We start from the raw sequence: 72,089 nt of genomic DNA, 5'->3' as shown, positions 1-72,089 counted from the left end.
AGCAGAATGTCAAATTATTGATAACAAAGGAGGTTTTGTTTGTCATTCAAATTCTGCTCATAAATCAAGCATTCAACATTTTAAAAATTAATATGTTGAATAACATAGTTGCCTTAAAGCTTGATTTCAAAAGTTACAGGTAGAGCTTCCCTTGGTAAAATAGCATACATTAAGGGGGAGCCATGTAACAATTGGAAAGGAAGGAATCCAAGTATTCAAAAGGGAGAACTCTATACTCAAATCCTTAATTTCTTTCCATTTCAATTTTTAATAATGTTTGTCATCTAGGGGGAGATTGATGAGTTTGGAAAACTCTAATTTAAATTTGATGATGAATAAACATTATTAAAACAATTAATTACAAAATTATTAATTTGATTTTAAATCATACTTGCTTAATTAATAATTTTGTGTGTGCAGATTTTTTGTTGGGCCAAAAAGAAAAGAAAAGTTGCAAGCCCAATGTGTTTGTAAACATTCAGCCTTGGTTAAAATATTTAAGTAACATTGGTTGAGATAATATTTTGATATTAGGCCAGATTTTCTTAATATTATTATTAGCCCAATTCAAAGTTTAGTGGGAAACCCACTAGCTTGATCCGAATTGAAGGAAAAAGAGAAAGCAAAATGTATTGCTTCATGCTTCCAACGGAACCCATTCCTATCATGTGGTGGAATTCAAATTTTATTAAAGTGAAGTTAATACATGCATGGGAACCATGAGAGAAAAATTTTTATTGATTTGAATGAAGGCCTTAATGCTACACGCTACTCAGCAAAGAGGGAAGTAAAAGCAACTCATTTTTTTAATTTGTTCAATCTCATTTAATTGCTTTTCTTTTAACTCTCTCTTCTCTCTCAACTTTCTTCTCTATTCGGTCATATCATAATAGCAACCATGGAAGTTATAGCAAGCTACCATAGAGAAATAGAAGCACGCCATAAGACCATCACAATGATGGCAAGAAAAAAAAACCAAAAGTATGTTGTGGCTGAGATTCTCATCACTTATGGTAAGATTTGGTGAAGAGATCTTGGCTTCTTCATACCAAAAAATGGATGATGAAGATTTCAGTCAGTAGAGGAAGATTTCTTGGAGGTATGGCTCGTCTCTGCTTTTGGGTTCACTCATCACAGAAGGTAGCTAGGGTGGCTACATAAAGGAGAAAGCAAAAGTGGAACAGGAGGAGCTGTCATCATCAAGCATGCATCAAGGGCTAGGAGTTCATTTTGGAGTGTGAGGCAAGATGAAAGGCTCGGATTGATGATTATTGGTGACCAAGGAAGAACCAGAGGTAATTGCATGTTGGTTATTGCATTCGGTTACTTCTCCTCTCTCTCTGGCCGAACCGGTTTGCATGAAGAAGAAGAAGATTAGCTTGGTTCTTTTGGTTTCAACCGTGGAGGCTTCTCCCTCTATAAATAGGGTGAACAACCAGGGCTTGAAACAAGGAGAAAGGAGTGAGAGTGCAAGGCACAGAGTTCTCACAGCTATCTAAGCTAACAGAAGTTCTTCTCCTTCAATGTATTCTGTTTTGTATTTTTCTGTTTAATTTTGTCATGTCTTGAGTCTCATGGAAAAAGGCAAACAGTGAGGTTTGTAAGAAAAAGCCAATAGAGAAGAAAAAGGCAAAGAGTACAAAATTAAAAGAAAAAGCCATAGATGTCCTTAGAGGTCCTTTGTACACCTGTGTTGTGTTTCATGATTCTGTGGGAATCCCCTTGTAAGTTGGGTTAGCACTTTACAATTGAAAGCTTGGCAGTGACCAAGTCAAGTTCAGTTTTGGGTTTAGATTCTAGACTTGTCCCGGATTGGAAGGGTAGTTTCTAGGGAGAATTGATGTCTATAATCAAGAAGGTCATAGTGAAATTCCATCTTTGTTGTGATGGAGACTGGATATAGGCTGCACTGCACTTAGCAGCTAAACCAGGATATATCTGGGTGTAATTTTCTCTCTCTTCTACTCCATTTCTGTTTCTACTACATAGGGGATAAAACTAAAAAATATCTCGTGCTGGGTCACGAGATAAAAAGAAAAAGTCTCGTTGCTGGGTACGAGACAAAAATAAAAAAGTCTCCAGAAGTTGTTTCAAAGACCAGCAAGTGTTATTAAGTGAAAAAGGGGCTAAGATTCAACCCCCCATTCTCTTAGCCACTGATAAACCATCATAGGAGAATCAATAACACTATCTGAATTCTGAGTTCCTATGGATGCCAATCATTCTAAACTTCAAAGGATAAAGTGCGATGCCAAAACTATTCAGAAGCAAAAAGCTACTACTCCTGCTCATCTAATTAGAACTAAGCTTCATTGATATTTTGAAATTTATTGTATATTCTCTTCTTTTTATCTTATTTTGTTTTTAGTGCTTGAGGACAAGCAACAATTTAAATTTGGTGTTGTGATGAGCGAATACTTTATACGCTTTTTGGCATTATTTTTAGGTAGTTCTTAGTATGTTTTAGTCAGTTTTTTTATATTTTTATTAGCTTTTATGAAAAATTTATAATTCTGGATTTTACTATGAGTTTGTGTGTTGTTTTGTAATTTCAGGTATTTTCAGGCTGAAATTGAGGGAACTGAGCAAAAATCTGATTCAGAGGCTGAGAAAGGATTGCAGATGCTGCTGGATTCTGACCTCCCTGCACTCAAAAGCGTTTTTCTGGAGCTACAGAAGTCAAATTGGCATGCTCTAAATTGGACTGGAATGGGCTTTCCAGCACTGTATAATAGTCCATACTTTGCCCGAGATTTGATGGCCCAAACTGGCATCAAAACGCCCACCAGAGACCTTTTTCTGGCATAAAATACCGGAACTGGCACAAGAACTGGAGTTAAATGCCCAAACTAGCATCCAAGCTGGCGTTTAACTCCAGAAAAAGCCTATTGGTGGACGAAATTGTGATCACATCAATATAGCATCAATATATTTATTGTAGGATTGTGGAACTTAGGATTTTTGGTATGAGTGGGCACAATTCCGTTCAACTGACCAGCAAGTGTACTGGGTCGTCCAAGTAATACCTTACGTGAGTAAGGGTCGAATCCACAGAGATTATTGGTTGGAAGCAATCAATATTTATTTTATTGATCTTAGCCAGGATGTTAATAGAATTATTTGGATTAAAAGTGAAATTATTGGAATTGATAAAAGAGGGAACAATGTTACTTTGATTTGCAGCACTAGGAAATATGTTGGAGTTTTGGAGATGCTTTGTCCTCTGATTTCAACTCTTCCTTGAGATCTTCTTCTCACACGCAGGTTCCTTCCATGGCAAGCTCTATGTAGGGTGTCACCGTTGTCAATGGCTACTTCCCATCCTCGCAGTGAAAACTATGCACGCACTCTGTCACAGTACGGCTAATCACCGGTTGGTTCCCGCTCCTACTGGAATAGAATCACTCTTTTGCGTCTGTCACTAACGCCCAGCAGGTTAAAGTTTGAAGCACGTCACAGTCATTCAATCCCGGAATCCTACTCGGAATACCACAGACAAGGTTTAGACTTTCCGGATTCTCATGAATGCCGCCATCAATCCGGCTTATACCACGAAGATTCTGTTGGGGAATCTAAGAGACATTCATTCAGTCTGATGTAGAACGGAGGTGGTTGTCAGGCACACGTTCATGGGTTGAGGAAGGTGATGAGTGTCACGGATCATCACCTTCTCCACAGTTAAGCGCGAATGAACATCTTAGATAAGAACAAGCGTGTTTGAATGGAAAACAAAGGAATTATATTAAATCATCGAGACGCTGCAGAGCTCCTCACCCCCAACAATGGGGTTTAGAGACTCATGCCGTCAAAGAGTATGTAATTCAGATCTGAAAATGTCATGAGGTACAAGATATGTCTGTAAAAGTTGTTTAAATAGTAAACTAATAACCTAGGGTTACAGAAAATGAATAAACTAAGATAATTGGTGCAGAAATCCACTTCTGGGGCCCACTTGGTGTGTGCTGGGGCTGAGACTAAAGCTTTCCACGTGCAGAGGCCTTTCTTGGCGTCAAACTTCAGGTTATGACGTGTTTTGGGCGTTCAACTCCGGATAATGACGTTTTTCTGGCGTTTAACTCCAGACAGCAGCATGAACTTGGCGTTTAACGCCAAGTTACGTCGTCTATCCTCGCTCAAAGTATGGACTATTATATATTGCTGGAAAGCCCTGGATGTCTACTTTCCAACGCCGTTGAGAGCGCGCCAATTGGACTCCTGTAGCTCCAGAAAATCCATTTCGAGTGCAGGGAGGTCAGGATCCAACAGCATCAGCAGTCCTTTTTCAGCCTAAGTCAGATTTTTGCTCAGCTTCCTCAATTTCAGTCAGAAAATACCTGAAATCACAGAAAAACACACAAACTCATAGTAAAGTCCAGAAATATGATTTTTTCCTAAAAACTAATATTATTTTACTAAAAACTAACTAAAACATACTAAAATCTACATGAAATTACCCCCAAAAAGCGTACAAAATATCCGCTCATCACAACACCAAACTTAAACTGTTGCTTGTCCTCAAGCAACTAGATGAATAAAATAGGTTCTAATAGAGATAAAGAAATAATAATATTCTCGAGTTCTAAATGAGGCTCAGATTCTTATTAGATGAGCGGGGCTTGCTGCTTTTTGTCTCTGAACAGTTTTGGCATCTCCCAGTATCTTTAAATTTTCAGAATGATTGGCATCCTTAGGAACTCAGAATTCAGATAGTATTGTTGATTCTCCTAGTGTAGTATGTTGATTCTTGAACACAGTCATTTTATGAGTCTTGGCTGTGGCCCTAAGCACTTTGTCTTCCAGTATTACCACCGGATACACAAATGCCACAGACACATAACTGGGTGAACCTTTTCAGATTGTGACTCAGCTTTGCTAAAGTCCCCAGTTAGTGGTGTCCAGAGCTCTTAAGCACACTCTTTAGCTTTGGATCACGACTTTAACCATTCAGTCTCAAGCTTTTCACTTGGACCTTCATGACACAAGCACATGGTTAGGGACAGCTTGCTTTAGCCGCTTAGGCCTGGATTTTATTTCCTTGGGCCCTCCTATCAATTCATGCTCAAAGCCTTGGATCTTTGCTAAAAATTTTCGCCACTTTTTTTTTTTTTTTGAACTGCTTTTTCTTGCTTCAAGAATCAATTTCATGATTTTTCAGATCCTCAACAATATTTTTCGTGTTCTTTGTCCTTTCAAGAGCCAATATCCATCAAATTCAAAGTACATATTATGCACTGTTCAAGCATTCATTCAGAGAACAAAAAGTATTGCCACCACATATAATTAATTATAATTTTATTTATTAAGAACTCGAAAAATATAAATTACTTCTTTATTCTAAAAGAAAATCTACTACTTTATTCATGCCTAATGATGATGAGAAAAATAAATTATAGCTTAATTGGAAATAAAATCAAAATAGACATACTAATTACTACTACTACTATATAACTTCTAAGGTAAAATCCTATAATAATACTATCACAGAGTTAAAGCTGGAATTAGAACTTAACAACCTGTATTTTGGGAAGTGGATGTTCCTCTAGTATGTGGGGTGCCTTCAAGAATTAATTTCTGACGCTTCAGCTCCCTTAAGTTCACATCCTTGCTCTTCCTGTTCTCTTAGGTGCCATGATCTTAATGAGTTTTAGCTCAGTGATCATGGCAAATCACACCAAACTTAGAGGTTTGCTTGTCCTCAAGCAAAAGAAAGGAAAGGAGAGGAGTAGAAGGAAAGGCATTTTTCAAATAAAGATAAGATGAGTTGAAAAAGATATGAGAAGAAATTAAAAATATTTGAAAAAGAATTGGATTGGAAAAAGATTTATGTTTATGAATTAAGATACATTTGATATTTTTCAAAAAGGGATTTTAGAAATTAGGGTTCTTTAGAAAACCAATTTGATTTTGAAGGATGACATTTTGAAACATGTTTATGCAAGAAATCATGAATTGAAACTTAAAAATTTTGAAAAATTATGAAGAAAAACGAATTGTACCTCCTCCCAGCATCCTGGCGTTAAACGCCCACATGGTGCATGGTTTGGGCGTTTAACGCCCACATGTTGCTTCTCCTGGGCGTTCAACGCCCATGTGATGCTTCTTTCTGGCGTTGAACGCCAGGAAGTCCTTCTTTACTGGGTGTTTTTCTAAACGCCCAGAATGCTAGCAGATTGGCGTTAAACGCCCAGAAGGTGCATCTTTCTGGCGTTTAACGCCCAGAAGATGCTTCTTCTTGGCGTTTAACGCCCAGAAGGCTACCCTTACTGGCGTTGAACGCCCAGTGGGTGCTTCTTTTGGGCGTTTAACGCCCAAAGTATTTCTTACTGGCTTTTTCATGCCAGTGAGCTTCCAAATTTCTCTGTAACTCTTGGGACTTCAATCAATTACTAATTCACCTTTGAAGATACTTGGACTCAAACCTGTAAAGAAAAGAAAATTTATTTAATCAGTAAATAAACTTTGTAAATGGCTGGGTTGCCTCCCAGCAAGCGCTTCTTTAATGTCATTAGCTGGACTGACACTGATATTCAATGTAATCTCAGTCTTGAGCATTCTTGCTCGAAATTATCTTCAAGATAGTGTTTAACTCTTTGTCCATTGACAATGAACTTTTTGTTAGAGTCACTATCCTGAAGTTCTATGTATCCATATGGTGATACACTTGTGATTACATATGGACCTCTCCACCGGGATTTTAATTTCCCAGGGAATAATTTGAGCCTTGAATTAAATAGCAGAACTTTCTGTCCTGGCTCAAAGACTCTGGATGACAATTTCTTATCATGCCATCTTTTTGCTTTCTCTTTGTAAATTTTTGCATTTTCGAAAGCATTGAGTCTAAATTCCTCTAGCTCATTTAACTGGAGTAGTCGTTTTTCTCCAGCTAACTTGGCATCAAGGTTCAGGAATCTGGTTGCCCAATAGGCTTTGTGTTCCAGTTCCACTGGCAAGTGACATGTCTTTCCATACACAAGCTGGTATGGAGAGGTCCCTATAGGGGTCTTGAATGCTGTTCTATATGCCCACAGAGCATCATCCAAGCTTCTTGCCCAATCCTTTCTACGGTTAATTACAGTCCGTTCCAGGATTCTTTTAAGTTCTCTATTTGAGACTTCAGCTTGCCCATTAGTTTGTGGGTGATATGGAGTAGCCACCCTGTGGTTGACTCCATAACGTACTAGAGCAGAGTAGAGCTGCTTATTACAGAAATGAGTACCCCCATCACTGATTAACACTCTAGGGATACCAAATCTGCTGAAGATATGTTTCTGGAGGAATTTTAACACTGTTTTAGTGTCATTAGTGGGTGTTGCTATAGCTTCCACCCATTTGGATACATAATCCACTGCCACCAGAATATAGGTGTTTGAGTATGATGGTGGGAAAGGTCCCATGAAGTCAATGCCCCATACATCAAACAACTCAATTTCCAAGATTCCTTGTTGAGGCATAGCATAACTGTGAGGCAGGTTGCCTGATCTCTGGCAACTATCACAGTTAAGTACAAATGCTCGGGAATCTTTATAGAGAGTAGGCCAGTAGAAGCCACTCTGGAGGACTCTTGTGGCTGTTCGTTCACTTCCAAAATGTCCTCCATACTGTGATCCATGGCAATGCCAGAGGATCTTCTGTGCTTCTTCTTTAGGCACACATCTACGGATTACTCCGTCTGCACATCTCTTAAAGAGATATGGTTCATCCCAAAGATAGTACTTTGCATCTGTGATTAATTTCTTTGATTGCACCTTACTGTACTCTTTGGGTATGAATCTTACTGCTTTGTAGTTTGCAATGTCTGCAAACCATGGCACTTCCTGGACGGCTAGTAATTGCTCATCCGGAAAGGTTTCAGAAATTTCAGTGAGAGGGGGGGATGCCCCTTCCACTGGTTCTATTCGGGACAGGTGATCTGCTACTTGATTTTCTGTCCCTTTTCTGTCTCTTATTTCTATATCAAACTCTTGCAGAAGCAACACCCATCTAATGAGTCTGGGTTTTGAATCCTGCTTTGTGAGTAGATATTTAAGAGCAGCATGATCAGTGTACACAATCACTTTTGATCCTACTAAGTAGGATCTGAACTTGTCAATGGCGTAAACCACTGCAAGTAGCTCTTTTTCTGTGGTTGTGTAATTCTTCTGTGCATCATTTAGCACACGGCTGGCATAGTAAATGACATGCAGAAGCTTGTCATGCCTTTGTCCCAACACTGCACCAATGGCATGGTCACTGGCATCACACATCAGTTCAAATGGTAATGTCCAGTCTGGTGCAGAGATGATTGGTGCTGTAACCAATTTAGCCTTTAGAGTCTCAAATGCCTGCAGACACTCTTCATCAAAGATGAATGGCGTGTCTGCAGCTAGCAGGTTGCTCAGAGGTTTGGCGATTTTTGAAAAATCCTTTATAAACCTCCTATAGAACCCTGCATGTCCCAGAAAGCTTCTGATTGCCTTAACATTAGCGGGTGGTGGTAATTTTTCAATTACTTCTACCTTAGCTTGGTCCACCTCTATCCCCTTGTTCGAAATTTTGTGCCCAAGGACAATTCCTTCAGTCACCATAAAGTGACATTTTTCCCAGTTTAAAACCAGGTTAGTCTCTTGGCATCTTTTCAGAACAAGTGCTAAATGGTTAAGGCAGGAGCTGAATGAGTCTCCAAATACTGAAAAGTCATCCATGAAGACTTCCAGAAAATTTTCCACCATATCAGAGAAAATTGAGAGCATGCACCTCTGAAAGGTTGCAGGTGCATTGCACAGGCCAAATGTCATCCTTCTGTATGCAAATACTCCAGATGGACATGTGAAGGCCGTTTTCTCCTGATCCTGGGGATCTACTGCAATTTGATTGTAACCTGAATATCCATCCAGGAAGCAGTAGTATTCATGACCTGCTAGTCTTTCTAGCATCTGGTCTATGAATGGTAAAGGAAAATGATCCTTTCTGGTGGCTGTGTTGAGTCTTCTGTAATCAATGCACATGCGCCACCCTGTAACTGTTCTTGTAGGAACCAGTTCATTTTTTTCATTATGAACCACTGTCATGCCACCCTTCTTAGGGACAACTTGGACAGGGCTCACCCAGGGGCTGTCAGAAATAGGATAAATGATCCCAGCCTCTAGTAATTTAGTGACCTCTTTTTGCACCACTTCTTTCATAGCTGGGTTCAGCCGCCTTTGTGGTTGAACCACTGGCTTGGCGTCATCTTCCAACAAGATTTTGTGCATGCATCTGGCTGGGCTAATGCCCTTAAGATCACTAATGGACCACCCAAGAGCTGTCTTGTGTGTCCTTAGCACTTGAATTAGTGCTTCCTCTTCCTGTGGCTCTAAGGTAGAGCTTATAATTACAGGAAAGGTTTCACCTTCTCCCAGAAATGCATATTTCAGGGATGGTGGTAATGTTTTGAGCTCGGGTTTTGGAGGTTTCTCCTCTTCTTGAGGAATTTTCAGAGGTTCTATTATCTTCTCTGATTCCTCCAAATCAGGCTGAACATCTTTAAAGATGTCCTCCAACTCTGATTCGAGACTCTCAGCCATGTTGACCTCTCTTACCAGAGAATCAATGAGATCAACACTCATGCAGTCATTTGGGGTGTCTGGATGTTGCATGGCTTTAACAACATTCAACTTGAACTCTTCCTCATTGACTCTCAAGGTTACTTCCCCTTTTTGGACATCAATGAGGGTTCGGCCAGTTGCTAGGAAAGGTCTTCCTAGAATGAGAGTTGCACTCTTGTGCTCCTCCATTTCCAGCACCACAAAGTCAGTAGGAAAGGCAAATGGCCCAACCTTGACAATCATATCTTCAATCACGCCTGATGGGTATTTAATGGAGCCATCAGCAAGTTGAAGACATATCCTGGTTGGTTTGATTTCTTCAGTCAAACCAAGCTTTCTGATAGTAGATGCAGGTATTAGGTTGATACTTGCCCCAAGATCGCATAAAGCTTGCTTGGTACAAATACCTTCTAATGTGCATGGTATCATAAAGCTCCCAGGATCTTTAAGCTTCTCAGGTAAGCTTTTCAGAATGACTGCACTGCATTCTTCAGTGAGGTAAACTTTTTCAGTTTCCCTCCAATCCTTCTTATGACTTAAGATCTCTTTCATGAACTTAGCATAAGAGGGTATTTGCTCAAGTGCTTCTGCAAACGGAATCTTTATTTCAAGAGTCCTGAGATAGTCTACAAAGCGGGCAAATTGCTTATCCTGTTCCGCTTGGCGGAGTTTTTGAGGATAAGGCATTTTGGCTTTGTATTCCTCAACCTTAGTTGCTGCAGTTTTATTACCTACAGAAGTGGGTTGGGAAGCCTTTTTAGAAAGGTCAGCACTTGTATGTGACTGATTCCCTACTGGCATTTGAATGCTAGTGGTGGGAGCTGGAGTGGCGTCAAACGCTACTTCCTTGTTTGTTACTGGCGTTTGAACGCCAGAACCATGCTCCTTTTGGGCGTTCAACGCCAGATCCATGCTTGTTTCTGGCGTTGAACGCCAGGAATAAGCATGGTTTGGGCGTTCAGCGCCAGTTTTATCCCTTTCTGGGCTCTGCTTGTCCTCAGAGGGATTTTTAGTAGCCATTTGTTCATCTCCTGTCTTCTTGCTACTTTGAAGTGAGGTATTTAATGTTTTCCCACTTCTTAATTGAACTGCTTGGCATTCTTCTGTTATTTGTTTTGACAGTTGCTTTTCTGTCTGCTTTAATTGTACTTCCATGTTCCTGTTAGCCATTCTTGTTTCCTGTAATATTTCCTTGAATTCGGCTAGCTGCTGAGTTAGAAAATCTAATTGCTGATTGAATTTATTAGCCTGATCCACCAGACTGAGTTCTGCAGTTACTGTTTTAGCTTCTTCTTTCACGGAAGATTCACTGTTCAGATACAGATGCTGATTTCTGGCAACTGTATCAATAAGCTCTTGAGCTTCTTCAATTGTTTTTCTCATGTGTATAGATCCACCAGCTGAGTGGTCTAGAGAAATCTGAGCTTTTTCTGTAAGCCCATAGTAAAAGATGTCTAATTGCACCCATTCTGAAAACATTTCAGAGGGACATTTTCTTAGCATCTCTCTGTATCTCTCCCAGGCATCATAAAGGGATTCATTATCTCCTTGTTTGAAGCCTTGGATGCTTAGCCTTAGCTGTGTCATCCGTTTGGGAGGGAAATAGTGATTCAGGAATTTTTCTGACAGCTGTTTCCATGTTTTTATGCTGTTCTTAGGCTGGTTGTTTAACCACCTCTTAGCTTGATCTTTCACAGCAAATCGAAACAGTAGTAATCTGTAGACATCCTGATCCACTTCCTTATCATGTACTGTATCAGAAATTTGCAGAAATTGTGCCAGAAACTCTGTAGGTTCTTCATGTGGAAGACCAGAATACTGGCAGTTTTGCTGCACCATGATAATGAGCTGAGGATTCAGCTCAAAGCTACTAACTCCAATGGAGGGTATACAAATACTACTCCCATATGAAGCAGTAGTGGGGTTAGCATATGACCCCAGAGTCCTCTTGGACTGATCACTCCCATTTAATTCCATAATGGAATAAAAGAGATGATATGTATGTTGCTATTATCTGTGTTATAATAATGGAATAAATAAAAATAGAATTTGTAAAAATATTTTGAAAGTACTTTGTGAAAATTTTTGAAAAATTTGAAATTGAAATTTGGATTTTATATTAAAAATTTCGAAAAAGTAGTTTTTAAAATTGGTTAGAAAACAAAAATTTTTTTTTTGAATTTTGAATTTTATAAAGAAAGAGAAAAACACACAAGAGATACAAGACTTAAAATTTTTAGATCTAGTGCTCCTTATTTTCGAAAATTTTTGGAGGGAAAACACCAAGGAACACCAAACTTAAAAATTTTTAAGATCAAGACACAAGAAAAACTCAAGAACACCTTGAAGATTCACAAGAACACCAAGAACAAAAGGAAGAACACCAAACTTAAAATTTTTAGAAAACTTTAAGAAAATTCTCGAAAATTATAAAAGTTAACAATAAAACACCAAACTTGGAGTTTGGCACAGGATTAAATCAAGAAAAATTATTTTTGAAAAAGATTTTCAAAAGTACTGGTGCTCCCTTATCAAGAATATAAGCCAATGCTTTAGCCAATTGGGAATAAATATGACACTTGATGCAGATGTTCTTGAAAAGAAATTATCCTATCAAAATTTAATGACTCTATAACAATAAAAATAAAAATAAAAATAAAAATAAATTATTCCTAATCTAAGAAATAAAATAAGCCTTCAATTGTCCAAACTCAATAATCCCCGGCAACGGCGCCAAAAACTTGGTGGACGAAATTGTGATCACATCAATATAGCATCAATATATTTATTGTAGGATTGTGGAACTTAGGATTTTTGGTATGAGTGGGCACAATTCCGTTCAACTGACCAGCAAGTGTACTGGGTTGTCCAAGTAATACCTTACGTGAGTAAGGGTCGAATCCACAGAGATTATTGGTTGGAAGCAATCAATATTTATTTTATTGATCTTAGCCAGGATGTTAATAGAATTATTTGGATTAAAAGTGAAATTATTGGAATTGATAAAAGAGGGAACAATGTTACTTTGATTTGCAACACTAGGAAATATGTTGGAGTTTTGGAGATGCTTTGTCCTCTGATTTCAACTCTTCCTTGAGATCTTCTTCTCACACGCAGGTTCCTTCCATGGCAAGCTCTATGTAGGGTGTCACCGTTGTCAATGGCTACTTCCCATCCTCGCAGTGAAAACTATGCACGCACTCTGTCACAGTACGGCTAATCACCGGTTGGTTCCCGCTCCTACTGGAATAGAATCACTCTTTTGCGTCTGTCACTAACGCCCAGCAGGTTAAAGTTTGAAGCACGTCACAGTCATTCAATCCCGGAATCCTACTCGGAATACCACAGACAAGGTTTAGACTTTCCGGATTCTCATGAATGCCGCCATCAATCCGGCTTATACCACGAAGATTCTGTTGGGGAATCTAAGAGACATTCATTCAGTCTGATGTAGAACGGAGGTGGTTGTCAGGCACACGTTCATGGGTTGAGGAAGGTGATGAGTGTCACGGATCATCACCTTCTCCACAGTTAAGCGCGAATGAACATCTTAGATAAGAACAAGCGTGTTTGAATGGAAAACAAAGGAATTATATTAAATCATCGAGACGCTGCAGAGCTCCTCACCCCCAACAATGGGGTTTAGAGACTCATGCCGTCAAAGAGTATGTAATTTAGATCTGAAAATGTCATGAGGTACAAGATATGTCTGTAAAAGTTGTTTAAATAGTAAACTAATAACCTAGGGTTACAGAAAATGAATAAACTAAGATAATTGGTGCAGAAATCCACTTCTGGGGCCCACTTGGTGTGTGCTGGGGCTGAGACTAAAGCTTTCCACGTGCAGAGGCCTTTCTTGGCGTCAAACTTCAGGTTATGACGTGTTTTGGGCGTTCAACTCCGGATAATGACGTTTTTCTGGCGTTTAACTCCAGACAGCAGCATGAACTTGGAGTTTAACGCCAAGTTACGTCGTCTATCCTCGCTCAAAGTATGGACTATTATATATTGCTGGAAAGCCCTGGATGTCTACTTTCCAACGCCGTTGAGAGCGCGCCAATTGGACTCCTGTAGCTCCAGAAAATCCATTTCGAGTGCAGGGAGGTCAGGATCCAACAGCATCAGCAGTCCTTTTTCAGCCTAAGTCAGATTTTTGCTCAGCTTCCTCAATTTCAGTCAGAAAATACCTGAAATCACAGAAAAACACACAAACTCATAGTAAAGTCCAGAAATATGATTTTTGCCTAAAAACTAATATTATTTTACTAAAAACTAACTAAAACATACTAAAATCTACATGAAATTACCCCCAAAAAGCGTACAAAATATCCGCTCATCACCTATGCACGTGTAAAGCTCAATGCTCAGCCCAAGCACACATCAAGTGGGCCCTGGAAGTGGATTTCTGTAATATCTGCACTTAGTTACTTATTTTCTGTAATCCCTGGTAACTAGTTTAGTATAAATAGCACTTTTTACTATTGTATTTGATATCTTTGCATCGTCTTTTGATCTTTTGATCACTTAGAGGTGATATTTCATATTTGGGGAGTGATGGATGAAATTGTGATTCATACTTAAATTGTTGTTCGAAATTGATTCCCAGGTAATGGCCCCAAAAACTTGGTGCTTAATACCATGGTCTAAACATAATTTCACAACTTCGCTCAACTGACCAGCAAGTGTACTGTGTCGTCCAAGTAATAAACCTTACGTGAGTAAGGGTCGATCCCACAGAGATTGTTGGTATGAAGCAAGCTATGGTCATCTTGTAAATCTCAGTCAGGCGGATAATAAATGGTGATAGAGTTTTCGAATAATAATAAATAAATAAACAGAAAATAAAGATAGAAATACTTATATAGATCATCGATGGGAATTTCAGATAGGCGTATGAAGATGCTGTGCTCCTTCTGAATCTCTGCTTTTCTACTGCCTTTATCCAATCCTTCTTACTCCTTTCCATGGCAAGCTGTATGTAGGGCATCACCGTTGTCAATGGCTACATCCCATCCTCTCAGTGAAAAAGGTCCAATTGCTCTGTCACGGCACAACTAATCATCTGTCGGTTCTTGATCATGTTGGAATAGAATCCCTGGATTCTTTTGCATTTGTCATCATGCCCAACAATCGCGAGTTTGAAGCTCGTTATAGTCATTCAATCCCGGAATCCTACTCGGAATACCACAGACAAGGTTTAGACTTTCCGGATTCTCATGAATGCCGCCATCAATTCTAGCTTATATCACGAAGACTCTGATCTCACGGAATGGAAGGCTCAATTGTTAGGCGAGGGCAACCATGCATTGTGCATCAGGAATCCAACAGATACACACTCTAGCTTTCGCTTGTAGAACAGAAGTGGTTGTAAGGCACGCATTCATAGGGATGGATGATGATGAGTGTCACGGATCATCACATCCATCAGATTGAAGTACGAGTAGTATCTTAGAACAGAAATAAGATTGAATTTGAATAAAAGATAGTAGTAATTGCATTAAAACTCGAGGTACAGCAGAGCTCCACACCCTTAATCTATGGTGTGTAGAAACTCCACCGTTGAAAATACATAAGTAATGAAGGTTCAGGTATGGCTGAATGGCCAGCCCCCAAAACGTGATCAATAGTCTCCTAAGATGAAAAACGGAATAAAACCGAGACAAAATATGTAACGTGGTCAAAAGACACTGAATACAATAATAAAATGTTTTATTTATACTAGACTAGCTACTAGGGTTTACAGAAGTAAGTAATTGATGCAGAAATCCACTTCTGGGGCCCACTTGGTGTGTGCTTGGGTTGAGCTTGAGCTTTACACGTGCAGAGGCTTCTTTTGGAGTTGAATGCCAAGTTGTAGCGTGTTTTTGGCATTCAACTCTGGTTCGTGATGTGTTTCTGGCATTTGACTCCAGAATGCAGCATGGAACTGGCATTGAGTGCCAGTTTACGTCGTTTAATCATGAATAAAGTATGAACTATTATATATTGCTGGGAAGCTCTAGATGTCTACTTTCCAACGCCATTGAGAGCGCGCCATTTGGAGTTCTGTAGCTCCAGAAAATCCAACAGCATCAGCGGTCCTTTGTCAGCCTTTTATCAGAGTTTTGCTCAGGTCCCTCAATTTCAGCCAGAAAATACCTGAAATCACAGAAAAACACATAAACTCATAGTAAAGTCCAGAAATGTGAATTTAGCATAAAAACTAATGAAAACATCCCAAAAAGTAACTATATCCTATTAAAAACTACCAATAAACAATGCCAAAAAGCGTATAAATTATCTGCTCATCACAACACCAAACTTAAATTGTTGCTTGTCCCCAAGCAACTGAAAATCAATTAGGTTAAAAAGAAGAGAATATACTATAAATGCTAAAATATCAATGAATATTAATTCTAATTAGATGAGCGGGACTTGTAGCTTTTTGCTTCTGAACAGTTTTGGCATCTCACTTTCTCCTTTGATGTTTAGAATGATTGGCATGTATAGGAACTTAGAATTTCAGATAGTGTTATTGATTCTCCTAGTTAAGTTTGTTGATTCTTGAACACAGCTACTTTTATGAGTCTTGGCCGAGGCCCTAAGCACTTTGTTTTCCAGTATTACCACCGGATACATAAATGCCACAGACACATAGCTGGGTGAACCTTTTCAGATTGTGACTCAGCTTTGCTAAAGTCCCTAGTTAGAGGTGTCCAGAGTTCTTAAGCACACTCTTTTTGCTTTGGATCATGACTTTAACCACTCAGTCTCAAGCTTTCCACGTAGACCTGCATACCACAAGCACATGGTTAGGGACAACTTGATTTAGCCGCTTAGGCCTGGATTTTATTTCGTTGGACCCTCCTATCCACTGATGCTCAAAGCCTTGGATCCTTTTTACCCTTGCCTTTTGGTTTTAAGGGCTATTGGCTTTTTCTGCTTGCTTTTTCTTTTTCTTTCTAATTTTTTTCACCATTTTTTTTGCATGCTTTTGCTTTTTCACTACTTTTTCTTGCTTCAAGAATCAATTTTCATGATTTTTCAGATTGTCAATAACATTCTCTTTGTTCATCATTCTTTCAAGAGCCAAGAATTTTAACATTCATAAACAACAAGATCAAAATTATGCACTGTTCAAGCATTCATTCAGAAAATAAAAAGTATTGTCACTACATCAATATAATTAAACTAAATTCAAGGATAATTTCGAAATTCATGTACTTCTTATTCTTTTGAATTAGAAACATTTTTCATTTAAGAGAGGTGAAAGATTTATGGAATTATTTATAGCCTTAAGACATAGTTACTCAATACTAATGATCATGAGATAGAGACACAAAACATAAACACACATACAGCATAAAAGCTGAAAAATAGAAAAAATTAAGAACAAGGAATGAGTCCACCTTAGTGATGGTGGCGCTTTCTTCTTGAAGAGCCAATGATGCTTTTTGAGCTCCTTTATGTCTCTTCCTTGCCTCTGTTGCATGATCCCTAGTGATTTTGGTGCTCCTATCCTTAGTTGCTCCCAATAATTATGTGGAGGAACATGTATCCCCTGAGGTATCTCAGGAATTTCTTGATGAGGGAATTCCTCATGCTCTCTTGATGTGCAGTCAAATGATCTATTACTGAGCTATGGACCCTTGAGATAAATCTTTCCATCTCTCATGACTTAGAGGTGGAAGCTTTTTGTCTTCCCTTTTCTCTTTTTTTGAGGTTTCTCTGGCCTTAGGTTCCATTAATGGTTATGGAAAAACAAAAAAGCTATGCTTTTACCACACCAAACTTAGAACATTGCTCGTCCTCGAGCAAAAGAAGAAAGAATAGAAAGAGAAGAAGATATGGGGGAGAGGGAAAGATGTGTATATTTCGGCCATATGGGTGGGATTGGGTGGGGAAGAGAGATTGAGGTGATTGGTGAAGAAGAGAAAAGGTAAGTTGGGGTAGGTGGGGATCCTGTGGGGTCCACAGATCCTGAGATGATCCTGTGGGGTCCATAAATCCTGAGGTGTCAAAGATTTACATCCCTGCACCAATTAGGCATGTAAAACGCCTTTGCATACAATTATGGCGTTTAAACGCCGAAGTGATGTTTATTTTAGGCGTTCAACGCCCAATTGCAGCATGTTTCTGGCGTTGAACGCCAGTTCCATGCTTGCTTCTCGCGTTCAGCGCCAGCTCTCCTCAGGATATATTTCTGGCGTTTAAATGCCAGGATGCTGCTTGTTTCTGGCGTTCAACACCAGATCCATGCTCTGTTCTGGCGTTAAACGCCAGCCAGATGCTCCTTACTGGCGTTTAAGTGCCAGTAAGTCCTTCCTCCAAGGTGTGATTTTTCTTCTGCTATTTTTGATTTTGTTTTTAATTTTAGAATTTTTTTCGTGACTCCACATGATCATGAACCTAATAAAACATTAAAGAACAATAAAATAAAATTAGATAAATAATTGGGTTACCTCCCAATAAGCACTTTTTTAATGTCAATAGCTTGACAGTGGGCTCTCATGGAGCCACACAGGTACTCAGGTCAATGTTGTAGACTCCCAACACCAAACTTGGAGTTTGAATGTGGGGATTCAACACCAAACTTAGAGTTTGGTTGTGGCCTCCCAACACCAAACTTAGAGCTTGATTGTGGGGCTTTGTTTGACTCTGTACTGAGAGAAGCTTTTCATGCTTCCTCTCCATAGTTGCAGAAGAAGATCCTTGAGCTTTAAACACAAGGTAGTCCCCATTTAACTGAAGGACTAGTTCTCCTCTGTCAACATCAATCACAGCTCCTGCTGTGGCTAGGAAGGGTCTTCCAAGGATGATGCATTCATCCTCCTCCTTTCTAGTGTCTAAGATTATGAAATCAGTAGGGATGTAAAGGCCTTTAACCTTTACTAACACGTCCTCTACTAATCCATAAGCTTGTCTTACTGACTTGTCTGCCATTTGTAATGAGAATATGGCAGGTTGTTCTTCAATGATCCCCAGCTTCTTCATTGCAGAGAGTGGCATAAGATTTATACCTGACCCCAGGTCACATAGAGCTTTTTCAAAGATCATGGTGCCTATGGTGTAGGGTATTACGAATTTGCCAGGATCTTGTCTCTTTTGAGGTAAAGTTTGCTGAACCCATGTATCTAGTTCACTAATGAGCAAGGGAGGTTCACCTTCCCAAGTCTCATTACCAAATAACTTGGCATTCAACTTCATGATAGCTCCTAAATATTGAGCAACTTGCTCTCCAGTTACATCTTCATCCTCTTCAGAGGAAGAATAGTCTTCAAAGCTCATGAATGGCAGAAGGAGGTTTAATGGAATCTCTATGGTCTCTATATGAGCCTCAGATTCCTTTGGGTCCTTAATAGGAAACTCCTTCTTGCTTGAGAGACATCCCATGAGGTATTCCTCATTGGGATTCACGTCCTCTCCTTCCTCTCTAAGTTCAGCCATGTTGATTATATCAATGGCCTTGTACTCTCTTTTTGGATTTTCTTCAGTATTGCTTGGGAGAGTACTGGGAGGAGTTTCAGTGACTTTCTTACTCAGCTGACCCACTTATGCCTCCAAATTTCTGCTGGAGGACCTTGTTTCACTCATGAAGCTTAGAGTGGCCTTAGACAGATCAGAGACTATATTTGCTACGTTAGAGGTGCTCTGCTCAGAATTATATGTCTGTTGCTGAGAAGATGATGGAAAAGGCTTGCCATTGCTAAACCTGTTTCTTCTACCATTATTAAAGCCTAGTTGAGGCTTTTGTTGATCATTTCATGAGAAATTTGGATGATTTCTCCATGATGAATTATAGGTGTTTCCATAAGATTCACCCATGTAATTTACCTCTGCCATTGCAGGGTTTTCAGGATCATAAGCTTCTTCTTTAGAAGATGCCTGTTTAGTACTGTTGGATGCATTTTTGCCATCCATTCAGACTTTGAGAAATCATGCTGACTTGCTGAGTCAACATTTTGTTCTGAGCCAATATGGCATTCAGAGCATCAATTTCAAGAACCCCCTTCCTTTGAGGCGTCCCATTATTCACAGAATTCCTCTCAGAAGTGTACATGAACTGGTTATTTGTAACCATGTCAATAAGTTCTTGAGCTTCTGCAGGCATTTTCTTTAGGTGAATGGATCCACCTGCAGAATGGTTCAGTGACATCTTAGAGAACTCAGATAGACCATAATAGAATATATCTATCATGGTCCATTCTGAAAACATGTCAGAAGGACATCTTTTGGTCATCTGCTTGTATCTTTCCCAAGGTTCATAGAGGGATTCACCATCTTTTTGTTTGAAGGTCTGAACATCCACTATAAGCTTGCTCAGCTTTTGAGGAGGAAAGAACTTAGCCAAAAAGGTCGTGACCAGCTTATCCTAAGAGTCCAGGCTATCTTTAGGTTGAGAGTCCAACTATGTTCTATCTCTGTCTCTTACAGCAAAAGGGAAAAGCATGAGCCTGTAGACTTCAGGATCTACTCCATTAGTCTTAACAGTCTCACAGATCTGCAAGAACTCAGTTAAGAACTGGTAGGGATCTTCTTATGGAAGTCCATGAAACTTGCAGTTCTGTTGCATTAGAACAACTAATTGAGGTTTTAACTCAAAATTATTTGCTCCAATGGCAGGAATTGAGATGCTTCTTCCATCAAACTTGGATCTAGGTGCAGTATAATCACCAAGCATCCTTCTTGCATTATTGTTGTTGGGTTCGGCTGCCATCTTCTTTTCTTGTTCGAAAAATTCAGCAAGGTTGTCTCTAGATTGTTGTAACTTAGCTTCTCTTAGTTTTCTCTTTAGAGTCCTTTCAGGTTCCGGATCAGCTTCTACAAGAATGCCTTTTTCCTTGTTCCTGCTCATATGAAAGAGAATATAATAGAAAAAGAAGAGAAATTCTCTATGTCACAGTAGAGAGGTTCCTTATTGTTAGTAGAAGAAGAAAGGAGAATCCAAATACAAGGGTGAGGATAGGGGTAGTGATTTGAGATGAAGAGAAGTATTAGTAAATGAATGAATAAATAAGATGAGAGAGAAGTTTTCGGAAACAATTTTGAAAAGGAGTTAATGATTTTGAAAATTAAGATAAGAAATAAAATTAAAATTAAAATTTAAAACAATTAATTAATTAAAAAGAATTTTTAAAAAAGAGGCAGGTATTTTCGAAAATTAGAGAGGGAAGAGTAGTTAGGTGGTTTTGAAAAAGGTAAGAAACAAACAAAAAGTCAAATAGTTAGTTGAAAAAGATTTGAAAATTAATTTTCAAAAGATAAAATTTTGAAAAAGATATGATATAAAAGATATGAAAAAAAAGATTTAATTTTTAAAATTGAAATTGATTACTTGACTAACAAGAAACTAAAAGATATGATTCTAGAATTTAAAGATTGAACCTTTCTTAACAATAAAGTAACAAACTTCAAATTTTTGAATCAATCACATTAATTGTTAGCATAATTTTCGAAAATAAAGATAAAATTAAGAAAAAGATTTTTGAAAAATATTTTAAAGAATTTTTGAAAATTAATAAGAAAAATGAAAAAGATTTGATTTTTGAAAAAGTTTTGAAAAAGATAAGATTTTTAAAATTGAAAATTTGACTTGACTTATAAGAAATAACTAATTTTAAAAATTTTTGACTAAGTCAACTCAAATTTTCAAAATTTTGAGAGAGAAAAGGAAAAGATAATTTTTGATTTTTTTGAATTTTTAATGATGAGATAGAAAAACACAATTATGACCCAAAACATGAAAATTTTGGATCAAAATATATGATGCCTGCAAGAACACTATGAATGTCAAGATGAACACCAAGAACATTTTGAAGATCATGATGAACATCAAGAACATATTTTTGAAAAATTTTTGATGCAAAGAAAACATGCAAGACACCAAACTTAGAAATCTTTAATGTTTAGACACTATGAATGCAAAAATGCACATGAAAAACAATAAAAGACACAAAACAAGAAAATATCAAGATCAAACAACAACTTGAAGATCATGACGAACATCATGCATGAATTTTTGAAAAATGCAAGAAAAAGATGAACATGCAATTGACACCAAACTTAAAACATGACATAAGACTCAAATAAGAATCACAAAATATTTTTGGTTTTTATGATTTTCTGATTTTTTTTGTATTTTCTTTTATTATTTTTGAAAAATATATAGGAAAAAAATAAGAAATTCAAAATTTTTAAGAAGAATTCCAGGAATCTTTCAATGTTAGCCTAAAGCTCCAATCCAAGGGTTGGACATGACTTAATAGCCAGCCGGCTTTAGGATGGAATTACATGCATTGAGGTGATTAGTTGAAGTCTCATTCCAAAAGAATTTGGATATGGCTTTACAGCCAGCTAGGATTCAACATGCTTTATGAAACTCTAGAATCCATTCTTAAAAATTCTGAAGCCATAGAATGATTTATTTTTAATTAAATTTTTTTTTTTCGAAAATAGGGATAAATTTTTTTTGAAAAATTTTTGAAAATAAAGCAAAAAGAAAATTACCTAATCTGAGCAACAAGATGAACCGTTAGTTGTCCAAACTCGAACAATCCCCAGCAACGGTGCCAAAAACTTGATGGACGAAATTGTGATTCATACTTAAATTGTTGTTCGAAATTGATTCCCAGGTAATGGCCCCAAAAACTTGGTGCTCAATACCATGGTCTAAACATAATTTCACAACTTCGCTCAACTAACCAGCAAGTGTACTGGGTCATCCAAGTAATAAACTTTACGTGAGTAAGGGTCGATCCCACAGAGATTGTTGGTATGAAGCAAGCTATGGTCATCTTGTAAATCACAGTCAGGCGGATAATAAATGGTGATAGAGTTTTCGAATAATAATAATAAATAAACAAAAAATAAAGATAGAAATACTTATGTAGATCATCGATGGGAATTTCAGATAGGCGTATGAAGATGTTGTGCTCCTTCTGAATCTCTGCTTTCCTACTGCCTTCATCCAATCCTTCTTACTCCTTTTCATGGCAAGCTGTATGTAGGGCATCACTGTTGTCAATGGCTACATCCCATCCTCTCAGTGAAAAAGGTCCAGATACTCTGTCACGGCACGGCTAATCATCTGTCGGTTCTCGATCATGTCGGAATAGAATCCCTTGACTCTTTTGCGTTTGTCATCACACCCAACAATCGCGAGTTTGAAGCTCATCACAGTCATTCAATCCCGGAATCCTACTCGGAATACCACAGACAAGGTTTAGACTTTTTAGATTCTCATGAATGCCGCCATCAATTCTAGTTTATACCATGAAGACTCTGATCTCACAGAATGGAAGGCTCGATTGTTAGGCGAGGGCAACCATTCGTCATGCATCAGGAATTTAAGAGATACACACTCTAGCTTTCGCTTGTAGAACGGAAGTGGTTGTCAGGCACGCGTTCATAGAGACGGATGATGATGAGTGTCACGGATCATCACATCCAACAGATTGAAGTACGAGTAGTATCTTAGAATAGAAATAAGATTGAATTTGAATAAAAGATAGTAGTAATTACATTAAAACTCAAGGTACAGCAGAGCTCCACACCCTTAATCTATGGTGTGTAGAAACTCCACCATTGAAAATGCATAAGTGATGAAGGTTCAGGCATGGCCGAATGGCCAGCCCCCCAAAATGTGATCAATAGTCTCATAAGATGAATAATGGAATAAAACTGATACCAAAGATGTAACGTGGTCAAAAGACACTGAATACAATAGTAAAATGTTCTATTTATACTAGACTAGCTACTAGGGTTTACAGAAGTAAGTAATTGATGCAGAAATCCACTTCCGGGGCCCACTTGGTGTGTGCTTGGGCTGAGCTTGAGCTTTACACGTGCAGAGGCTTCTTTTGGAGTTGAACACCAAGTTGTAACGTGTTTTTGGCGTTCAACTCTGGTTCGTGACGTGTTTCTGGCGTTTGACTCCAGAATGCAGCATAAAACTGGCGTTGAGCACCAGTTTACGTCATCTAATCACGAATAAAGTATGAATTATTATATATTGATGGAAAGCTCTAGATGTCTACTTTCTAACGCCATTGAGAGCGTGCCATTTGGAGTTCTGTAGCTCCAAAAAATTCATTCCGAGTGTAGGGAGGTCAGAATCCAACAGCATCAGCAGTCCTTTGTCAGCCTTTTATCAGAGTTTTGCTCAGGTCCCTCAATTTTAGCCAGAAAATACCTGAAATCACAAAAAAACATGCAAACTCATAGTAAAGTCCAGAAATGTGAATTTAGCATAAAAACTAATGAAAACATCCCTAAAAGTAACTATATCCTATTAAAAACTACCTAAAAATAATGCCAAAAGTTGGGATGGGATGACTGTGATGGGATGGGATGGGATGACTGTGACGAGCTTCAAACTCACAAATGTTGGGCACAGTGAGAGTGTGCAAAAGGATAGAGAGATCCTATTCTGACACAAGTGAGAACCGACAGGTGGTTAGCCGTGCGATAGCTGTGCTGGTATTTTTCATCTGAGACGAGAAATTTGACAATTGATTAGCCGTACAAAAACCGTAGCCTGGACCATTTTCACTGAGAGGACGGATGGTAGCCATTAACAATGGTGATCCACCAACATACAACTTGCCATGGAAGGGAGCACGCATGATTGGATGAAGACAATAAGAAAGCAGAGGTTCAGAAGCAACAAAGCATCTCCAAATGCTTATCTGAAATTTCCACTAATGAATTACATAAGAATATTTATTTATTTTATGTTTTATTTATCTTTTAATTATCAAAACCTCATAACCATTTGAATCCACTTGACTAAGATTTACAAGATAACCATAGCTTGCTTCAAGCCGGCAATCTCCGTGGATCAACCCTTACTCACGTAAGGTATTACTTGGATGACCCAGTGCACTTACTGGTTAGTTATACCAAAGTTGTGAAAAGTGTGATCATAATTCCGTGCACTAGACACCTTGTAGTAACCTTTTCCAAGTACTTCTACAACTCGGTAAGGTCCTTTCTAGTTAGATGCTAGCTTCCCTTCTTTTGACCAACCTGCTCTGATATTATTTCGGATTAAGATGAGATCATTGGTGGTGAATCTTCATTGGATTACCTTCCGATTATACCTCAGAGCCATTTGACGCTTTAGGGCTTCCTCTCTAATCCAAACTCTTTCTTAGACTTCAGGAAGTAGGTCAAGCTCTTCCTTTTGAGCTTGGGAGTTGGTATCTTCATTATAGAGGGTCGTCCTGGGAAATCCTTCTTCTATCTCCACGGGAATCATTGCCTCCATTCCGTAAGCAAGTCGGAATGGTGATTCTCCAGTGGTTGAATGTGGTGTTGTCCGATATGCCCATAGGACTTGCAGGAGCTCTTCGGCTCAAGCTCCCTTGGCATCTTGTAGTCTCCGTTTTAACCCGGCCAGTATGACTTTGTTGGCAGCTTCCACCTGTCTATTGGCTTGGGGGTGCTCTACGGAGGTGAACTGGTGCCTGATTTTCAAATCAGCTACAAGATTTTTGAAGCCCGAGTCGGTAAATTGAGTGTCGTTGTCTGTGGTAATGGAATGTAGGACCACAAACCTCGTGACAATGTTTCTGTATAAGAACTTCAGACTTCTTTGAGTAGTGGCAGTGGCCAAGGGTTCTGCCTCAATCTATTTTGTAAAATAGTCCATTCTAACAATGAGGAACTTGACTTGCCCTGATCCCAGGGGGAAGGGTCCGAGGAGGTCGAGCCTCCATTTGGCGAATGGCCAGGGTGAAGTGACATAGATGAGCTCTTTGGGTGGTGCGATGTGAAAGTTCGAGTGCTTCTGACATTGGGGCATGTCTTGACAAACTCTGTTGCTTCTTTTTGCAAGGTCGGTCAGTAGAATCCAACTCGGAGTACCATTTTTGAGAGAGCTCGTGTCCCGAGGTGGTTGCCGCACATGCCACTGTGTACTTCTTTGAGAACTTCCCTTGTAGCAGAGGACGGGACAAATTTTAGGAGGGGTGTAGAAATTCCTCTCTTATATAGGACCTCTTGTATTATGGTGTAGTATTGTGCTTCTCGTACTAGCCTTTTTGCCTCCTTTTTGTCTACGGTAAGTGTTTCCAACTTGAGGTAGTTGATTATGGGAGTCATCCATCCTTGATCTTGTCCCGATATAGCTAGGATATTTTCTTCCTCCAAGGTCAATGGACTTAGGAGTGTTTCTTGGAGAGACTTCTATTGTTGCCCCCTGGTTTGGTGCTGGCTAGTTTTGAAAGTGCATCAGCTCGGACATTCTGTTCTCGTGGTATGTGCCGGACCTTATATCCCTTAAATTGTACGAGTTGTTCTTTGGTTTTTTCAAGGTATTTTTTCATGGTGGGATCCTTAGCTTGATATCCCCCTTCTATTTGCGAAGTGACTATTGAGAGTCGCTAAAGATGGTAAGTCTTTGAGCTCCTACTTCTCTAGCCAGCCTCAAACCAACCAGCAGTGCTTCATATTCAGCTTGATTATTTGAGGCAGGAAACTCGAACTTTAAGGAGAGCTCGATTTGGGTTCCCTGATCGCTCTCTAAAATAACGCCTGCACCACTCCCGGCTTTGTTCAAGGAGCCATTTACATAGAGGTTCCACTTTGTGGGGGTGCCTGGAGTATCAGTAAACTCTACGATGAAGTTGGCCAGGTACTAGGATTTAATAGTTGTCCAAGCTTCATATTTGATGTTGAATTCGGACAACTCAACTGCCCATTGTAGGATTCTTACAACTAAGTCTATTTTCTGTAAGATCCCCTTTAAGGGTTGGTTGGTCCATACTCTGATAGTGTGCGCTTGAAAGTATGGTCGGAGTTGTCGGGAGGTGAGTATAAGGGTGTATGCAAACTTTTCTATCTTTTGATAGTTTAATTCAGCCCCTTGTAAAGCCTGACTGATGAAGTAGATGGGTTGTTGCCCACTTGTCTTCTCTGACTAGTGCTGATGCTATTGCCGGACTTCCTACGGCGAGGTATAGTATGAGCTCTTCGCCTTCCCGGGGTCGTGTAAGGACATGTGGTAGCCCCAGAAATTTCTTGAAATCTTGGAAGGCTTGTTCGCATTCTGGGATCCACTCAAACCTCTTTTCCTTTCTTAATATTGCATAGAAGGGGGGAGATCTTAAGGCTGATCCAACTAGGAACCTAGACAGAGCCACTAGTCTTCCATTGAGCTGCTGGACCTCTTTGACACAGGTCGGACTTTTCATGCGAAGTATGGCCTGGCACTTATCTGGCTTTGCTTCGATTCCTCTTTGGGTGGGCATGAAGCCCAGGAATTTGCCAGCTGCTATCGCGAAGGTGAACTTTGCGGGGTTAAGTCGCATGCCATGCTTTCTTATGGTGTCGAACACTTTAGTAAGGTTGGATAACAACGATTCCTCACTTCGTGTTTTTACCAGCATGTCATCTACATAAACCTCCATTAGCTTTCCGATGTGCTCGGCGAAGAATTTGTTCATCAGTCTTTGGTAGGTAGCCCATGCGTTCTTGAGTCTGAAGGGCATAACTATATAGCAATAGTTTACTTTCGGGGTTAAGAATGATGTCTTCTCTTGGTCGGGTTGATACATTGGGATTTGATTGTATCCCGAGTAAGCGTCCATGAAGGAGAGGTACTGATAGCCCGACGAAGCGTCGACTAGTGTGTCGATGTTCAGGAATGGGTAGGGATCTTTTGGGTAGGCTTTGTTGAGGTCGGTGTAATCAGTGCACATCCGCCACTTCCCATTTGACTTTCTGACCAACACCACATTGGCTAGCCATAGTGGGTACTTTACCTCCCTTATGAACCCTGCCTCCAACAAGGCCTGCACCTGCTCCTCTACAGCTTGCAACCTTTCTGGGCCGAGCTTCCTACATTTTTGCTGTACTAGCCGAGATCCGGGATATACGGCTAACTTGTGGCACATTAGTCCGAGATCAATACCAGGAATGTCGGCGGCCTTCCATGCAAAGAGGTCGGAGTTATCTTTTTGGAGCTTTATTAGCAGTTCCTTTAAGTCTTCCCTCAAATTTGCTCCTATACTTGTTTTTTCTAGAGCGTCCTTAATTTAAACTTCTTGGGTTTCACCTTCTGGCTGAGGGCGGAGTTCTTCGCGAGCTCGAATTCCCACGAGTTCTTTAGTATTGGTGTCTTTCCTCTGGGGTCGCCTTTAAGGTTCATACTTTCGTTGTAACAGCGTCGGGCGAGTTTTTTGTCTCCCTTTTTGGTAGCGATCCCTTCCGGAATGGGGAACTTCATGCATAGGTGTGGAGTGGAGACCACGGCGGCGAGCTAGTTTAGCGTTGTCTGGTGGAGGTTGGCATTGGCAAGTATTACGGTAACGACCACGGGGTCATGATGCCCTGGGATAATGCCCGTGGCATTTTCTTGAGTGAAGGTGATATTGGGGAGGTCGACCGACCTGTCTCCTCCTCCAACATGGTACCTCTTTAAGGTGTCTTTTGCGTGACGACTTAGAGATCCCTCCTCTTGTGAATCCTCCATTGATCATGTGAACATGCCTCTCAGGGGTGTGATGGGGACGTTTAGCTTGTCCAATCTCTTCATCCCTTCTTCTTTTCTTTGGTTCATCTGTTTTGTTTGCCAAGAACTTGTCTAATCTTCCTTTTCGGGCTAACTTTTATATGATGTTCTTTAGGTCATAGCATTCATTGGTATTCGCAATACTCTGTCCGACTTCTTCCTCTTTTATGCTTAATCGGATGAGGGGTGTGGGATCTTTTCAGTGTTGCATATCTCTCTGTATACATCCACAAAGGACACTCTGAGTGGAGTATAGCTGTGGTATTTTCTAGGTTTTTTAGTAAGCTGTTCTTCTTTTTTTCTAGACTCTTTGTCCTTGTCCCGAGGTGGGTAAGAGAGTCCAAATTTTGAGGTTTCTCCTAATCGAGAGTTCTCCTCCATGTTAATGTACTTTTCTTCCCGTTCTTGTACATCGTTCAGAGATGTTGGATGCTTTTTTGATATGGAGTGGCTAAAGGGTCCTTCTTGCAGACTATTGATGAGACCCATGATGGCTGCTTCTATTGGCAGACTTTTTATGTCCAGACATGCTTTGTTGAATCTTTCTGTGTAGTTGTGGAGGCTTTCCTGATCTCCTTGCTTAATCCCTAACAGGCTTGGGGCATGTTTGGCTTTGTCTTTCTGGATGGAGAATCTAGCTAGGAATTTCTTGGCGAGGTCATTGAAGCTTGCTATTGACCTTGGTGGCAAGTTGTCGAACCACTTTATTGCCATTTTGGTCAAAGTGGTCGGGAAAGCTTTACAACGGATTACATCTGAGGCCTCCATAAGATACATCCGACTTCTAAAATTGCTGAGATGATAGCTTGGATCAGACATACCGTCATACAGAGCCATGTCGGGGGCTTTGAAATCCTTCGGGACTTTAGCTTTCATAATCTATTTTGTGAACGAATCTTAGTCCATGTGGGGGTTGTCCTCGTGGCTGGATCGAGTAGTTTTGGTCTTGAGATCGGCCTCGAGCTTTAGGATTTTGTTCTCTAGCTCTCGGCGCCATCTTGTTTCTCTCTGGAGGTCTCTTTCGGCTTCCCACTGATGTCGGCCTCCTTTTCGAGCTGCTTGAGACGATCCTGCTATTCTCGGAGGGCATCTAAAATTTCTATGTTTGGAGACTGCTTGTCTCCCTTGGGTTGAGGTGCATCCTTGGATGTGGTATCCGTGTTTTTAAGCGGCGTTCTATTTTCTAAGTGAGAGTTGTGATCGTTGTCGAGGTTGTCTGCCATGATGATGGAATGACTTCCAGGTTCCTTGGCAACGATGCCAATGTTCCGAGGGTTACCTAAAACTGAAGGTCGATCTCGGACGAGATCTTCTATGCTAGTCGGTGCTGCTATGTCTGACCTGGTAGAGTTGGAGATGCTGCTGATCCTTTGTCACCAGAGGGTGGTGGTGCCTGCAAGAGACTCCGATGCTTAAGTTAGCACATGCTTTAGGCAGGTTTTTTTGTGTAGAATCAGAGTATAAGATATACCTGGGTGTTCTAGTGGATTTATAGTAGTGCGGAGTGTCCTTTAAGATAAGTTAGTTATCTTATCTTATCTTTGAGGGAAGCCGCCTTATTCTTTTAGGCTAGCCGCCTTTAGAGTGGGTTTCGTTCCTTCGTTTAGGCCTACTTGGGCCTTTATGGCGATTTGGCCGAACTCTTTTAAGGAGAGGCCGGTGTCGATCTAACCTTAAGAGGTCGGTCGCTCTTGTCTTCGGTCAGCCCGGATCGTATAGCTCGACCTAGTGTATGAACAGGATGAGACTACAAAGTATTCATCACACTGTTGTTATCCCTGGGCAAGTGGGCATGAATAGAACGATTTATGTCAGAATCATGACTCTAGGGGTTTAGCTCATCAAGTTTCGAGGAATCGAGAGGTTAATAACATCGTTAACGATGGACAACAACCTCTTTGTAATCCAGAGGAAGGAAATGATGGAAATAGACTGCTGGAGGGACAGGCGGAGGTAAATACTAGGGTGATACAAAAAATAGCTAGAAAGATACAAGAATTGGAACTGTAGGTGCAGGATGCTCAAAGGTCTCATATACAACAAACACAAATGAGCGAGGAGTCAAGAGACTAAACCAAGACTTTGTGAGAACCCTCAAACACATAATGCTACAGGCAGGCGTGAGTGTACACCACCTAGAACGATTTTTAATTCTCCTCTGCCTAGAAGGGAGAGGTCAGAGTCTTTAAGAAGTCGTGGATATTAGAGGCATCGTTGTTTATTAGTAGCCCATCGCGGTCCCTTTCTCTCGCACTGCTCCCTTCGAGCTTGTTAGGTGAGCGTCGGCAGAAGCTCCTGCGACGGTGACAGTTTCCTACACTTGTGAGCAGATTTTACAAGCCACAAAATACCGTCAAGTGCACCAGGTCATATCAAATAATACCTCAGATGACTGAGAGTTGATCCCACGAAGATTAATGGATCAAGCAAACAATGGTCAATTAACTACTCTAGTCAGACAATCATGAATAAGTGTTTCAATAATAAAATAGCATGAAAACAGAAAATTAAACAAAAGCAAACTAAAATTGGTTGAGAAAGTAAAATGATAAAGATAGCTAAGGTGTCAAAGATGTTCACTCCTTAGGAAAATAATTCTTGTGTTTATTTATATGAGGTATGCAAAGATTAATCATCACAAATCATAAATATTCAAATTCCAATTCCTTGGTAATTTAATTTCTCTTTAACTTAATTAACAGCTAATTCCTTAGTCGATTACTTAAGAAAAAGAGGTGAAGCACAATTCTAATTCAATTTCAAGTAAGATTCAAAAGTAGTTCTTAGGTTGAATAATATGTCACATATTCAAACTACTCTCAACAATTGAAACTCACAAAGTGTCGTACACTCTTTGAACCTATTCCTAGGATAATCAAAAAGTAATGTGAAAGAGTTTTCAGCTAATTCAAATATTAAATTTTTTCAAAACAATATTTGGAATCTAAGACGAAGTTAGAATATTTTCCAACAATTCTAAATCTTTAGGGATGAAGAACAAAAAATCAATCATGAATTAAATCAAAGCATAAACCTCATATAAAATAGAACACTTAGATTAATAATTCATAAAAAATAAACAGAGCTCCCAACCTTAACCAAGAGGATTAGTAGCTCATGATTGAGAAAACAGCCAAGGGGCTGATCCCCGGATGGTGGATGATTCTCAAAGCGTTTCTAGGAACCTTATCTACTAACAAAACAAAACCTAATTATTAAATTCAAACTTAATTCAAAACAAAATAAAATCAAATCTTTGGCATTGAATCTTTAGCTTTGTGTCTTCCGGTTCAAGGCTTCATTAGTTCAAAGTGTGGGCTTTGAATGTTGCAAAAATTTGCTTGTGGAGACTTGGGCCATGTGGCGTGTGAAACGCCCCCACTTGGCGTGCAAAACACCATCATTTTTCTTTCCTGGGAGTGCTCCCCTGGTTGGCGTGTGACATGCCCAAATGGGTCTTTGAAGTGGCCTTCTAGAAAGTTGGCCTGGTGTGTGACGTGTTAATGTTGCAAGTGTAAGGAGAAGTAAAATTAGTCCCACATTGAAGAAAGCAAGGAAGAGTGAGGAGTTTATAAGATAAAAGACCCATTAACTTAATACCTTAAGGTTTTAAGTTGGATGTGTTGTCTTCTCATCTTATGTTATCTCACTTGATTCCTCTCCGAAATCTCCCCGGTGGTCGAGAGCTCCCCACGGCCGCTTAACAAGTGGTAACAGAGTTGATGGTTAATCGGTCTGGTGGTTTTAAGGGATATTCAAGGTGAAGCATCAAAAATCTTCATGGTAAAGGTGGTCTAGGTGGCGTGTCTCGCGGTGTGATAGACGAATACTCGTGGTGTTGGAGGAGCTAGAGGGGAGTTTGATGCGCCGAGCATTTTATATCCTTTTTACTGTTATTTTTATATTATTTTTAATTAGATTTTGTTTACTTTTACTTGTTATTAGTGCAAAAATAACCTTTGGAAGCTATTTTGAGTTTTTCTTGTGTTTTTATAGTTAAATCAGGAGTAGTTTGGAGGAGTTTGGAGCAAGAAAGGAAAATGATGGCAACACCCTTCCTGGACGCTGAACACCCACCTGGCGTTTGCCGTCAGCAGGGGAACACAGGCTAGCAACGTTATACTCCTCCCCTGGCGTCTCACGCCCATTCTTGAAGTTGAACGCCAGCAGCAGCCCGTTTCACACCTCTTTGGGCCTCCAAGTGGATTTAGCACTTATTTATTTTATTTTTGTTATTTATATTTACAAATAATATCCTTTTGGTCTGGCATTTATTATTAGGTTAGTATTTAAAGGAAAAGATCACTTAGGTTTAGGATCTTCTTCCTTCTACACTTTTCATAACCCTGTTTTTTCTGTAAGTTATGAGCAACTAAACCTCCTGGTTAAGGTTAGGAGCTCTTTATTTCTATGGATTAGAACTATTATTCTTCTATTTTAATTAATGTTTTGATTCAATTCTAAGGATTATTTTTGTTCTTCATCTTATGAATTGGGTGGAACGAGAGTATGACCCTCTTCTACTTGAGTTCTTGTGATTCTTGAGAGAGTTATCTCGCTTGAACTATATATGAACAAATTCCTCCTAAATTGCTAATTACATGAACTAATTAGGATATGTGACATGAAATCCTATTAGCTTTGGGTAATTTCGGTTTTTGTAGCGTTAAACTAGTTTTCTGAACTTAACCCTCTAATCGGAATTGAGTGACCACGAAAGTGGTGTTTGATGAGGATTACAGGAGGTTAAATCGTTAAGAGATTAGGGTTTAATCACTTATGACTTGCCATAGAATGAATCATTCATTGTTAAAATAGTTAGTAAGACATTTTAATCTGGAAAAAGTAAATATCCCCGAAACCTTAATCAATATCTCATTATTATTTTACTCCAAACCCTTTAATTTCTTTCTTTATTTTCTTGTTCACTTGTTTATGCGTTTACAACAATATAATTCTTTTTACTGTTTGCCTGACTAAGTTCAACAGGACGACCATTGCTTGCTCAGTCCGACAATCCTCGTGGGATCGACCCTTACTCACCTGAGGTATTACTTGAATGACCCGGTGCACTTGCCGGTTAAGTTGTGCTAGTTCAAATTTTACGAACCAAGTTTTTGACGCCGTTGCTGGAGATTGTTCGTGATTGACAACTATCAGTTGTCTTGTTGCTTAGATTAGGTAACTTTTTTTTGTTTTGCTCATTTACTTATTTTCAATTTTGCTTTTGTTCTTCTTTTAAATATTTTATTTTTATCTTATGTATCTTAGTTTTACTTGTTATTTCTTTATTTGGTTATTTTGTTGTTGATGCACTCTTATTGATTTGGATTTTCTATTAATGCAATTTAATGTTCCTTTGTTTATTGATGTTTAATTGAGTTGTTATTATTGTTATCTTACATTTGGTAGCTTTAGATTTTATTATTCTTACAATTTTTCCATGCTTGGTTGAATTTTAGAGTAGAATTTTATATTCTTGGCTTGGGTTGAGTAATTGGAGACTCTTGAGTTGTCAAATTCTGTTATTCATCGGTGATTGAGGATTGCTAATTGGCTAGAATTCTACTAAAGCTAATCTTTGATTAGGACTTGTGGACTAGAGTCAATTTTGCTCACTTGACTTTCCTTCAACTGTTAGAGGATGACTAAGTGAGAGCAAAAGATAATTACTATCACAATTGAGGATGATAATGAGGATAGAAATTTCAATTCTCATTCCTTGCCAATACCTTTTTTAGTTGTTAGATTATTTTATTGCTATTTACATTTCTTTTCTCTTATTTCAAAAATCCCAAAATACCTCACAACCAATAATATGTTCACTTCCTTGCAATTCTTTGAGAGATGATCCGAGATTTAAATACTCTCAGTTTTTATTGGGTTTGACTTAAGTGACAAATAAATTAAACTTTGAGGGTTATTTGTCGGTTTGGATTTATACTTTGACGAGATTATTTTTGGGAAAATTTTAAACCGACGATTTCCCTCATGTCACTTGAGGATTCGATGGATGCCATGGATGGGAGGGTGCGAGGTTGTAAACGAGCTAGGTGGCACGATCGAGAGGAAGGGAGGGAGGGGGCGTCAAGGTAGAGGTTGACGTATAGAAAGAGGCATTGATAACGGTGACGATGATGAAGATGACGGTGGAGATGATAGTGGTGGAGATGAGAATGGGGTGGAGGTGGAGGTGGAGGTGGAGGTAGTGGAGGTGAAGATAATGGTGGTAGAGGTGGAGGTTATAATTTAGGTGGACCTAGTGGAGGTGGAGATAGCGGTATTTTATTAATTGTTATTATTAGAAGTGTGAATTAAAATTTCTGCACATTTTTTATCTTTCATCATTTTGCAGGTATCATTAAGGAAATAGAGTTTCATTTCGTGTGTGATGAGCGAAAAATAATATGTCTTTTAGAGAGACTTTTAATAAATTTGTATTGAGATGCCAAAAATAGATGTGCACAAATTTATCCAATTTTATAACTATGCACGTTTTGAGAAATAAAATAATTTTTATATTTATATAATAAAAAATACAAAATTTGGAAAAACATATAAGAAAAAAAAACACTATTACTCCAACTAATAATATTGTGTTGGTAGACGCAAAATATTGTTTTTCTCATAGTTCTATGAAGATTAATAAAAAATTGCTAATAATTATCCTGTTACGGACCCGGCCCATGGACCCCAGGTCCACGACCGACCCCGAACCCGGGCAAAACGGACCAACCCGACTCACCCTGTTGAAAGCCCGGGAACCGGCTCTCTAGGAGTTCCTAACTAACTTTTGAATTCAAACATCTTCCTTATCTTAGCCAGATAAGATAAGATAAGATAAACCACCAAACTCCTATAAATAAAGGACCCAAGTCCTTCCAGGTATTCATTCATACCTCATATCTCACACCTCTTTGATCCATTCTGACTTGGGCGTCGGAGTGTCTTTGCAGGTACCTCCCCTCCTCTCCATCTGGACAATCCAACATCTGACTCGTCCCGCGGGTTCCCGATCCTCCTCCTATATCGTATCAGAAGCATTCTGTACATTGGCGCCGTCTGTGGGGACCTGCGACAGTCGGAATAGATGGAGGGTATCTTGGACGAAAATCCATCAAGCCAAGACGACTCCAGACCACGTCATCCGACCCCAGAACAACAGGAGGTCCTGAACCAAGCCCGGATAGCCAGCACTATCCACCGCACAAACGAGCACATGATCACAGATCCACAACAACCCGAAAAAACAAGGGACAAAGCAACACACATCATTCAGGACCTCTGCCTCCGAGTCCAGGAACTTGAAGGTAAATTGACCGACAAAGGAAAACACGCCAACGAACGGGGAAGCCAAGCAACATCCCGGCCACGATCCTACCGCGGAAGGTCGCCAACCCGGCAACACGATAGAAGAAACGGTCGTAGCCACTCACGCGACCACCGACACGACAACTCGCCAGAACGGCGACACAACAAAAAACACCACCGCAGCGCGTCCCGCGACCTAAGCCGTCAGCACGACTCGGACGAAGACCCGAAACGACGACACACCAAGCGCACAAGGAACGACCACACCATAATGGGAGCCACGCCCTTCACAGAAAGAATATTAAGAGCAAAACTCTCCAGAGGCTTCGACAAACCGACCGACATGAAGTACGACGGCACTAAGGACCCTCAAGAACACCTAACGGCCTTCGAAGCCAGAATGAACTTGGAAGAAGCATCCGACGCGGTCCGATGCAGAGCCTTCCCAGTAACCCTTGCCGGACCGGCGATCAAATGGTTCAACGCCCTCCCAAACGGATCCATAACCAGTTTCCACGACATTACAAGAAAATTCATGGCCCAATTCACAACCCGAATCACCAAAGCCAAACACCCCATCAGCTTGCTAGGGGTCACGCAGAAACAAGAAGAATCTACAAGGAAATACCTCGACCGCTTCAACGATGAATGCTTGACGGTCGACGGACTCACAGACTCCGTCGCCAGCCTCTGCCTAACTAACGGACTCATGAACGAAGACTTTCGCAAACACCTCACCACTAAACCAGTATGGACCATGCACGAAATCCAGAACGTCGCCAAAGACTACATTAACGACGAGGAAGTCAGCCAGGTCGTCGCTGCCAATAAACGGCAACACGTCGCCACCCAACACGGCAATCCGACCCCCCGTCATAACCCACCACCAAAAGAGAACCAACGAGACAGCCTTCGACCAACCCACCGACCACCAAGAATAGGAAAATTCTCCAACTACACCCCTCTAACAGCACCAATAACCGAGGTATACCACCAAATAGCAGATCGAGGCGTCATCCCCAAAGCCCGACCACTCAAGGAAAGGACAGGAGGAAATAAAGCTCTCTACTGCGACTACCACCGCGGATACGGCCACAAAACACAAGATTGTTTCGATCTTAAAGATGCTCTTGAGCAAGCCATACGAGACGGCAAACTCCCAGAGTTCGTCAAATTCATCAGAGAACCAAGGCGCGCCGACAGAGACAAATCACCTGAAAGAGAAGGACGCAACCCGAGAACTCAAAAACCACCGTCCAGGGAAAACCCCGAAGAAGACCCGACCATCATAGTAAACGTCATCACGGGCAAAGACGTGTCAAATAAATCAAAATTAACAATGAAAAAAGACCTCAAGATAATGGCCGTCAGGAACCACGACCCAGTCACCATAGCCGACAGCGCGATAACTTTCTTGCCGGAAGACTGCCAACACGGCACCTCGGCCGAAGACGCCCCCTTCGTCATATCGGCACGAATCGGAACAGGGCTAGTAAGAAGAATACTGGTGGACACCGGCGCTGACTCCAACATCCTCTTCCGAGGAGCCTTCGACAAACTCGGGCTCCGCAACGACAACCTCCAAACGCACCGCCACGGCATCACGGGCCTCGGAGATAACTTCCTCAAACCAGACGGCTCGGTTACTCTTCCCATCACCATAGGAACAAGCAATCAGAGAAAGACGATCTTATCCGAATTCGTCGTCCTAAAAGACTCCACAGCCTATAACGTCATTCTCGGGAGAAAAACAATCAACGACTTCTCGGCAGTCATCTTCACCAAATACCTTCTCATGAAATTCAGAGCCGACGACGGCACCATTGGAACCGTTCGCGGAGACCGAGAAGTTGCAGCCGAATGCGACAACAATAGTTTAGCCCTAAGGAAAAAATCCCGGGATGCGGCCGGAATTTTCCTTGCTGACCTAGACGCACGACTTGACGGCCAACCTAGACCGGAACCAGAAGGGGACATGGAAAAACTACAAATAGGGCCAACCAAAGATGAATACACGTTCATCAACAGAAACCTCCCGCACGACCTCAAAGAAGAACTCTCGCAACTTTTGAAACAAAACAGAGACCTATTCGCATTCACACCAGCCGATATGCCGGGAATAAGTCCCGACCTGATGTCTCACCATCTGGCAGTAGACCCCCTAGCCAAACCCGTGGCGCAAAGAAGACGGAAAATGTCACCAGACCGAGCCGCCGAGGTCCAAAAACAAGTAAAAGCCCTACTCGAAGCCAACTTCATCCGAGAACTCCCTTATACGACCTGGCTAGCCAACGTCGTACTAGTCAAAAAATCTAACGGGAAGTGGCGAATGTGCGTTGATTACACAGATCTCAACAAAGCATGCCCAAAGGACGCCTTCCCCTTACCAAACATCGACGGACTAGTGGACGCAGCATCCGGACACCGGTACCTCAGCTTCATGGACGCATATTCCGGCTACAACCAGATCCCGATGCACCGGCCAGACGAAGAAAAGACAGCATTCATCACACTGGACGGAACCTACTGCTATAAAGTAATGCCCTTCGGCTTGAAAAACGCCGGAGCCACCTACCAGCGACTCGTCAACAAAATATTTCGCAACTTAACCGGAAACAAAATAGAAGTCTACATAGATGATATGCTCGCCAAGACGGAATCCGGTGAGCAACTAACCGACGACCTAAAGGTCATAATGAACACCCTGCGAAAACACCAAATGCGACTCAACCCAACAAAGTGCGCCTTCGGAATGGAAGCAGGAAAATTCCTCGGATTCATGATCACACAACGCGGAGTTGAGGCAAACCCGGAAAAATGCCGTGCCGTCCTTGAGATGACAAGTCCCAAAAACCTCAAAGAAATCCAAAAACTTACCGGAAGACTAACCGCACTATCCCGGTTCCTCGGAGCTTCGGCACAAAAGGCAATCCCTTTTTTCAAACTTATGAAAAAAGGAACCCCCTTCAAATGGGAGACAGAATGCGAAGAAGCTTTCCAACACTTCAAGAAGGTCCTAACGGAGCCTCCAATCCTCGCAAAACCTCAAACAGGGGAAACACTATACCTGTACCTCTCCATAACGGAAGAAATAATCGCAGCAGCACTCATCCGGGAAAACGAGAAAAAGGAACAGAAACCCATATACTTCATAAGCAAAGTCCTACAAGACACAGAAGCCCGCTACTCACGATTGGAAAAACTGGCTTTCGCACTCCTCTCAGCATCCCGACGACTACGACAATACTTCCAGGCCCACCCCATAACGGTCCGAACCGACCAAGCGGTCAAACAGGTATTGCAGAAACCCGACCTAGCGGGTAGAATGCTAGCATGGTCCATCGAATTGTCCCAATTCCAGATCGGGTTCGAACCCCGGAACGCCATCAAAGTGCAGGCCTTGACCGACTTCATCGCTGAAATGACCCCGACCAAACTGACATCCGAACCATGGAAACTGCACGTCGATGGCTCATCAAACTCCACTCACGGAGGTGCAGGAATCATACTCAAAAACCAAAACGGGATCACAATTGAACAATCAATAAGATACGATTTTCCAGTATCAAATAACCAAGCAGAATATGAGGCCCTCTTAGCAGGCCTGAACCTAGCCCGGGAAGTCGGCGCAAAGGTACTCGAGGTCAACACCGATTCCCAGGTGGTGTGCTCCCAAATCAACGGGAGCTACCAAACCCGAGACCCCCTGCTCCAACAATACCTCAATAAAGTAAATGAATTAAAAGAAGGATTCGAAAACGTCTCCATACAGCACGTCCCCAGGGAGCGAAACGCCAGGGCAGACCTACTCTCCAAGCTAGCTAGCACGAAGTCAGGACACGGCAACAGATCGCTAATCCAGGAGGCTGTCAAGTCGCCTTCCGTATCAACAGAAATCAACGCACACCTAACTTCCTCAAATCGAGAGTCTTGGACATACCCTATCTTGCAATATCTCCGCGACGGAATCCTCCCACCAGATCCGAAAGAGGAAAGGCGAATAAAGAGAGAAGCCGCCAACTATACCATCATAGCGGGACAACTATACAAACGCGGATTCTCGCAGCCCCTACTCAAATGTGTCGAACCCGGGGACACGGAATACATACTCCGCGAGATCCACGAAGGATGCTGCGGTCACCACATCGGGGGAAAAACGCTAGCCCAAAAAATCACCAGAGCCGGCTACTTCTGGCCCACAATCATTCAAGATTCCATACAACTAACAAAAAGCTGCGACAAATGCCAAAGGCATGCCAATATCCACCGAGCCGCACCACACCAACTCAGTATCATATCGGCTGAACGGCCATTCGGCAGTTGGGGAATCGACCTCGTCGGGCCCTTCCCCACGGCACCCGGCCAACTCAGATATCTCATCGTCGCCATAGACTACTACACCAAATGGATTGAAGCCGAGCCCCTGGCCTCTATCACGGCTACCCAATGCCAGAAATTCGTCTGGCGACAAATCATTACCCGATTCGGAATCCCCGAAATCATCATCTCCGACAACGGAACCCAGTTCACAGACAAGAAATTCAGAGAACTCCTAGAAGGATTGCATATATCCCATCGCTTCAGCTCGGTAGAACATCCCCAAACAAACGGACAAGTGGAATCCGCCAACAAAGTCATCGTCAAAGGACTTAAGAAACGACTTGACGAAGCCAAGGGGCTATGGGCAGACGAGTTGGGATCAGTCCTATGGTCATACCGAACGACACCCCAAACGAGCACGGGAGAAACGCCCTTCCGACTAACATACGGCGTAGAAGCAGTCATCCCAGTGGAAATCGGGGACCCCAGCCCTAGAAGAACGGTTGGAGGTAACGACGAAGAAGCAGAACGAGATCTCGTGGACGAAGAAAGAAGCATAGCCCATGTCAAAGAATTAGCACTTAAACAAAGGGTCAGCCTAAGGTACAACCACGACGTTATCCGACGAGAATTCGCGGACAACGACCTCGTCCTACGACGAAACGATATCGGCCTTCCGACCCCAGGAGAAGGAAAACTCACCCCCAATTGGGAATGACCATACAGAATCAAGGCCATAATTGGAAAAGGAGCGTATAAACTCGAACGACTAGACGGCAGCGAGATACCGAGAACTTGGAACGCAGCCAACTTACGAAGATACTACACTTAAATAAGTTACCCTTTATTTTTTTAAAGTCACCATTTGTTTTTTCTACTTCTTTTTTAATCATTTTCGTCTTTTAGAACCTCGGGTACTCTTTCCCTCACGAAGGGTTTTAACGAGGCCCAACCATTCAAATAAAATTTTTTAAGTTACTTCCACTTCATCTCCATTACAAGCCATCACCGTTTCTCAAACACGGAACAAAGACACGGCCACCACTGGAGGATTGATCACCCCCCAGGCCGAACACACGGATATCCAAAAAACCGACCAAACGAACGGTTATGATAAACAAAATACCTAAAGCCCGAACGGCCAAATAAAACGCTCCAAAACGGATCATACGAAGACCCAAAAACGGTCAGGAAATATCATACAAAACGAAGTCACGGCCCTCGAGCCATTAGAAAAAGTTTAAACAAGTTCAGATCTAAAAATACAAAGAAAAACTACTCGATATCAACAATCCGACCATCACGGACGGTCTTGAAAGCTCCCGTTACGGACACATCCACGCCAGGGGCCAGTACCAGAAACTGCGCCTTCATCGTCTCCTCGGTAGCAGCAACGGCATCCCTAGCATCAGCCAACAAAGCCGTTTTCTCCTTCTTCAAAGCTTCAACCTCGGCCATCAGAGTCTCCGACTCGGCGAGAAGCAAGGCAGCTTGAGAACTCGCATCTGAAGAACGCTTCCGCTCCTCAGCCAATTGAGAAAGAAGTGAAGTCTCAACGCCGGCAAGTCGGAGAATCTCCGCCCCGGCATCCTCCGACGACTTCTCCGCCTTCTCCTTCGCAGTCTTGGCTGTCGCAAGCTCCTCCTTTAACTTGGTCACATCAGCCTGGGCCTGCCGAAGCTTCTTCTCCAACAAACCCACCTGGGCCATCATAGGCTCAGCCTTCCGAACAACCACAGCAGAACGAAGAAGGGCACGGTAAATCGACTTAGCCTGGCCAGCGACGTCACAACCATCAAAAAACGACTCTGTTCCAGGCATTAAGTGCTGATCAATAAAGCCCGTAGCGTCGAAACGACGGTCCATCACGCTAGGAACCAAACCCTCCTCCTCAAAAGTCTCACTACCCGGCTCCTCAGTCCTACTCCTTTTCCGAGAAGCCTCGGCAGCCGTCATCACAACAATCTCAGGCGATCCAGGAGGAACCTCAGCACCAGTAGCCGCTCCCGACGAAACGACCTCCTGAGGAATGACCTGGGAATCCACGGCCGGGCCCGAAACAGGAGTCGAAGGAGACGACCCCCCTCCTCCCGAACCAACGCGGCCTTCAACCTCGCCAAAGTTGTCAAGCCGCCAGCCATCTCAACTAAAAGAAAAACAAGGAGAGGAGTTAAAAAAAAAAAAACGGAAACACACCAATATATGTCCGACAAGCCTCGGATCCCCCATAACGTCTCGAGGATTCAGCGGACGCTCACCAAACAAATGCCACAAAACACTGGCAATATCCTGATCCTCCCGAGACATATCATCATAAGAAACCTTAGTCAAAATCGACGACCCGGCGCCAAAATTCCAGTACGTCAGAAACCGGCGCTCACCTTCCAAAGTAAGCCAAAACGGGCGGTGCCCCTCAACGGGACGCACCTTAAAATACTCCCACTTGAACCCGTGAAAAGAATCCTCGAACAACCCAAAAATCCGACGATGAGGCTGAGCCCGGAAAGACATATACCCTTTCTTGTGCTTCCCCTCCTTAGTCGGAAGAGTGCACAAGAAAAGGAAAAGGAAAACGGGTACGGAAGCCGGGAGGTCGAGATATCGGCACACCAACTCAAAACACCGAACGGCCGCCCAGCTGTTCGGATGAAGCTGAGACGGTGCCACAGAACACCGACTGAGTAAACCCTGGACAAACGGGGAGAAGGGGAAGCGCACTCCGAGCCGAGTAAACATGGACTCATAGACCCACATCCAGTCCGGCACGGTGGGTGAACGGAGGTTTAGATAGCAAACGCGCTCATCAGCATCAGGGAGCACGAGCTCGTATCGCCCCTCCTCTTCACCACCACCACAAATCGCCCCCTGGTCGCGGAGCCGTTGGAGATCACCCTCCGTCATCCGCGACGGAACGCCCCACACATCGCTGGTCACCCAACCATAGCGATTGGGAACGCCCCTGGAAGGGGCAATGGGGGCACCCACACCCTCATTTCTCCGACGCTGCATACCTAAAACGGAGGAGCACCACCATCAGCCTACCAACTCGATACAATTACAAACACCTAAACACCACTACAAGCAAAACAGAAAATGGCGGTGCTCAGCCCCTTCCCAAAACGAAAAACACCAAACACAGGAAAAACAAAAAGGGAAGCAGGCAGAACAAAGCATGGTAAAAACAGAAAACAGTCACACAAACAAACGTATGAAAAGCAAAAAGAAACTACCAACCTGGAAAGTTCGAAGGAAACTTGAAGAAAAACGGAAAAATAAGGAGAAGCAGAACAGCACCAGAAAGCAAAAACCACTAAACAGTTTTTCTCAGGAAATGAAGAGTTCTCTTTGAAAAGAAAAACGGACGAGGGAAATAAAGGCCAAAGCGAAACGGTTTCAAAAAGACAAAAAGACGCAACTGGCCCTGGACATAATAAAAACTCGCGGGGCAAAAAAGGGAAAACACCTCCCCAATTAATACCCCCTTGGAAAAGCAAACCAATCAATTACGCCTCAAAAGACGTGACGGGCGCAGCAGGCACGGAAGGGTCACGTCAAAGACCCAAAATACGGCCAAGACGAGTCTTTTACCAAACGAAATCGACAAACCGACTTCCCATCACAGCAAAACGCTCGACCCGGCACCGGATCCACGACGGGAAACGTCTTAAAAACTTCTAGCGACAAACCGACCATAGTCGCTCTCCCGCTACGGGGGGCAACTGTTACGGACCCGGCCCATGGACCCCGGGTCCACGACCGACCCCGAACCCGGGCAAAACGGACCAACCCGACTCACCCTGTTGAAAGCCCGGGAACCGGCTCTCTAGGAGTTCCTAACTAACTTTTGAATTCAAACATCTTCCTTATCTTAGCCAGATAAGATAAGATAAACCACCAAACTCCTATAAATAAAGGACCCAAGTCCTTCCAGGTATTCATTCATACCTCATATCTCACACCTCTTTGATCCATTCTGACTTGGGCGTCGGAGTGTCTTTGCAGGTACCTCCCCTCCTCTCCATCTGGACAATCCAACATCTGACTCGTCCCGCGGGTTCCCGATCCTCCTCCTATATCGTATCAGAAGCATTCTGTACATATCCTTAAACACATGTTAAAGGTGTTCAATATAAAAGATTTTGTTAAAAATCCAAAAAATTTGTAATACTTTTATAGGACATTTATTGAAAAGAAAAATTTTAAAAATTTTACCCTAAAAATAACCTTAAAAAAACATATTAACAAAACCCATACAATAAAAATTGAAATATTGTTGGTGTGTGTGGCTTTCCAGCTCTTGTAGGCTCATTGGGTTAGGCAAATCAATTGGGGGTAAGGCATGTAATTGGAGTTACATTTTAGTATTTTACGCCAAAAGTTTTTGAAAGCTTGGATAATACTGTGTATTCAGCCTTTTTCTTTCCTTGAACATGGGCCCCGTAAATAAAGAAAAATAGCTCAGAAAAGGAGATTATAATATTTCTACGACATACGAATCTATCTATAAAATAAAATAAAGAGTAATCATACAGTTGCTTTTAACGCATTCTCTTTAGTCTTTTAGTCTTTACTGATTCTATATATCTACAAAACCTTTCATGAAAAATGTGTTTGTTATCTCAAGGTGAAAATTGGGGAATTTATGAACGCCAAAATTAACAATGTTATATAAGAAATAATAGATAAAATATTATAACAAATTAAAACAGTCTTCCTCCTGCGTGTATAAAATCAAGTTTGTAGCAGTATGTCTTGCATGCAATTCTAATAAAAATTAGCTTAAATAAAATTAAAAATAGAAGAAATTCCATTGCTGGTATAAATATTCTTTTCGTATCCAACATGTAAAGTAGAAAACCTTCTCCATTATATAATAATAATGTAGCCAAAAAAGAGGATCACCTTCTCCATATTTGCCCTTTAAACTTTTCTGATCTGTAACTGAAATTGGGTCCACTATATATACCTCACTTAGCTTATTACTTATATTTGTTATAGTTATTACTAAATTTCAAATGGAACTAACCTACTTGCTTTCCTGTCACTATATATATAAAATGTTTCGGAGATAACATTAGAATTTTTTTCATATTTATTTGTGGAATATAAATATATAGAATCTAAATATGAATTTGTGATAGACTTCTTTACTTTAGGTTAGTAGAGCATATTTAATAGTCTAAGAAATATAAGGATTAAAATCAAATAGTATATAATTATATATTAGGCATAAATTAGTATTTGAAGAAAAAAAAAATCTGGATACGTTCATGCATATTATCTATAGATATTATTCAAATTATGCTCATTGTAAAAAGAATATGGACCATATATTTGGTTAGAAGGATAAATGAGATGGAAGGTAAATAAAAACCGAATAATAAAAAAAATCTAAAAAATTATAAATAAAATAATGTTATTTCTATCATAATATATATAATAGAATTTGATGGAGCCATTTAATTTATGTGATCGATCTTATCAATTGAAATAGGACTTTGTTTTTATTGTATATTTTTTTATAGTATATATTTTTATAGGTCCATGATCTTAAAAAAAAAAAACATTTTAGATCAGTTATAGTTTCAATCCTAATATGATAATTGAACTATAATGTTTGAGGACTATGTATAAAATAGATTTCACAATTTAAGAAATTGAAATTCGAAGTAAATGTTGTTTGGATGAGAATAAAGGATTATGTTGGATATGTTGCTAGTGCTATGTATATATATACCTCTAGTCCTCATCCTTGATTGATGAGATTATTGAGGAAACAAATACTAGTATTTTTCAAGATGCATTTTGGTTTGATTCATTTGGAACCCTTAGAGGGAATAACGGATCTTGGTTATTCTTGATTGAGCCATCCAATTATTGATACTAAGCCACGCCAAGATGCCAATAACTATAAGATTATGGATGGAGTTAAAAGTATCAGTCTGAGGTTGGTAGTTAAAAACAGTAGCACATTTTATGTGCACCTTTCTTACTCAATTACTGCCAGGTGGGCTCCACCACCCTTGACCGTGGCATAGTTTGCTGCCCACAATTTCAGCTATGTGGGTCTCCCATCGTTCCCTTGAGTCAATGCCTCATCCTTAAATGACGTAATATAATTGTCTATAATTTCATTCTTGGCCCCATTCATCCATCTTGTCTTCTACTTATTACGAGTAGCGTTACTTAGAAATTAATTAAAGCTTCTCATCATCACTATTTTATTTGTAACTAATTTCTCTTAAAAAGAAAAAAGTTCGTGTTCAACATATTATGATATAAAGATAGTGTTAGGATTAGTAATTTTTGTATTTTATAATTATTAATTGACTATTAATAATATTTTTAATGGTGTGAGATTACATCTAATAATAAAAAATCACTTACTTTTTTTATATAATTAAGTCCTGACTATAAAATATAAAAATTGCTGCCCCTAAATTTTTTCTTTATGATATTATTGAATTGAATATGGAATTTCAAATTATACATAATCATATATAAGCACTACTTGCATACTTTGTTTATAAATTATGATGATGAAATCTTTAAATCATTATGTAGTATAATATACAAATTTAGAGTCAATTTATATTAGAATTTAGTGAATCGAAATCACCTAAAAACTAGTTTAAGAATAACAGATGTTTCCTATTTATAAACCAGTTGTAAATTAAATTATATTTTTAAAAAATATATATAAGACTTGTTTTAATATATGCATCTATCCGTCGCCATCAAATCAAATAAATTCCAATATCATATTAAAATTAAGAGAACACAATTTACTTCGAAAAATAGTTAAAAAATAAAAAATATTTATATTAATGAATTATCTAAAAACTATATTCATACGAGCGATAGAATTCATAATAGTTAATTATAGAAATCGAGAGAAACAAAATTGTCTATAAGTGTGATGGAGCTAGAGAATTTATGATGAAGAAAATATATAACAATTTTGTTACGTGTACATTTTTTTATAAAAGAATATCATTTTGATACTAGTATTATCTTAATAATTAAATATTTGTTCTCTTTATTTTATTAATTAAAAAATAATCTAAATTTAGAATAATTAATAATAATCATATTTTTATACTGGTGTTAAAAATACAAATAATATTTTCCAATATATAATGGAGAGAAAGAAGAAATAGAAAAGCTAAATAGAGAAAAAAAATATTGTTAGCGTGTAACTGGGAACTTGGAGGTAATGTTAAGAGTTGAATAAAGGATATTTATAAATTAAATATAATATATTAATGGATAAAATATTATATTGATCGTCTAAATTTGGACGTAATTCTGTTTTGATTTTTAAGGTTTAAAATATTTTATTTGAATTCAAAAAGGTTTCATTTAGTTTCAATGTAATCCCATCGTGAGGTCAAAGTTAAATAATTAACAAAATGTCTTACATGACAGCAGTACAAAAACAAGGTCGATAATATGGAGAACAAGTACAAGCTCTAGAGGCACAAAATCAACCGTAGATGCATCAATATATTTATTTATCATTCTTCTTAGTTCTATAAAAAATATTTCATTTAAATTGTAAGAAAAATGACAAATAAATGTATTGATGCATCCACATTTGATTTTGTACCTATAGAGCTTATACTTGTTTTCTAAATTATCGACCTTGTTCTTGTATTGCTGTCCTGTAAGACATTTTATTAATTATTTAACTTTGACTTTACGGTAGGACTACATTGAAGCAAAGTAAAACTTTTTTAAATTCAAATAAAACACTTTAAACCTTAAGGCTTTTTCACAAGGAAAGCACAAAGGAAATAAAAGCGTAGCCCAAGGAAAACGAAGCTATGAAGCAAGAAGCATGATACGAAAAAATTGTAAACAATAGTTCCACTGGCAAGTATACTGGATCGTATTTAAGTAATAACTCACTTTAAGTGAGGTCGATCCCACGGAGATTGATGGATTAAGCAACTTTTGTTAAGTGGATATTCTAGTTACACAAATAATTTAATGATTTTTGTGTAACAAGTAAAGAAGAGAAGTAAATTGTATGAAAGTAAAGAGCCTGAAATTAAATGACTAAACGTAAAGGCAAGAATGTAAATAACTGGAAGAGTAAATAGCATAAAATTAAAATGCAAGAAACTAAATGCGAAAAGATAAATGGCAGGGAAATGTAAATTGCATGAATGTAAAGAGATTTGGGATATTGGGTATTAAATTAAAGCAACAATTCAAAAGAATTAAAGTGAAGAATAATAATGGGTAAGATCATTAGGGATTGGAGATGTTAGATTCTTCATGAATCAATGGGTTTCAACTCATTCTCAATCATGTGAAGTAGATCTATGGCGGATTGTGAGTAATTGGATCCTAATCTCTTGGTCACTCAATTTCTCTTAACACAAACAATTGCCAATCTCTTAATCGATTGCTCATGAGAAGAGGTGAAATGCATTTGCTAATCATCAAACCACACAACCTCCAGAATTTCAATTCAAGGTGGTTATATGTCACGTACCAACCAAGAATGTATCAATCAAGAAGGCTACGAGAAGAGTCTCAATCTGAATTTAACAACTCCTTTCTCAAGTTCATTGTGAGGATTCATGTAAATCCAATTCCTCTCTCAATGGTAATTGGATCTATGAAGCACAAAGACTTTTTCTTAGGATAACAACACTTGAATTGAGAAGACGAAAATAGCATTAATTCATTAAATAAAATAGAGTTCCTCCCCTTAATGAAGTGGGGTTTAGTGAATCATAGCTCTCATTACAAGCGGAATTGAAAATTACAAAACTAGAAAATAAACTAAGAACTAAGTACAAGCAAAATATGAGAATTGAAGTGTGTGATCTTAGTTGGGAATACCCAGTCCAAGTCCCCTTTTTTACATTCAAAGTACCCTCTATTTATACTAGTACTATGCTTCAGGTGTGCTTCAAAGTATGCCTTAGCATTGGGCCTTGCAAACTTGAGTTGGGGCATGAATTCGGTGCTCATTGTGGCATTGTTGAGTGAGCGTAAAAATTGAGCGCTGGGCATTTTCTTCTCGTCATGCGTACGCGTCACCTTTGGTTCTGGCGCTCTTATGAACGAGAGTGAGAGTGAGCGTGGTACACCTCCAAGCAAACGTTACATTGCCATACGAGCGTGGTACACCTCCTCATAATGCGTACCCGTCGTCCATGCATACGTATGACCCTTAATGCTAGCGCTCTTAGTAACGAGCGTGGAAGCAAGTGTGGAGGGCGAGTGTGGGATTAGCGTTCTTGGAGGTGAGCGTGCTGATGAGCGTGGCGTTGGGTGCTCCTGTCACGCGTACGCGTCTCCCACGCGTACACGTGACCCTTGTCGGGCTTGCTCATAGAGGCGAGCACTGCAAGAGCGTGGCACTAGTTTACCTGTCACGTGCACGCATCGCCCATGCGTACGCGTCACCCACGCGTATGCATGACCCTTGATTCTGGTGCTCAGCAACGAGCATGAAAGAGAGCGCCCAAGTGAGCATTGAGGTTTCCCAGAAGAGCGCTGCGCTTGCAAAAGAACATGGCCATGCGTGTTGGGTGTTTGCTTATGTCAGCTTGTATTCAAGTGTACTCAGTGGCTCTATTCCTCCCATCTTTGCTTCCCCTGCATTTGACCAAATAAAGTGCATCAAAGTTTTGGTATTTCATGATCTAATTATCAAGATTCTCCATCCCATCCAAATTCAATGAAGTTATTTAATTAAACCATCTCTTAAACACCACTTCTTGCATTATGTAACTCTTGTGATTTCATGAATTAACCACAATTTTCATTCATCTTTGATGCATTAATTCATGCAAAGATATTTCATAAATTTGCTTGTTTATTAACTATATTTGTAGTAAATTAAATTAACAATTACTAACAATAATAAGTAATATCACTAATGATGCTCATGCATCACAACACCAAACTTAAACCTTGCTTGTCCCCAAGCAAGAAAAGAACTATGCACAAAGATTTCTTTTAATTGGAATAGGTTGAGGAATTTCATATGGTGCCTTGGTGAGTGAAGTGATTAAGTGATAATGGGGTAAACTCTAATTTGTATGTGGTGAACGAATTCCCACACTCCGTACAACTGAACCAGCAAGTGCACTGGGTCATCCAAGTAATACCTGAGGTGAGTCAAGGTCGATCCCACAATGATTGTTGGTTTGGATCAAACAACATTTATTTTGTAAATCTTAGTCAAGCGGATAGAAAAGTTGTTTGATTGTTTACGTGCATAAAAGTAAAGTAAAGATAACATTACTCAGTGGTGGTGAATCTAATGATAAGAAGACGGTTAAAGCTTTAGAGATGCTTTGTTCTTCTGGATCAATGTTTTCTTACTGTCTACTCCAACTGTGAATGATTTCTTCTATAGCAGGCCATATGTGATCAACGCTGGTTTGAGTAGTTTGTGTGGTTTAGAATTCACAAATGAATCCTCGTTGCAATATAGTTTCTAAACCAACATCAATCCTTTCATACAAAAATTTGTTTGTCACAAGTACAAACCCCTAAAATCTATAAACCGAAGTATTGAACCTCGGGTCGTTCTCCCTAGGAATTACAATGAAGTGTTCTTGTTATTGGTTAAAGTATGTTTTGGGAATAAGGAACAAGAAATATAAATGGCAATGAAAATAACTAGCAACTAAGTTCTTGGCAAGGTTATGAGAATTGGAAGTCCTATCCTCATTATCCTCCTCAATTGTGACCATAATTGTCCATTACCACCACTTAGTTAACCTATAGCCATAGAGGAAAGTCAAGTGGATGAATTAACTCGATTCCACAAGTCCTAGCCAACTCCCAAGGGAAAGACTAGCTTTAGTGGTACACAAATCAATTAGCAACTTCTAATTGTCAATCAACAAGGGAATTAGATAATTCAAGCATCACTAATTATCCTACCTAGGCCAAGAGGAATGAAATCTACATTAGAATCCAACCAAGCATTTCATCAAACACTTGGAAGGCATAAAAGGAAACAACATGAATTGCAAGAATTAAAGGAATCTACAACTACAAAAGCAAGAGATTAACAATAGAAAGGCAAAACAATTATGAAACAACAAAAAAACTTACCAATTGCATTGAAGGAGAAATGTAGATCTACAAAAGAAAGTTCATAAGTTACAATTAACAATGCAAAGGAATTACAAGAGAAGTAGAATGCTACAGTTACAAGAGAACAATTAAGGATGAAAGAGGAAAATTAAGAGAGAAAAATAAGAAGTAGATCTAGATCTAAACCTAATTCTAATTCTAATCCTAGTGAGAAGTGAGAGCTTTTCTCTCTAAAACTAATCCTAAAGTGTAAAAATGAACCCTAGATGATCCAAGATCCATTCCCCTTCAATCCTTGGTCCTTTTGAATTTTTTGGCGCCAAAGTTGGTTTGGATTGGGCCCCATAGGCTTTGAGAATTCACTGGCCACATTTTTATTAAAAATCATATATCAACACCGATGCGTACGCGCACAGCATGCGTATGCATCCATGGGTGACTTCGCAAGGTGCGTGTAAGCGCCTGGTGCGCGCGCGCGTCCATCGGCGAGTTTAATTCTGTTGAGTCAAGAAATTAATTAATAGAATTGATGATGACAAACACTTGATTAGTGGGCTAATCACCCAATTAGTTTTTGATTATCTTTGATTAGTGATGCAGGCTAAAAACAAGTGTTGCAGCAGCCCAACATCAAACAAATGAAATATGCTAATGGGCTGAATGGTAAGCAAAAATAAAGACAAGCCTAAAATCATTCATCTCAAGCAAAAAAATCTTCAAAGAAGCAAGGCAAGGCACCAACGGGCTGAACTTGAGAAGAACCTGATCCAAGCCCGAATTGATTTTTAATTCCCATCATCTTGCTCCAACCAAAGCAACGTTCCTCTCCTCTCAAATCAAGTCAAATCAAATCTTCAGAAAAGTAAGAAAGAGAAAGAGCTTCTTCACCAAGCAAAATACCAAAGAAGCAAGAGAGAGAAAAGCTAAGCTTGACACACAGAAATCTAATCAGAAAATCCAAACCAAATCAAGCTTAGGTTAAAGGTAATCCATCTCATCTTTCTTGCATCAAATCTTCTTCTCTTCTTCCCAACTCTTTGCTCTATCCGAAAATGGCATTCAAGGGAAAGTTGTTCTCTGCCCTATTCTGCTTCACATCTACGGTCACAAGTGATACTTGGGGACCAAGTAGTCTTTCAATGGCTAAGATCAAGTTGACCATGAGAAGATTTCCATGGTTGCTGCTTTGTGACTTTCGGTCAAGATGAGGAAGTCAGAGGGAAAGTTTCTACTCTGGGGATTAAGGTGAAAAAGTGAAGCTGAGGGTAGGTGAAGCTCAAGGCTCAAGGTGTTGACCTTGGAAGAAGAACCCAGCAACATGCAAGGAGATAAAAGAAAAATTTCTGTTCATTCAAAGGTAAGGAGAGAAAACCAGAGAGTGAGAACAATGTTCTGCTGAGAAGTTCCTCTACTTGGATAATGCTTACTTTCAAAGAAGCATTCGGCCAATACTGAAGAATTGTATCTGAGGTTTGCGAATCTGGTTATGCACATTGCAAAGAGGCTGCTGATGAAGTCAATCTCCTTCATGTTTTACTGATTGTAATGTACTTTTCTATGTTTATCTTTCTGTAATTTCTGTGAGAAAAGGCATTGTGAGAAAACTCAAGTAAAAGCCATGAGTTGAAAAAGGCTGAGTGAAACACTTGAGGTAAAAGCCTAGAGTTATTTTCTGATTTCTTCAAGTTGGTTAAGTGTCTTGTATCTTGTACCTTTTGGTACCCCTTTCTTAGTTGGGTTAGCACTAAAATGAATAGTTAGGTGTTAGCATAGCCAATGTCAAGTTAGGTTAGAACTTGAAAGTGAAATTGGTGTATGTAATACTGTTAACTATAGTGAAATTCTTCCATAGTTGTGGAGGAGACTGGATGTAGGTTGCATAGCACAAGGCAACCAAACCAGGATACATGCTGGTGTTCATTTTTCTCTTCTTTGCTGAGTTCTGTTTTCTGATTTTCATGAGACAAAAATAAATTGTCTCATAAATTTCTGCTGCTGAGTTCAAACAGAATCAGAATTGTAACTTTGTTTAAAAGGGTCATAATAGCAACTTAAAAGGAAGGCATAGATTCAACCCCCCTTCTCTAAGCCTACCACAACCTTCAAATTCTTTGGCTTTCCATAATGTTCTCCACTTGCATGCTTCCTTCCTTGCTCCCTTGATCCATTCCTAGCATTTTTCAACCTGAGACTACTAACAAACACATCAAGGCATCTTATGGAATCAAGGAGGAGTTAAAATTATCTAATTAAAGACCTAAAAATCATGTTTTTTACACTTAGGCACAAATAAGGGAGAGATCACAAAATCATGCTAATTCATTGGCTAAATGTGAGAAAAGGTTAGCAAAATACTCTAAATTCAACACAAGATAAACCCTAAAAACGGGGTTTATCAACCTCCCCACACTTAAACCTTAGCATGTCCTTATGCTAAATTAAAAAGGAAACAAAGGGTATGATCTTTATTTAATGCCACTAAACTACATGAATTCTATCTAAATGCAACTCAACAATTATTCAATGTATGCATTCATTCATCATGAGGTCTTTCTCATAGGTTGTAATGGGGCTAGGGTCAAGGTGGGATCATATATGGATAAGTGGACTAGAATTCGAATCTTTACTTAGCCTAGACTTTTCCATCTAACCTATATAATAACTTATACAATTAAAAGCTAGCCTAACTACCCATCCTTCACTTTTTTTTTACATACTCATGCATTTTCTTTTTGCTTCACAACACATATGCATTGACTTTTATTGAACTTTACTTTGGGACATTTTGTCCCCTTTTTATTGCTTTCTTTTTCTTTTTCTTTTCTTTTCTATATTATTTTTTTTCATTTCTTTCCTTTCTCTCAAGAATATCAATACATATGGTTTTACATTTAGTTAACACATGAGTATGTACCCAACTCCCAAATATAGAAATACAAAACAAAATCACACTCGTTTTATCTCAACCAATGTTCCCAAACCTCACCAAACTTGAATAATGAACACTCTCACTAGCCTAGGCTAATCAAAGATCCAAACAAGGGACTTTCATTATTTTCTGCCTTAGAGCTTGTAATGTGCTAAAGTAGGGAATAAGTTGGTTAAACGTAGGCTCAAAATTGGCTAACAATGGAGAGTAAAGGGTAGGCTATTTGGGTAAGTGAGCTAATTGAAATGATGGCCTCAATCATATAAATGCATGAACATAAGGAATAAATTGACATATAGAATCAAGCAAACAAAGGATCACAATCATAGGAAGAGAACAATCACACACAAGAATGGAAAATAGGTGGTTATAAAATGTAACCACATCAATAGGCTCAAATCTCACATGCTTGTGTTCTTAGCTCAATACATGCTTCACAAAATATGAATTCAAGCAAGTTACAAAAATTTTCAATCAATTGGGTTGCGCTCTATAGATGGATTCTTTTGAAAATTTCATCATTTTGACTAAGCATTGTTGTGATTGAGAAATTCCAAAAATTCCTTAGTTTACCCTTTTTTTTTTTCAATCAAAACAAGTTTCATATGAAAAAAGGGTTAACTAGGTCTTAACAATTCCAAAACAATTTCAAATCACAACCACAAGCTAAGAGGATAACTATATGAAGAAAAATCCAACTAAAGTATGAAATCCAACATCCACAATATCTACATCCAAAATGAGAGAGTATGCAACATAGACGTATGCAAAATATCCAAAACAAACAATATGTACAATAGTGTGCAAAATAAGATAACTAGGAAAGCATAACTAGGAAAATAGCCGAAGTGTTCACCGATCTACTGCGAAAACCTCCCCACACTTAAGATCAAGCATCGTCCCCGATGCTAATCCTTAGTCTCAGAGGGGGGTTACACCGGTCGGCTCTAGCTCTGGCCGAGGCTATGGCTGAGGTGTCTCCTGGGTCTGTGGTGGTGCCTCCACGTGAACTGGCTCCTCCTCATGGGGTATCCTCATCATGTAAATCCTCATGCTCTTCCTCATGGGCCTCTTTATCTGAACTGGAGGACTCTGGAAGAGGGGGCAGCTCAAAGTCCTGGGCCACAAATATCTGGTCAATCCGGTCCAGGTGACACATGAGCTGGCACTTGCTGCACTCCATGAATCGGAAAAGATGCTGAACCAGTAAGTAAGTTGGCTGAAGCGCTGGTGGTGGTAAAGGGAGTGCTTCTGTTACTGATGTAGATGCTCCTGCTGGAGCTTATGACGAAGAGGGTCCAGCTCCCTCAACTGTTGCCCTAGCCCAAGATCGGCACTGGGAAAGAGGCTTATCGGTCACCCAGGACCCACATGGAATGGTCACCGGCTCCTTCTCAGGGAGCGGTGGGGGTGGTGACACATCCTCCGGTAGCCACTAAACACTGGCCCGCTGAGCTATCTGTGTGACAAGGATGGAAAATGGAAAGGATCCTCTGATGTGGGCCCGCCACATGAACCACCTGATCAGCCAAGGGAAATAGACCTCCTTCCCCTCTAGCACATAGCTGATCAGGATCAACATAGCAACAAGGATCTCCGAGAAGTGGGTAGTCGGCATGAGGTAGTGGGCGAAAATCTGCTGCCATGTCTTGGCCTCTCTGCTCAGATAGGTAAAGCGCATCCCCTTGGGTGCCTTGTTGTCCGCATTCATAACCCAGGGAGCCTTCGGGGTAGCTACCACTGCCTTCAAAGCATCAAAATCGAAGGTCATGCAGTGGAGCTCCACCTCGGCCTGCTCAAAGGCATCAGTATCACCTGCCTTGGGCCTATAAGTAAGGGTGTCTTCAATGGCCTGCTCAGTGATGGAAACCTGAATACCTCTAACAAGTACCGAGTCAAGGGTGTGGCGGAAGAAGTTACAATAGAATTCTTACACCCAAGACTGGTTCACCCGGCTAAGTTCCCGATCTACAAAGTCTAAACCCATCCACTCAATGCAGTAATTAATCATCTACCTCAAATTGGATGGGAGGACCAACTTCTTTTCAATGTTCAAGTTCTTCTTGTTGTAGCTCGGGAATCGTAGTTCATAGTAGAGATTAAGGAACTTGACTGTGTCTCGGGCAGGCAGTGATTGATTTGCCCCCTCTCCTCATCATTAATAGGATTTTTAGAATAATCCACATAAGGAGAGAAAGTATAATCTTGGGCCATTTTCCTCTTCTTGGAGTTGGCTTTGCCTTTTCTCTTATCCGACATCCTGAAAAATAGAATAGAGTAGAATATAAGCAATTAAACACATAGCAGGAAGCAAGGAAGAATATGTTCATGATGTAAGATGAATGACAAGCAATCATGATGTGAACTAAAATTGAAAACTTGCAATGCAAGTAAGCACGGAAGACATATCCATAAACCAAGAATTCAAACTGATGAGCGGATAATTTATATGCTTTTTGGCATTGTTTTTAAGCAGTGTTTAGTGGGATCTAGCTACTTTTAGGGTTGTTTTCATTAGTTTTTATGCTAAATTCACAAATCTAGACTTTACTATGAGTTTGTGTATTTTTCTGTGATTTTAGGAAATTTCTGGCTGAAATTGAGGGACCTGAGCAAAACTCTGATAGAAGGCTGACAAAGGACTGCTGATGCTGTTAGATTCTGACCTCCATGCACTCGAAATGGATTTTCTGGAGCAACAGAATTCCAAATGGTGCGATCTCAATGGCGTTGGAAAGTAAACATCCAGAGCTTTCCAGAAATATATAATAGTCCATACTTTATTCGTGATTAGATGATGTAAACTGGCGCTCAACGCCAGTTTCATGCTGCATTCTAGAGTCAAACGCCAAAAACACATCACGAACCAGAGTTGAACGCCAAAAACACGTTACAACTTGGTGTTCAACTCCAAAAGAAGCCTCTGCACGTGTAAAGCTCAAGCTCAGCCCAAGCACACACCAAGTGGGCCTCGGAAGTGGATTTTTGCATCAATTACTTACTTCTGTAAACCCTAGTAGCTAGTTAGTATAAAAAGGATATTTTACTATTGTATTAGTCATCTTTGACCATTCGGTCTTTTGAGCACATCTTTGGTCTTGGTTTTATTCCATTATTCATCTTAGGATACTATTGATCACGTTTTGGGGGTTGGCCATTCGGCCATGCCTGGACCTTCATCACTTATGTATTTTCAATGGTAGAGTTTCTACACACCATAGATTAAGGGTGTGGAGCTCTCCTGTACCTCGAGTTTTAATGCAATTACTATTATTTTCTATTCAATTCAGTTTATTCCTGCTCTAAGATATTCGTTGCACTTCACCATGACAAATGTGATGATCCGTGACTGACAACCACTTCCGTTCTACCTCAGACTGAATGCATATCTCTTAGATTCCTTAATCAGAATCTTCGTGGTATAAGCTAGAATTGATGGCGGCATTCATGAGAATCCGGAAAGTCTAAACCTTGTCTGTGGTATTCCGAGTAGGATTCAGGGATTGAATGACTGTGACGAGCTTCAAACTCGCGATTGTTGGGCGTGATGACAAACGCAAAAGAATCAATGGATTCTATTCTGGCATGATCGAGAACCGACAGATGATTAGCCGTGCTGTGATAGAGCATTTGGACCTTTTTCACGGAGAGGATGGGAGGTAGCTATTGACAACAGTGAGGCCCTACATACAGCTTGCCATGGAAAGGAGTAAGAAGGATTGGATGAAGGTAGTAGGAAAGCAGAGATTTAGAAGGAGCACAGCATCTTCATACGCCTATCTGAAATTCCCATCAATGATTTACATAAGTATTTCTATCTTTATTTTCTGTTTATTTATTATTACTATTCGAAAACTCCATAACCATATATTATCCGCCTAACTGAGAATTTCAAGATGACCACAGCTTGCTTCATACCAACAATCTCCGTGGGATCGACCCTTACTCAGGTAAGGTTTATTACTTGGACGACCCAGTGCACTTGCTGGTTAGTTGTGTGAAGTTGTGAAGAAAGTGCTGAATTATACACGTGCATACCAAGTTGAATGCCATTATTAGAGATCACAATTTCGTGCACCAAGTTTTTGGCGCCGTTGCCGGGGATTGTTCGAGTTTGGACAACTGACAGTTCATCTTGTTGCTCAGATTAGGTAATTTTCTTTTTGTTTTATTTTCAAAAATTTTTCAAAAATCTTTCAAAAAAATTTGTTCCTTTTGTTTTCGAAAATTATTTTAAAATTTTAAAGAATGAATTCTAGAGTTTCATGGTAACATGTTGAAGCCTGGTTGGCTGTAAAGCCATATCCAAAATTCTTTTGGGTTGAGGCTTCCAATCATCAGCATAGAGGCAAGTTAATTAGAATATCAGCTGTTGTATGTCTGATTTATATCCTAAAGCTGGTTGGCTATTAAGCCATGTCCAACCCTTGGATTGGAGCTTTAGGCTAACATTGAAAGATTCCTGGAATTCTTCTTAAAAAATTTTGAAATTCTTATTTTCTTTTTCCTATATGTTTTCGAAAAAAAAATATACAAAAATCGAAAAAAATTGTAAAATCATAAAAATATAAAAATTATTTTTGTGTTTCTTGTTTGAGTCTTTAGTCAAATTTTATGTTTGGTGTCATTTGCATATCCATCTTGTTCTTGCATTTTCCAAAAATTCATGCATTCATAGTGTTCTTCATGATCTTCAAGTTGTTCTTGGTAAGTCTTCTTGTTTGATCTTTGAATTTTCTTATTTTGTGTCTTTTCTTGTTTTTTATATGCATTTTTTCGTTTGTTAGAGTCCAAGCATTAAAAATTTCTAAGTTTGATGTCTTGCATGTTTTCTTTTCTTGAAAATTTTTTAAAAATAAGTCTTGATGTTCATCTTGATCTTCAAAGTGTTCTTGGTATTCATCTTGACTTTCATAGTGTTCTTGCATGCATCATGTGTTTTGATCCAAAATTTTCATGTTTTGGGATATAATTGTGTTTTTCTCTATCATCATTAAAAATTCAAAAAAATAAAAAAATATCTTTTCCTTTTCTCTCTCAAAATTTCGAAAATTTGAGTTGACTTAGTCAAAAATTTTTAAAATTAGTTAGTTCTTATAAGTCAAGTCAAATTTTCAATTTTAAAAATCTTATCTTTTCAAAATCTTTTTCAAAAATCAAATCTCTTTTACTTTTATCTTATGATTTTCGAAAATTTAAAACTATTTTTCAAATTCTTTTTCTTATTTTATTTCAAATTTTTGAAACTTAACTAACAAGTAATGTGATTGATTAAAAAATTTGAAGTTTGTTACTTTATTGTTAAGAAAGGTACAATGTTTAAATTCTAGAATCATATCTTTTAGTTTCTTGTTAATCAAGTAAGTAATTTTAATTTAAAAAAAATTAAATCTTTTCCAACCATATCTTTTTAATCATATCTTTTTATCATATCTTTTTAAATTTTATCTTTTTCAAAAATTTGATTTCAAAATATCTTCTTATCTTCTTATCTTTTCAAAATTAATTTTCAAATCTTTTTCAACTAACTAATTGACTTTTTGTTTCTTTCTTATCTTTTTCAAAACCACCTAACTACTTCTCCCTCTTTAATTTTCGAAAATGTCTCCTTCCTTTTCAAAATTCTTTTTAATTAATTAATTGTTTTAAATTTAAATTTTAATTTTATTTCACCTTTAATTTTCGAAAATCATTAACTCCTTTTCAAAAATTATTTTTGAAAACTTTTCTCTCTCATATTATTCTATTTATTTATTCATTTACTAACACTTCTCTTCATCTCAAATCTCTGCTCCTATCCTCACCCTTGTGTTTGGATTATTCATTCTTTTTTACTCTTATTCCCTTTCTTCTTCTACTAACATAAAGGAATCTCTATACTGTGACATAGAGGATTCCTCTTCTTTTTCTGTTCTCTTCTTTCTCATATGAGCAGGAACAAGGAAAAATGCATTTTTGTTGAAGCTGATCTTGAACCTGAAAGGACTCTGAAGAGGAAACTAAGAGAAGCTAAACTACAACAATCCAGAGACAACCTTACTAAAATTTTCGAACAAGAAAGGATATGGCAGCCAAACCCAACAACAATAATGCAAGGAGGATGCTTGGTGATTATACTACACCTACTTCCAAGTTTGATGGAAGAAGCATCTCAATTCCTGCAATTGGAGCAAACAATTTTGAGCTGAAACCTCAACTAGTTGCTCTAATGCAACAAAACTGCAAGTTTCATGGACTTCCATCAGAAGATCCCTACCAGTTCTTAACTGAGTTCTTGCATATCTGTGAGACTGTTAAGACTAATAGAGTAGATCCTGAAGTCTACAGGCTCATGCTTTTCCCTTTTGCTGTAAGAGACAGAGCTAGAACATGGTTCTCACAACCTAAGGATAGCCTGGACTCTTGGGATAAGCTGGTCACGGACTTCTTGGTTAAATTCTTTCCTCCTCAAAAGCTGAGCAAGCTTAGAGTGGATGTTCAGACCTTCAAGCAAAAAGATGGTGAATCCCTCTATGAAGCTTGGGAAAGATACAAGAAGATGACCAAAAAGTGTCCTTCTGACATGTTTTCAGAATGGACCATGATAGATATATTCCATTATGGTCTGTCTGAGTTCTCTAAGATGTCACTGGATCATTCTACAGGTGGATCCATTCACCTAAAGAAAACGCCTGCAGAAGCTCAGGAAGTTATTGAAATGGTTGCAAATAACCAATTCATGTACACTTTTGATAGGAATTCCATGAATAATGGGACGCCTCAGAGGAAGGGAGTTCTTGAAATTGATGCTCTGAATGCCATATTGGCTCAGAACAAAATGTTGACTCAGCAAGTCAACATGATTTCTCAAAGTCTGAATGGATGGCAAAATGCATCCAATAGTACTAAAGAGGCATCTTCTGAAGAAGAAGCTTATGATCCTGAAAACCCTGCAATGGCAGAGGTAAATTACATGGGTGAACCTTATGGAAACACTTATAATTCTTCATGGAGAAATCATCCAAATTTCTCATGGAAGGATCAACAAAAGCCTCAACAAGGCTTTAATAATGGTGGAAGAAACAGGTTTAGCAATGGCAAGCCTTTTCCATCATCTTCTCAGCAACAGATAGAGAATTCTGAGCAGAGCACCTCTAACTTAGCAAATATAGTCTCCGATCTGTCTAAGGCCACTTTAAGCTTCATGAGTGAAACAAGGTCCTCCATTAAAAATTTGGAGGCACAAGTGGGCCAGCTAAGTAAGAAAGTCACTGAAACTCCTTCTAGTACTCTTCCAAGCAATACAGAAGAGAATCCAAAGAGAGAGTGCAAGGCCATTGATATAGTCAATATGGCCGAATGCAAGGAGGAAGGGAAGGACGTGAATCCCAATGAGGAAGACCTCATGGGACGTCTCCCAACAAAGAAGGAGTTCCCTATTGAGGACCCAAAGGAATCTGAGGCTCATATAGAGACCATAGAGATTCCATTAACCCTCCTTCTGCCAGTCATGAGCTCTGAAGACTATTCTTTCTCTGAAGAGGATGAAGATGTAACTGGAGAGCAAGTTGCTCAATATCTAGGAGCTATCATGAAGCTGAATGCCAAGTTGTTTGGTAATGAGACTTGGGAAGGTGAACCTCCCTCACTCATTGGTGAACTAGATACATGGGTTCAGCAAACTTTACCTCGAAAGAAACAAGATCCTGGTAAATTCTTAATACCCTGTACCATAGGCACCATGACCTTTGAAAAGGCTCTATGTGACCTAGGGTCAAGCATAAATCTTATGCCTCTCTCTGTAATGGAGAAGCTGGGGATCATTGAGGTACAGCCTGCCATATTTTCATTGCAAATGACAGACAAGTCAGTAAGACAAGCCTATGTATTGATAGAGGACGTGTTGGTAAAGGTTGAATGCCTTTACATCCCTACTGATTTCATAATCTTAGACACTAGGAAGGAGGAGGATGAATGCATCATCCTTGGAAGACCCTTCCTAGCCACAGCAGGAGCTGTGATAGATGTTAACAGAGGAAAATTAGTCCTTCAATTGAATGGGGACTACCTTGTGTTTAAGACCCAAGGGTGTTCTTCTTTAACAATAGAGAGGAAGCATGAAAAGCTTTTCTGAGTACAGAGTCAAACAGAGCCCCCACAATCAAACTCTAAGTTTAGTGTTGGAAGGCCACAGCCAAACTCTAAGTTTGGCGTTGAATCCCCACATTCAAACTCTAAGTTTGGTGTTGGGAGTCTACAATATTGACCTACTCACCTGTGAGGCTCCATGAGAGCCCATTGTCAAGCTAGTGACATTAAAGGAGCGCTTATTGGGAGGCAACCCAATTTTTATTTATCTAATTTTATTTTATTTTTATTGTTCTTTTATGTCTTATTAGGTTCATAATCATGTGGAGTCACAAAATAAATGCTAAAATTAAAAACAGAATAAAAAAAAGCAGAAGAAAAATCACACCCTGGAGGAAGAGCTTACTGGCGTTTATAACGCCAGTAAGGAGCATCTGGCTGGCGTTCAACGCCAGAAACATGCTGCAATTGGGCATTGAACGCCCAAAATAAGCATCACTTCGGCGTTTAAACACCAGAATTACATGCAAAGGCGTTTTACATGCCTAATATGTGCAGGGATGTAAATCCTTGACACCTCAGGATCTGTGGACCCCACAGGATCATCTCAGGATCTATGGACCCCACAGGATCCCCACCTACCCCAACTCACCTTCTCTCTTCTTCACCAATCACCTCAATCTCTCTTCTCCATCACCTTTTCACCACTCATATCCATCCATCCTTCCCACCCAAACCCATCCTACATGGCCGAAACACAAACATCTCTCCCTCTCCTCCATATCTTCTTCTTCTTCTTCTTCTTCTATTCTTTCTTCTTTTGCTCGAGGGCGAGCAATGTTCTAAGTTTGGTGTGGTAAAAGCATAGCTTTTTTGTTTTTTCATAACTATTTATGGCACCTAAGGCCAGAGAAACCTCAAGAAAGAGGAAAGGAAAGGCAATTGCTTCCACCTCTGAGTCATGGGAGATGGAGAGATTCATCTCAAGGGTCCATAATTCAGTAGTAGAGCATTTGACTACACATCAAGAGAGCATGAGGAATTCCCTCATCAAGAAATTCCTGAGATACCTCAGGGGATATATTTTCCTCCACACAACTATTGGGAGCAACTAAGGATAGGAGCACCAAAACTAGGGATCAAGCAACAGAGGCAAGGAAGAGACATAAAGGAGCTCGAAAAGCACCATTGATCCTTTAAAAAGGTGCCACCCTCACTAAGGTGGACTCATTCCTTAACTTCCTTGTTCTTATCTCTGTTTTTCAATTTTTAAGCTCTATGTTATCTATGTTTGTGTCTTTATTACATGATCATTAGTATGTAGTAACTATGTCTTAAAGCTATGAATAATTCGATGAATCCTTCACCTTTCTTAAATGAAACATGTTTTTAATACAAAAGAACAAGAAGTACATGAGTTTCGAATTTATCCTTGAATTTAGCTTAATTATATTGATGTGGTGACAATACTTTTTTTTTCTAAATGAATGCTTGAACAGTGCATATTTTTGATCTTGTTGTTTATGAATGTTAAAATTGTTGGCTCTTGAAAGAATGATGAACAAAAAGAAATGCTATTGATAATCTGAAAAATCATGAAATTGATTCTTGAAGCAAGAAAAAGCAGTGAATAGCAAAAGCTTGCAAAAAAAAATAATATAGAAAGAAAAAGAAAAAGCAAGCAGAAAAAGCCAATAGCCCTTAAAACCAAAAGGCAAGTGTAAAAAGGATCCAAGGCTTTGAGCATCAATGGATAGGAGGGCTCAAGGAAATAAAATCCAGCCCTAAGCGGCTAAATCAAGCTGTCCCTAACCATGTGCTTATGGCATGCAGGTCCAAGTGAAAAGCTTGAGATTGAGTGGTTAAAGTCGTGATCCAAAGCAAAAAGAGTGTGCTTAAGAGCTCTGGACACCTCTAATTGGGGACTTTAGCAAAGCTGAGTCACAATCTGAAAAGGTTCACCCAGTCATGTGTCTGTGGCATTTATGTATCCAGTGGTAATACTGGAAGACAAAGTGCTTAGAGCCACGGCCAAGACTCATGAAAGTAGCTGTGTTCAAGAATCAACAAACTTAACTAGGAGAATCAATAACACTATCTGAAATTCTAAGTTCCTAGAGATGCCAATCATTCTAAACTTCAAAGGATAAAGTGAGATGCTAAAACTGTTCATAAGCAAAAAGCTACAAGTCCCGCTCATCTAATTAGAATTAATATTTATTGATATTATGAGCTTTATAGTATATTATCTTCTTTTTATCTTAATTGATTTTCAGTTGCTTGGGGACAAGCAACAATTTAAGTTGGTGTTGTGATGAGCGGATAATTTATACGCTTTTTCGCATTATTTTTAGGTAATTTCTAGTAGGATGTAGCTACTTTTAGGGATGTTTTCATTAGTTTTTATGCTAAATTCACATTTTTGGACTTTACTTTGAGTTTGTGTGTTTTTCTTTGATTTCAGGTAATTTCTGGCTGAAATTGAGGGACTTGAGCAAAACTTTGATAGAAGGCTGACAAAGGACTGCTGATGCTGTTGGATTCTGACCTCCCTGCACTCGAAATGGATTTTTTGGAGCTACAGAACTCCAAATGGCGCTATCTCAACAGCTTTGGAAAGTAGACATCCAGAGCTTTCCAGAAATATATAATAGTTTATACTTTATTCGATATTAGATGACGTAAACTGGCGCTCAACGCCAGTTCTATGCTGCATTCTGGAGTCAAACGCCAGAAACACGTCACGAACCAGAGTTGAACGCCAAAAACACGTTACAACTTGGCGTTCAACTCCAAAAGAAGCCTCTGCACGTGTAAAGCTCAAGCTCAGCCCAAGCACACACCAAGTGGGCCCCGAAAGTGGATTTTTGCATCAATTACTTACTTCTGTAAACCTTAGTAGCTAGTTTAGTATAAATAGAACTTTTTACTAGTGTATTGGTCATCTTTGACCATTCGGTCTTTTGACCACATCTTTGGTCTCCGTTTTATTCTATTATTCATCTTAGGAGACTATTGATCATGTTTTGGGGGCTGGCCATTCGGCCATGCCTGAACCTTCATCACTTATGTATTTTCAACAGTGGAGTTTCTACACACCATAGATTAAGGGTGTGGAGTTCTGCTGTACCTCGAGTTTTAATGCAATTACTACTATTTTCTATTCAATTCAATTTATTCCTGCTCTATGATATTCGTTACACTTCACCATGACGAATGTGATGATCCGTGACACTCATCATCATTCTCACCTATGAACATGTGACTGACAACCACTTCCGTTCTACCTTAGACCGAACGCATATCTATTGGATTCCTTAATTAGAATCTTCGTGGTATAAGCTAGAATTGATGGCAGCATTCATGAGAATCCGGAAAGCCTAAACCTTGTCTGTGGTATTCCGAGTAGGATTCAGGGATTGAATGACTGTGACAAGCTTCAAACTCGCGATTGTTGGGCGTGATGAGAAACGCAAAAGAATCAAGAGATTCTATTCTGGCATGATCGAGAACCGACAGATGATTAGCCGTGCTGTGACAGAGCATTTGGACCATTTTCACTGAGAGGATGAGAGGTAGCCATTAACAACGGTGAGGCCCTACATATAGCTTGCCATGGAAAGGAGTAAGAAGGATTGGATAAAGGTAGTAGGAAAGCAGAGATTCGAAGGATCACAGCATCTTCATACGCCTATCTGAAGTTCCTATCAGTGATTTACATAAGTATTTCTATCTTTATTTTCTGTTTATTTATTATTACTATTCGAAAACTCCATAACCATATATTATCCGCCTAACTGAGAATTTCAAGATGACTATAGCTTGCTTTATACCAACAATCTCCGTGGGATCGACCCTTACTCACGTATGGTTTATTGCTTGGACGACCCAGTGCACTTGCTGGTTAGTTATGCGAAGTTGTGAAGAAAGTGCTGAATTATACACGCGCATACCAAGTTGAATGCCATTATTAGAGATCACAATTTCGTGCATCACAAACATTTCAAACAACGTAACACAATGCTCATGTATTAGGCACATTAATCATCATAACTCAAAGGAATGGTTAAAGGGTTAAGTAAAATGAGAAATGAAGTCAGTAGGTTAGACAAGTTAGTGAGTTAAAAAAATGAGATTGAGAATTAGTGGTATGATGGAGAGTGGCCTAATTAGAAGAGAATCGCAAAGTGTGTACAACAATCATGTTCACACTCATGAGAATGTAGGAATGCCAAAAGCATGTGATAATGGACTCGCAATAATTGGTGTTGTAAGCAATAGAATGCTTTTGTGTAACTATGAAAAGGTGAGAACCAAATAGAGTGAAAAAGAGAGTTACACCATGGGAATACACCAATTATTGTGAAAGAATGAACATCGTGTAAGGAAATTTCAAATCATGGTTCAATGAAATGTTTAGGCAATTCCTTAAGTTCATTTAGTCACTGCTAATCACGGGGGACAAAATAAGAACGGAAAAGCTAGCCCAAATGTCCCGGGAATTGAACTTGGTGAGATTTGGGCAAAGGTTAATTTGAAAATGCCAAGTTCAATCCTAGGAAAGATTTGAAGGTTAAAACCGTTTTTGGGAAAATCGGGCAGCATCCCGGCTGTAATTTGGACTTTCCCGGATAGCCAAAAACAGCAGAAGAGTCATATGAATCCAAAAAGCAACAAGCATAATCTATTAGTAGCGAAAAGCAATAATCATGATGACAAGTGGATTGCACATAACCAGGCAGCAGCAACATAATCACAGAATGAGAAATGCAGCAGGCAGCAGAATATAAAGAGTACCTCACGGCAAAACAGGATCAATACCACTTAGCAATCAATTAATATGTGCTCAATTAGGTAAACAAATACGGCGTAATTAGCAGGCCTAGAATCTTCTAACCACATCCTAGCCACCTAACAGCAGATATCTCTATCTAATCCTAACAATCAAAATCAAATTCTAACTAACTAGAACTGACAGTAACTAATGGAAAATAAAATAAATGAAACAGAATGGGAGCAGAGGCAGGGGAGTAACCTGGAAGCAGGGTGGAATGGGATGGAGGGTAGGCCATAGGGAGGAGCAGAGTCAGAAACAGAGTTGCCGCCTCAGATGGTGGTGGCGGTGAACTCACGGTAGCGCAGTAGGGGGTAGCGCACAGAGCATTGGCAGAGGGTGTAGGACAGGGGCAGGAGAGAGAGAGAGAAAGAGAGAGAGAGAGAGAGAGAGAGAGAGAGAGAGAAGGAGAAGGGAGGAAAGAGGAGATGGAGGTCTGTGACGGCACTACAGCACTCGCCGGTGGTAAAGGGCGGCGGCGGTGGTTGGAGTTGGTACTGGGAAGAAGGGAGGAGGTAGAAGGAATGTTGGAAGAGAAGGAGGGGGCTGAGGGTGCGTCTACGCGAGTTCTCGTTGCGTCCTTAGGGTTATCCCATTTTTGAATCGACCTGGTGATGAGCGGATAATTTGTACGCTTTTTGGCATTGTTTTTAGTGTGTTTTTAGTATGATCTAGTTGGTTTTTAGTATATTTTTATTAGTTTTTAGTTAAAATTCACTTTTCTGGACTTTACTATGAGTTTGTGTGTTTTTCTGTGATTTCAGGTATTTTCTGGCTGAAATTGAGGGACTTGAGCAAAAATCTGATTTAGAGACTAAAAAAGGACTGCAGATGCTGTTGGATTCTGACCTCCCTGCACTCGAAGCGAATTTTCTGGAGCTACAGAAGCCCAATTGGCGCGCTCTCAACGGCGTTGGAAAGTAGATATCCTGGGCTTTCCAGCAATATATGATAATCCATACTTTGCCCAAGATTTGATGGCCCAAACCGGCGTTCAAAGTCACCCTCAGAATTCCCAGCGTTAAACGCCGGAACTGGCACAAGAATGGGAGTTAAACGCCCAAACTGGCACCAAAGCTGGTGTTTAACTCCAAGAGGAGTCTCTACACGAAAATGCTTCATTGCTCAGTCCAAGCACACACCAAGTGGGCCCGGAAGTGGAATTTTATGTCATTTACTCATCTCTGTACACCCTAGGCTACTAGTTCTCTATAAGTAGGACCTTTTACTATTGTATTGAGATATCGGGGTAGTTATCTTTGTTCTGATGCTATCTTAGATCATTGGGAGGCTGGCCATTCGGCCATGCCTAGACTTTATTCTTATGTATTTTCAACGGTGGAGTTTCTACACACCATAGATTAAGGTGTGGAGCTCTGCTGTACCTCGAGTATTAATGCAATTACTATTGTTCTTCTATTCAATTCCGCTTGTTCTTGTTCTAAGATATCACTTGTTCTTCAACTTGATGAATGTGATGATCCGTGACACTCATCATCATTCTCACCTATAAACGTGTGACTGACAACCACCTCCGTTCTACCTTCGATTGGGTGAATATCTCTTGGATTCCTGATACACGATGCATGGTTGATCGCTTGACAACCGAGTGCTCGCCTGACAACCGAGCCAGCCATTCCCTGAGATCAGAGTCTTCGTGGTATAGGCTAGAACTGATGGCGGCATTCAAGAGAATCCGGAAGGTCTAACCTTGTCAGTGGTATTCTGAGTAGGATTCAATGACTGAATGACTGTGACGTGCTTCAAATTCCTGAGGGCGGGGCGTTAGTGACAGACGCAAAAGAATCACTGGATTCTATTCCGGCCTGATCGAGAACCGACAGATGGATAGCCGTGCCATGACAGGGTGCGTTGAACATTTCCACTGAGAGGATGGGAGGTAGCCACTGACAACGGTGAAAGCCTTGCTTAAGCTTGCCATGGAAAGGAGTAGGAAGGATTGGATGAAGACAGTAGGAAAGCAGAGAGACCGAAGGGACCAGCATCTTCATACTCTTATCTGAAATTCCTACCAATGAATTACATAAGTATCTCTATCTTTATCTTTATGTTTTATGCGTTTATCACCATACCCATTTGAGTCTGCCTGACTAAGATTTAGAAGGTGACCATAGCTTGCTTCATACCAACAATCTCTGTGGGATCGACCCTTACTCGCGTAAGGTTTATTACTTGGACGACCCAGTACACTTGCTGGTTAGTTGTGCGAAGTTGTAGTGATCACAACTTCGTCCACCAAGTTTTTGGCGCCGTTGCCGGGGATTGTTCGGGTTTTCGGCAAGCTTTTGGTCCGGTAACATCAGTGCCAAATTTCTGATCCGGCAACAGCACCAAGTTTTTGGCACCGTTGCCGGGGATTGTTCGAGTATGGACAACTGACGGTTCATCTTGTTGCTTAGATTAGGTATTTTTTTTTCTTCAGAGTTCTTAAGAATGAATTCTAGTGTTTCAAGGTGATGTTCTTATCATCACCAAAACTGATTGATCTTCATCAATTTAGCTCTTGAATGCAATGTTCTGCTGAAGCTTGGCTAGCCATGTCTAATTCCTTTAGACTGAAGCTTTAGACTAACATTGCATGATTCCTGGACTTCTCATTAAGAATTTTGATATCTTTATTTTCTTTTTCCACTTAATTTTCGAAAAAAGCACAAAAAAATTACAAAATCATAAAATCCAAAAATTTCTTGTTTGAGTCTAGTGTCTCATATTAAGTTTGGTGTCAATTGCATGTTTCTGTTCTTCTTGCATTCATGCATGTGTCTTAGTGATCTTCAAGTTGTTCTTGATGATTTCTTACTCTGATATTTGAATTCTCTTGACTTGAGTGTTTATGTGTCTCATATGCATTCTCATTAGTGTCAGTAGTATACAAACTGCTAAGTTTGGTGTCTTGCATGCATTATTATTTGATTTTAGTTGCATTTTGATTATTCCTCACTATTAAAAATCCAAAAATATTTTTAATTTGTGTCTTTTCAAGTCAATAATACAGAGAATTGAAGATTCAAAACATACAGCAGAGGAATTATACAGAAAAAGCTGGGCGTTCAAAACGCCCAGTGAAGAAGGACAGACTGGCATTTAAACGCCAGCCAGGGTGCCTGGTTGGGCGTTTAACGCCCAAAAGGGTAGAGTTTTGGGCGTTAAACGCCAGAATGTGCACCATTCTGGGCGTTTAACGCCAGGATGGCACAAGAGGAAAGATTTTGTTTTCAATGCAAATTTTTTTCAAGTTTTCAAAATCTTTTCAAAATCAAATCTTTTTCAAATCATATCTTTTCAATCAAATCTTTTTCAAATTCAATTTCTTTCCATTTTCAAAAATACTTGCTATCAATTAATGATTTGATTCAACATTTCAAGTATGTTGCCTTTTCTGTTGAGAAAGGTTTAATGTTTGAATCATATCTTTTCTTGATAGCCAAGTCATTAATTTTTTTTAAAATCAAATCTTTTTAAAATATTTTTCAAATCATATCTTCTCAATCACATTTTAAAAAAAAAAAAACCAATCATATCTTCTTAACCACATCTTTTTCAAAATAGTTTTCAATCAAATCTTTTTGATTTCTAATTTCAAAATCTTTTTCAAAATTCACTTTACTTCTTTCTCAATCATGGTTTTCGAAAATCAATTAGTGTTTTTCAAAATGTTTTCAAAATCTTTTACTTAAATTTTTGAAAATTATTTCCCCTCTTCTCACATCCTTCTATTTATGGACTAACACTATTCCTTAATGCAAAATTCGAACTCCATCTTCTTTGATAAGTTCGAATTTTCTACTTCTGCCTTCTATTTTTCTTTCCTCTGACACCTCAAGGAATCTCTATACTGTGACATAGAGGATTCCACATTTTCTTGTTCTCTTCTCTTTCTTATGAGCAGGAGCAAGGACAAAAGCATTCTTGTTGAGGCTGACCCTGAACCTAAAAGGACCTTGAAGCGAAAGCTAAGAGAAGCTAAGGCACAACTCTCTGTAGAGGACCTAACCGAAATCTTCAAAGAAGAAGACCCCATGGCAGCCGAAAACAACAACAATGCCAACAATGCAAGGAAGGTGCTGGGTGACTTTACTGCACCTACTCCCAACTTCTATGGGAGAAGCATCTCTATCCCTGCCATTGGAGCAAACAACTTTGAGCTTAAGCCTCAATTAGTTTCTCTAATGCAACAGAATTGCAAGTTCCATGGACTTCCATTGGAAGATCCTCATCAGTTTTTAGCTGAGTTCTTGCAAATCTGTGACACTGTCAAGACTAATGGGGTTGACCCTGAGGTCTACAGACTTATGCTATTCCCTTTTGTTGTAAGAGACAGAGCTAGAATATGGTTGGACTCACAACCTAAAGAAAGCCTGAACTCTTGGGAAAAGCTAGTCAATGCCTTCTTGGCAAAGTTCTTTCCACCTCAAAAATTGAGTAAGCTTAGAGTGGAAGTCCAAACCTTCAGACAGAAGGACGGAGAATCCCTCTATGAAGCTTGGGAAAGATACAAACAATTAATCAGAAAGTGTCCCTCTGATATGCTTTCTGAATGGAGCATCATAGGTATTTTCTATGATGGTCTCTCTGAACTATCCAAGATGTCTTTGGATAGCTCTGCTGGAGGATCTCTTCATCTGAAGAAGATGCCTACAGAAGCTCAAGAGCTGATTGAAATGGTTGCAAATAACCAATTCATGTACACTTCTGAAAGGAATCCTGTGAACAATGGGACCAATCAGAAGAAAGGAGTTCTTGAGATTGACACTCTGAATGCCATACTGGCTCAGAATAAAATATTGACTCAACAAGTCAATATGATTTCTCAAAGTCTGTCTGGAATGCAAAATGCACCAAGCAGTACTAAAGAAGCTTCATCTGAGGAAGAAGCTTATGACCCTGAGAACCCTTTAATGGAAGAGGTGAATTACATGGGAGAACCCTATGGAAACACCTATAATCCTTCATGGAGAAATCATCCAAATCTCTCATGGAAGGATCAACAGAGACCTCAACAAGGTTTCAACAACAATAACGGTGGAAGAAATAGGTTTAGCAATAGCAAGCCTTTTCCATCATCTTCTCAGCAACAGACAGAGAGTTCTAAGCAGAATACCTCTGACTTAGCAACCATGGTCTCTGATCTAATCAAAACCACTCAAAGTTTCATGACTGAAACAAGGTCCTCCATTAGAAACTTGGAGGCACAAGTGGGTCAGCTGAGCAAGAAAATTACTGAACTCCCTCCTAGTACTCTTCCAAGCAATACAGAAGAAAATCCAAAAGGAGAGTGCAAGGCCATCAACATGGCCGAATTTGGAGAGGAGGAAGAGGCAGTGAACACCACTGAGGAAGACCTCAATGGACGTCCACTAGCCTCCAATGAGTTCCCCAATGAGGAACCATGGGAATCTGAGGCTCAAAAAGAGACCATAGAGATTCCATTGGACTTACTTCTGCCATTCATGAGCTCTGATGAGTATTCTTCCTCTG

The 72,089-nt window shown here is 39.7% G+C and overlaps 1 protein-coding gene and 2 non-coding genes across 3 annotated transcripts; 1 reads left to right on the top strand and 2 right to left on the bottom strand.

Moving 5' to 3' along the window:
• Positions 1-35,146: 35,146 nt before the first annotated feature.
• LOC140173664 (uncharacterized) lies at positions 35,147-40,405 on the top strand. The gene is made up of 2 exons (XM_072198170.1): positions 35,147-37,490; positions 37,716-40,405. The coding sequence occupies exons 1-2, from the start codon at positions 35,147-35,149 to the stop codon at positions 40,403-40,405; spliced, it is 5,034 nt and encodes a 1,677-aa protein (XP_072054271.1).
• A 19,744-nt stretch (positions 40,406-60,149) lies between these two features.
• On the bottom strand, positions 60,150-60,253 carry LOC112700073 (small nucleolar RNA R71). Its single transcript, XR_003152995.1, has one exon. It is a non-coding gene; the product is annotated as a small nucleolar RNA R71 (small nucleolar RNA).
• Positions 60,254-71,035: 10,782 nt separating this feature from the next.
• On the bottom strand, positions 71,036-71,143 carry LOC112700512 (small nucleolar RNA R71). The gene has a single exon (XR_003153420.1). It is a non-coding gene; the product is annotated as a small nucleolar RNA R71 (small nucleolar RNA).
• Between the last annotated feature and the right edge of the window lie 946 nt (positions 71,144-72,089).

Source organism: Arachis hypogaea, chromosome 6 (assembly GCF_003086295.3).
Source record: "Arachis hypogaea cultivar Tifrunner chromosome 6, arahy.Tifrunner.gnm2.J5K5, whole genome shotgun sequence".
NCBI classification, from domain to species: Eukaryota; Viridiplantae; Streptophyta; class Magnoliopsida; order Fabales; family Fabaceae; genus Arachis; species Arachis hypogaea.
This window is presented reverse-complemented; position numbering and strand designations above follow the sequence as displayed.

Bases quoted from the DNA above. Each gene is read 5' to 3' on its own strand.
- LOC140173664 (XM_072198170.1), top strand. From the start codon at position 35,147: ATGGAGGGTATCTTGGACGAAAATCCATCAAGCCAAGACGACTCCAGA. The intron at 37,491-37,715 runs GTCCCGACCTGA...TTGATTACACAG, and splicing joins AGCCGATATGCCGGGAATAA to ATCTCAACAAAGCATGCCCA.